Source organism: Melanerpes formicivorus, unplaced genomic scaffold, assembly GCF_026170545.1.
Source record: "Melanerpes formicivorus ecotype bairdi unplaced genomic scaffold, bMelFor1.0.p_v2 SCAF_18, whole genome shotgun sequence".
NCBI lineage: Eukaryota > Metazoa > Chordata > Aves > Piciformes > Picidae > Melanerpes > Melanerpes formicivorus.
The window spans coordinates 10,772,479-10,842,943 of record NW_027142370.1 but is presented as its reverse complement, the minus strand read 5'-3'; the positions used below and the strand labels follow the sequence as shown (position 1 = coordinate 10,842,943).

At 48.7% G+C, this 70,465-nt stretch overlaps 1 protein-coding gene across 2 annotated transcripts; it reads left to right on the top strand.

Annotated features, from left to right (window-relative positions):
* The first annotated feature begins 25,176 nt into the window (after positions 1 to 25,176).
* Positions 25,177 to 68,149, top strand: MXD4 (MAX dimerization protein 4). 2 transcript variants are annotated; one of them, XM_068149595.1, is made up of 6 exons: positions 25,177 to 25,337; positions 26,076 to 26,172; positions 37,612 to 37,641; positions 58,103 to 58,217; positions 62,598 to 62,757; positions 64,486 to 68,149. In XM_068149595.1, exons 1-6 carry the CDS (start codon positions 25,274 to 25,276, stop codon positions 64,632 to 64,634), a joined length of 615 nt encoding a protein of 204 aa, XP_068005696.1. In that variant the 5' UTR covers positions 25,177 to 25,273; the 3' UTR covers positions 64,635 to 68,149. The 2 variants fall into 2 exon arrangements, with proteins under 2 accessions (XP_068005696.1, XP_068005695.1); XM_068149594.1 differs by having other exon boundaries at positions 26,073 to 26,172.
* Positions 68,150 to 70,465: the final 2,316 nt, after the last annotated feature.

Here is a 70,465-nt window from a genome sequence, read left to right as displayed (position 1 = left end):
ATCAAGCAGGAATGCTGTGTTCCCAAGCAAGGGGAGATGGTTTCCAGCTCCTTGGGGCATTCTAGCAAGAGCCACAGCCCAGCAGCACTGCCTGACCCTGGCACTGACCTGCCTCCAGGTAAGATAAAAGCTTGCCAAGCATTTTCAGCATCTTTGGTCTCTGTCAAATCCTCTGGGCTGGTAGATTGTTGCTCTCCCACTCCTATCCTCCCCCAACAACCAGAATTCACACTCCCCAGTAGCAGCAGGAAGCATCCTACTGCATGAGCCCAAAGGAACAACTTTTCTATCTAGCTTCTACTGACACACAGCATCTTTTCCTGGCCATGTGGAGTTGGTTCCTGCTCTTGGGCTGTGCTGTGGAGGTTTTCTCCACAAAAGCAGAGGTGTTAACCATGGTGGCATGGCACAGTTCCAGCTCCACTCACACCACTGGGCACTTCTCCTGCTCTGGCAGCCAGGGCAGGGCAGCCCTGCACTGTTTAAACAGCTGTCTTGTTTCATCTGGGAGGTGACTGCCCTTCAGTCCTGGGAGAGGAGCTCATCCTCTGCAGGGTTTGCATAATAGCATTGGTCAGCTGAAATCTGCCTGGTGAAAGATGGGGAGGATGGAATACTTCTAGAACCACTGAAAACTAAGCCAGGAGTAGAAGTGGGCCTGAAGGTGGTCTGGATTTATAGGGTAGCTTTAGGAGGGAGATAGAAAAGTGGAGCTGCTGTGAAAGGGGAGAGCTCTTACAGATTTCACTCCATTGTTCCAGTGAAAGAAATCAGCATCATGGAATGGCTTGGGTCTCCACAACAGAAGCCTGAGGTGTGGAGGTAAATTAGTAAAAAGGTCTTCAATGCCACAAGTGGCAATAGCACAGCACTTGGGATCTTGAGCTAAAGGCAAATCTCCAAAGCAGGCAGAGCTCCCAGGCTGGGACTCCCCACATTTAGGCTGCTGAGGCTGCTCAGAATGTGATTTGGATCTGGAGGTGAGGTCTGGGCTGGAGTTTGGACTTGACTTGTTGTTAGTCAGAAGAGTTCCCCGAGGCAGAGGTCTTACACCGAGTAACTTCTGTGGCAGGTCTCCAGCACATCTCAGAGCCTGGGGTTGGTGTTTGAGAGGAATGTGAAGCATTAAGCAGCAGGGATGTTGCCTGCTTCCAGGAGGATGTGCTGCTGGCTTTGCTCCACGGATTCCCTGGGGACAGGCTGAGCTTTAACTGAAAGCTGCTGGAAGCTTTGCAGATTGGTTTAGAGGAGGACAGGACACACTGGAACTGCAGAAGTTGCACATCAGGGCACAGCCCTCTGCTTTGTCAGGCAGAAAAGCCATAACGTTGACTCTGACAGTGAGGCTGAAGAAAGCAGCTCATGGAGCCAGCTCTGTGCTCTCAGGAAGCAGGAAAGCCTCCCGTGTTCCTGCCCTGACACAACCTCAGCAGAACCTTCTAGTGGGATGCATGGCAACAGCTTTTTTAAGCATCAATAATTTTTTATTATCCCCTCATCTCCTGCACTGCTGCTGCTTTGCCTCCTTCCTAGCACAGCCACTGCCTCTGGGAGCCTGAGCTGCTGCTCAGCCTGGGTGGAGAAATAGCTGTGGAGGAACAGGACGTGTGACAAGTCACTCGGATCGATGCCACTTGGTGCTGACACCCGGGGATTTGCAAACAACCTGTCCCACTGCAGCCACTTTGTACTGTGCTGTCTGCTGTTCTGTGAAGCCTGGAAGAGCTTGAGCCTTGGTACATATCCTCCTCTGCTCAAAGCAGAGCATCCTGCTCTTCCTAAAAGGCATTTTGATGATATACATAAAGTATATGGTCAGGGCAGGACAGCTCAGCAGTGAGATGCTCAGAGTCACTGGTCCAGGATGAGTAGATGTGGCTACAGGCTGTGCTGTGAGAGTTTTAGTTTCCCACTTTTGCTATTCATGGTTTCCTGTGTGAGCTGGGGGCAGCTGATCTTCCTTCCAGGAGGTGCCTGGAAGCAGCAACAGTTCTAGGAGTGAAAGGTCTTAGGTGCCACTTGCTGTTCCCTCAGCTTGAAGAACAGTAACTCATTGCTCAGGTAAAAAGCCATTCCCAAGTAACCTGCTGTTACTAAATCAGCCTCAAAATGGGACAGCAGGAAACCCAGTGGGGTGATGGATCTGTCACTGCACTCAGAAATGGCCCATGTGTATCCCACCAGGGAATGGACATGGTGCAGGGATAGAAACCTCTGCAATGCAGCTCCCTCAGGAGATTAGCAAACCACCCAAGGAAGCATTTTGAAGAAAGCCTGGGAGAGGAGAGCAATAGGGAATCTTCATGGGTGAGGTCCTGGGGACAGGGAAAAGGGAGGGGGAAGGTGCAAGATGACCCTATATGGAAAGGCAGACTAAGAGACCTCTTCTGCCTGGAACAGAGCAGCCTCAGAGGAGATCTTCTTATTGTTGATTATTACCTACAGGGTGGAGGTCATGAGGATGGGACTGGACTCTCCTCAGCGGCAGGCAATGGGCACAAACTAGAACACAGGAGGTTTCTTTTGAACTTAAATTGAAAATTCCTCACTTCAAGGGTTCTGGTACCCTGGAGCAGGCTGCCAGGAGAGGTTGTGGAGTCTCCTTCCCTGGAGAGATTCCAAACCCACCTGGACATTGTGATCCTGGGCAACCTGATCTAGGAGAAGGTGCATTAGGATGGTGATTGGACTGGATGATCTCCACAGGTCCTTTCCAACCCCCACCATTCTGTGATTCTGCAAAGGAGACACAAAATGGGTCTTCTGCATCACCCTACTTGTTGCATGATGTGACTGTACATCACTGGACCCCAGGAGCAGGGGAGGACCATGCTCACCCTGGGCACTGCAGTGCTGCTGGAGCACTGCTGCTTTGTGAAGTTTGGCACCCAGCATCCCAAATCGAAGCATGGAGGCCAGGCCTCTGCCCTCCCCAGCATGCTGCATGTGATGACAGCCCACTGGCAGAGGACACATTAAGTTGTGGGTAGGTGCTGGCTGTGAGGACATCCCCAGCCTGGGGTTTCTGTGCTTTGAGGCAGGTCACTGCATTACCTGACTTGTCCTTTCTAAGTGGTTTTTATAGGGGTTTGCACTTGGTTTCATCCCAATGTGCTTTGCTAGTGCGGTCATGTGTGGAAAAGCAGCCAGGATATGCTACATAAAAACAGGAAAGATCTTTAATCTTAGGGTCATGACAATGACACTTGACCTAGCAAAGCTATATGTCCAGTTGCTTTACTTCTTTTCTCTTCAAGCCTCTGGATTTCAGCAGTGTGTCCTGCTATGAAGTTCTAGGTGAGTGATAGATCCAGGTGAGTCTTGAAGGGACTGCTGGGAGCTAACCAGTGATGCCATCCCAAAAGAGCTCAGCACTTGGTCTTGCTCTTTTTCCATGAATTTCTTCCTTTGTCTTGAAATATGTTCAAGAATCCCTTAAACTAACCAGTGGGTTTTGGTTCATTGCTCAGTTTCCTTTAGCTGGTGGATATTAATTCCCCTATTGGGAGAAATAATTGGAATAATGCAAATAGATCCCCAATACAGCTGCAAATTAAATGATCCTCTAAGTATTTCATAATAAAGAGAGAAAGAAAAATGCATTCATTTTAACCCCTAAATTGATTGCAAAAGCAGAATCAAGAGGCTGAAGACCAGAAGCAGGAATCACCCTAGCTCTTGGGTCATGCAATTTGAGTTTTGCCATTGGAAAACTGTTGCACATTTATGCTGTGCTTCAAAAAGAACACTGATGACCCTGCAAGAATGCTCAGTGGTTCAGATGCCTAACAGGACAGGGGTAAGGCTCTGATCAAAATGTATCACATCAGAGCATGGCTGCAAGGCACAGTCATCACTTGGGGAAGTCTCCAAAGCTAGGCTGAACTTTACACTGGTGTCTAGCCCTTACAAAAGCTTTCACTTCTGTTTTACAGGATAGGGTTGCCCTTTGCACAGTGTATAGCTCACCCCACTCTGGCAATGGATCAAGCCAGCTTGCATTGGCATGAAAGGGGAATGGGTATGGAAGAGGAATAACTCCAAGAAGGCCACTTTGTGGCATCAGAGCTTTTAGAGTCACAGACTCAGGAATTGTTTGGTTGGAGAAGATGTTTAAGATCAGCAATCCAAACCATTCTCTAACTCTGCCAAGCTGCACTGCAGCTGAGGTGCACAAACCCCTAGTTTGAAACTACTGCACTATCAGAAAGCTTCTAGAGTTTCTCAGGCATTCATGGCAAGCCCACAAGCTGTCAGACTGGGTAAGAATGCCTGGCGGTGGAATCGGGTTTTACCCAGCCCTGGGTGCTCTGATAACCCTCCCTAATCAGTGGCCAATCTCTGTTGGCTGAAAGCCCTCCCTGCTGCACTCTTTCTGGAGCTATTTTTAACTGACAGTGGGATATGTTGTTTTCTTCTGCTTGTTTGTCAGTGAAGAACTGGCTGTGCCATGTGGCTGCTCCAACAAGAAACTTCCAGCTATTTTGCAGTCCATTCCAGCTGGGATGGAAGCAGGGCTGGGAAAAGTGGTGGCTGTGGGCAGGGTCTTCAGGCAGCAGTGACCCTGTGAACCTCTGCCTATTGAGGTCTCCCTGTGTCCACCTATGGGAAAAGCCTCCTGGGTTTCTTCTGACTATGGTGTTAAGGCTACCTTGGGCTGCTTTTCACTGTTTGGGTAATGATTAGCTGAGCTGCTACTGGCATGAATTCTCACCCTCAGTAAGCTTGCAGCATCAAGTCTGGGGAGGGAGTGTTGATCTCCCCAAGAGTAGGGAGGCTCTACAGAGGGAGCTGGACAGGATGGATTAGTGGGTGGAAGTCAATTGTATGAGATTCAGCAAGACCAAGTGCTGGATGCTGCACTTGGGTCCCAACAACCCCGTGAATGCTCCGGGCTTGGGGCAGAGTGGCTGGAAACTGCCCAGCAGAGAAAGACCTGAGGATATCTCCTCACTCTCTGCAACTCCCTGAAAGGAGGAAGCCAGGTGGGGGTTGGTTTCTTCTGCCTAGTAACAAGTGATGGGAGTAGAGGAAATGGTCTCAAGTCGCACCAGGGGAGGTTTAGGTTGGACATTAGAAGAAACTTCTTCACTGAAAGGATTCTCAAAGACTGGAACAGGCTGCCCAGGGAGGTGGTGGAATCCCCATCCCTGGAGGTGTTTCAAAGAGGCAGAGATGTGGTGCTGAGAGCCACCAGCCTTGACAGAGTTAGAGACTGGTTTGACAGGACGATCTTCAAGGCCTTTTCTGGCCAAAACAATTGTATGAATGTTAGGATTTTAGTTGTTTGGACTTTTTTTCCCCCTGGAATTGCAATAGATATTCAAGGAATTACCTTTTAGATTCAGGTTCTGAATGGCCTCCAAGCATGGAAACTGAAACTGAAAACCTAAAATGTCCACACAGCAATCATCAATGCATGGACAAACCAAACCCAAACCAAAACCAAACCAAACCAGGTTGGAAGAGACCTTCAAGATCATCGCGTCCAACCCATCAACCAATCCAACCCACCCAAACAGCTAACCCATGGCACCAAGCACCCCATCAAGTCTCCTCCTGAACACCTCCAATGATGGCGACTCCACCTCCTCCTTGGGCAGCCCATTCCAATGGGCAGTCACTCTCTCTGTATAGAACACAGGAGACATAACTGGTTCCACTTCTTCACCCAAGTGCCTGAACACCACTGCATGTTCCACAATGGGCTTTGCATTTCATCTCTCTCAGTAAAGCATTACAGAGTGACAGTAGCCGCTCTCCATCCCCTGGGAGCGGGGGGAGGTTCTTCTGGATGAAGGAACTATAAAATGCCTGCTGGAGTTTCGCTGATTCCCAAGCCCTCAACTCGCAAACGCTGCTGGATGACAGTTGACCCACAGTTTTGCACCAAGATTTTCTAGCCCATTGAATTCAGACACAAGTGGCTCACAGCAGATAAAACCCTACTGAGAAATACAGATTGTCTCTGTGTGTGTGCAGCTGTTGGACATAAAATATGCCTCATGAAATCCTGGAAGATCCCATTCCTTGCTTTTAAGTCCTCTGTTTGTACATGGACCCAAGATTTGTGGGTTTACACCTTGGAGGAATCCCAGGATTTGTTCCACCACCTCTCTTGAGTATGTACAATGCTGGCTCTCTGCAGAGCAACTAAGGTTGGAGTGAGGTGGGGGTTGGTCTTTGGAACAGGCTGCCTAGGGAGGTAGTAGAGACACCATCCCTGAAGGTATTTAAAAGAGGCATGGATGTGGTGCTGAGGGATGTGGTTAGTGGCAGTGGCTTGGCAGCAGTGGTGGGATTGTGAGCTCTAGGTGACTTGGACGTGATGATCTCAAAGGTCTCTTCCAAACTCAACAGTTCCATGAGTCTATGATTCTCAGAGGACTGGTCAGGTAGCTCCAGTACCTTTCCATCTAAGAAATGGTGCTGGACCCAGCCCTACAAGATGTGCCAGTCTTCTGGGGTCAGTCTGAGGAGCAGAACTAGACCTTTACTGAGGTCTTCCTTGACCCAGCAGCTGGAGCAAGAGGGAGCATTACATCCCTGCTTAGTGTGAGCTCTGTCAAGGCAACAAGGCTGGTGAGGGGTTTGGAGCACAAGCCCTGTGAGGAGAGGCTGAGGGAGCTGAGGTTGCTTAGCCTGGAGAAGAGGAGGCTCAGAGGAGACCTTGTTGCTCGCTACAACTACATGAAGGGAGGTTGTAGCCAGGAGGGAGTTGGTCTCTTCTCCCAGGCAAGCAGCACCAGAACAAGAGGACACAGTCTCAAGCTGTGCCAGGGGAGGTTTAGGCTGGATGTCAGGAAGAAGTTCTTCACAGAAAGAAAGATTGGCCATGGGAATGTTCTGCCCAGGGAGGTGGTGGAGTCACTATCACTGGAGGAAGAGACTGGATGGGGTGCTTGGTGCCATGGTTTGGTTGATTAGATGGTGTTGGATGATAGGTTGGACTCAATGATCTCAAAGGTTTTTTCCAACCTGGTCTGGTCTGGTCTATTCCATTCCATTCCATTCCATTCCATTCCATTCCATTCCATTCCATTCCATTCCATTCCATTCCATTCCATGTTCCCAACAGTCATTGGGGCTGGGTTTCTAACTGCAGAATCCAGCAGAACTGGATTAAAACCAATATGTTTGCTTTCCCATCCAGAAGCTGACTGATTCAACAATTATTTTTTCCCATAAAAATCTCTTTACTTTTCTGGGTTTTAACCCAAAAGCCCTTGGGAAGACCAAAGATAGTTTGAGGGGCTAGGTTGTAAAGATGCTTGTTGGTTTTAGAGATGGTTGCTGGGTCCTGATCATTTCTGCTAGCTTTGGTTGAGCTTCCTGAGGCAATAATAATGGAAGTTGTGAAAATATGTCCTTTATTCACCATGCCTTGACGTCAGGAGTTTACTGCCCTAATCATTAACCAGCCTGCTGCATTAGCTATGAAAATTGCTCTGTAATATTTATGAAATGTGACCTTTGTTAATTCACTGCTGCAAAGTGTTGGATTGATTCTGTTTGCAAGTGGAACAGATTTCCAAATCACCCAGCGATTAGTACAGTTTGATCTAAGCAGCCTCTCTCTGCATGGGGTAGCCTTCTCCTGAAGCAGCAGGAAGGCTGGCAGGAACCAAATGCATTTTCCGTGAGGCTGTAACACCTGCTTGCACTACATCATCCCTGGCAAAGGGGACTGCTGAGGGAATATTCCCAGGAAGGGAAAGGAGGGACCAGGATCAGAAAGCTTTTTGTTATGAGAAATAACTCAATTTAAGAAAAACAGCATACCTACATGACCTAAAACATTTGCTGTGTGTGGTATGGAGGCATTCAAAACCCTCCTGGATGTGTTCCTGTGTGACCTACTCTAGGTGATCCTGCTCTGGCAGGGGCGTTGGTCTCCTTCCAACCCCTAATGTTCTGTGATTCTGTGGTACCACGAGGGGAAATCAAGAGCAAACAGGACACTCTCAGGCTGAAATGAGCATTCTGAGCCATGCCCCAGTAGGTAAAGTATCTTTAACTGCTAGAGTAGAGTAGAGTAGAGTAGAGTAGAATAGCATAGAATAACCAGACCAGGTTGGAAGAGACCTTCATGATCATCACGTCCAACCTATTGGTCACTAGTGGTGGTCCTCCAGGGCCCCAGCACTGGGACCAGTTCTCTTTAATATCTTGATCAATGATCTGGATGAGGAGATTGAGGCACCCTCAGTAAGTTTGCAGATGACACCACACTGAGTGGCAGTGGTGATCTGCTGGAGGGTAGGAAGAGTCTGCAGAGGAACCTGGGCAGGATAAATTGATGGGCAGAGGCCAACTGTATGAGGTTCAACAAGGCCAAGTGCTGGGTCCTGCATTTGGGTCACAACAACCTCTTGCAATGCTACAAGCCAGGTGGGCTGGAAACAGCCAAGCAGAGAAACACCAAAATAATTCTATGGTTGTATGAAAGCAATTACAAGTGACAAGAGGAAGATTCAGGAGCTCTGTGAAGTTGAGATGCTTTGGTCTGTGATTCTCCAAATCACTGCAAGGCCACTATTAGAAGGGGATGCTAAGGTTCCTCCATCTTCCTGCTCCAGCTCATGCTGCCATCAATATCTGATTCTGAAAGCCATACAGAACAACCTGTACCACTTCAATGTACGTGGTGTGCTGAGGGGATCAAGGGTCTTGGAGGGGCAGAAGTGCTGGGTGAACATCATGCAACTATACCATGTAGGACTATTCCACTGCAGATGATCAACAGTGTGCAGCATCTCCAGCACTCATGTTTTTCCATTCTCAGAGCTCTCTGTGGCAAGTGTCAGCACTCCATTGTTCCACAGAGGTAATGAACACTTGGTTAGGGGCCTGCCTCACAGAATCACAGGGGTTGGAAGGGGCTTCTGGAGATCATCCAGTCCAACACCCTGCTAAGGCAGGTGTGCCCAGATCAGACTGCCACGTGGAAAGCAAACCTGTGACACAGGATGCTGCGAACCAGCTGAGCATTTTCCTGTGCCCACATTACTCCCCTGAGCTTGGCCACTAGTGATGGACAAAATTAGACTTTGGTTGGATGAGCCAAGTTGAGCTCTGATGAAATCTTGACGCAGGCTTGTAAAAGACACAGGTTTGGCCCCTGGTAGGTCTGTTTTATGTTCTTCTAGCGTGACATCCGCCTGTGCTTTCCTTTGCAGGAAACAAACATCCTCTTGGATAAAGCAGGGACTGGAAAGGCACCGAGGCACCACCCGCTCCCTGCGTGGGAACAGAGAGGGAGGCTGGGGCAGAGCTGGGAGAGGGCAGGAGGCAGGTCTAGGATAAACTGGGGCAGCTGCCCCACAGACAGCGTAGCTCTGCCAGACCTGCAGCTGCTCCAGCCCACTGGGCTTTCCCAGGTCAAGGATGGTGCTCAGGAGGAAGTGCTCAGGTCCTCACAATGGTCCTGCTTTTCAACCTGGAATTTTAGCACAGTTTTCCCATGTATGAAACAGAAAAAACCCATTAACCTGCAGGGTGTGAGTGGTTTGATGTGAAGGCAGCAGCACAGGTTGCAAAAAGAAAGTCCTAGCTGTGCTCTGCTGCCACAGTCAATCCTCCACGGTTCATGGTTTGGTCCTGAACCTCAGAACTGCCTGCCAGCCTGGCCAACAATGCCTGATGGGCCTCCTCTCTCCGTGTGACCTTGACAATGTGAACAAAGGAGCTGCTACGGAAACGAGTGTGAGTTGTGCCTGTGAACGCCATGGGCGGCTTGGTGCCTGGCCCAGACGTCTGCCACTCATTCCCAGAACTCCACAGAATCAGGGAATCCTCCTTCCTCCACTTCAATCTGCTGTTCCCCAAGGAAAACGAGAAAAATACAGACATCAGAGCAAGGAAACAGCAAGAGAGAAGTCAGAGACATGGAGTTGTTAGAGGAGGTTCAGAGGAGGCCACAAAGATGTAGTGGAGGCTAGGGCACCTCCACTGTGGGGACAGGCTGAGAGAGTTGGGGCTGTTCAGCCTGGAAAAAGAGAAGGCTCTGGAGAGACCTTAGAGCAGCCTCCCAGTATCTGAAAGGGGCTACAAGGAAGCTGGGGAGGGACTTTTTACAAGGGCTTGAAGTCATAGAATGAGGAGGAATAAATTGAAGCTGGAAGAGGGAAGATTTAGACTGGAGATTAGGAAGAAATTCTTTACACTGGGGAGACACTGGAACAGGTTGCCCAGGGAGGTTGTGGATGCCTCCCCCCCTCCCCTTGAAGTGTTCCAGGCCAGGCTGGATGGGGCTTTAAGCAAGCTGGGCTGGTGGAAGGTGTCCCAGCCTTTGGCAGGGGGTTGGAACAAGATGATCTCTGAGCACCTTCCAACCCAAACCATTCTAGGATTCTATGTGCAGGATGTCAGGATATTGGAAGTGGAGAAAAGACAGGCTCTGTTAGTCTGGGTACATGAGCTACAGCACTGCTTACAGCAGCAGGGAAAAGCACCCTCCAACAGACTCCACTCACCACCAGCCCACCCCACCCTGCAGGTTCCTTTCTTTGGATGCCCTTCCCAGCTCCCAGAATTGTTTCTGAAAGCAGGAACATTTGGAAGGGGTTAAATCATGTGCTGTGAACTGACAAGAAGGAGATTTGAGAAACCAGGGAGAAGTGGAATAAGCAGCTGCTCTGGTGGGGTGAGCTCAGCCCCTCCAGGTGTCCCAGGAACACAGACATGTGTCCTGCCAGGCACGGTGAAGGTGGTGGGACGGGCAGTGACTGCAGCAGAAGTGGGGCAGCAACTGCACAGGAGGAGCTGCCCTTTGGCTTCTTGCTGGGGCTCCAGCATGTGTGTTTATTGCATGTGCCTACACTGGTGCAGACTGGGTGAAGTCTTGGAGAGTCTGGGTGTCCCACAGCTCTGAGACAGGCACAGATGAAGGAATGGGGGGAGGCAGAGGGAGAAGTGGTTTGGGCAGCACCGTGTCTAGAAATTCCCATCTCCTGCTGGAGAGCAGCACTACGGCAATCCCATGCAGAGCTACAGGCTGGGGTCAGAGTGGCTGGAGAGCTCCCAAACAGAGAGGGACCTGGGTGTGCTGATCAACAGCCACCTGAATATGAGCCAGCAGTGTGCCCAGGCGGCCAGGAGGTCCAATAGCATCCTGGCCTGCATTAGGAATAGTGTGGCCAGCAGGAGCAGGGAGGTCATAGTGCCCCTGTACTCTGCTCTGGTTAGGCCACACGTTGAGTCCTGTGTCCAGTTCTGGGCCCCTCAGTTTAAGAAGGACATCGAAACACTTGAACTTGTCCAGAGAAGGGCAACAAGGCTGGGGAGAGGCCTTGAGCACAGCCCTGTGAGGAGAGGCTGAGGGAGCTGGGATTGTTTAGCCTGGAGAAGAGGAGGCTCAGGGTTGACCTCATTGCCCTCTACAACTACCTGAAGGGTGGTTGTAGCCAGGAAGGGGTTGGTCTCTTCTCCCAGGCAACCAGCACCAGGACAAGAGGACACAGTCTCCAGCTGCACCAGGGGAGGTTTAGACTCTAGGTGAGGAGGAAGTTCTTCACCGAGCGAATCATTCGTCATTGGAACGGGTTGTCCAGGGAGGTGGTTGAGTCATCGACCCTGGAGGCGTTCAAGGGGAGATTGGATGTGGCACTTGGTGCCATGGTCTAGTCATGGGGTCTGTGTTGATAGGTTGGACTCGATGATCCTCGAGGTCCTTTCCAACCTAAGTGATACTGTGATACTGTGATACTAGGGCCGGGTTCCTCCCTGCCAAGCTGAGCAAGCTCTGCTCTGCAGCAAGTCAACACCAGCTTTTCTGTTGCAGGATCACAGCTTGCTCTGGCAAACCCAAGATTTCTGCTGTTACTGTGTCCTCCTTCGAAGATGAGGCTCTCTCCACCATGCACTGCTGGCCTCTTCTAGCAAACAGTCCCCAGAGTAAGTGTGCTGCAACTGCCCCAATGTGGCTTTGTAATGCCTGTGAGATCCCAGCAGCCACCATGTGAAATCCCCACTCGGTTTCAGGTCTTCTCTATGCCTTTTCCCCCAACCACTTCAGCATTTTTGAGCTTCTGAAGGTTCAGGAGTTTCTACTTTGTTGCACAATTAGGAAATGGAGAGCTGTGGTTTATCATCTTGTTTCCTGTGAAACACAAAGAGGCTGGGAGACAGGGGGTAGGTGGTGTGTGTGCGTGGTGTGCGTGCAAGGTGGGGTGAGGAGACCAGGCTGCCTAGAGATCACAAGGGTGGGTGTGCAGTACCATGAGAGATCCTCCCTGGGTCCACTGGTGTGAAGAGAAGACTGCAGACACATTTGTCTGTGACTTCTGGAAAGTACCCCCCACCCCAAGGTGATGTGCTGCAGCTTGTTGTCTCTGTAGCTCCCAGGCTGTGTTTCAGAGGCCATGGCAACCCTCCTTTCTTGCCAATGGGCACTGCAGGGCTTGCCAGGCCCCCTCTCTTCCTCACCAGCATCAGCAACACCTTCTGCTCTTAAAAACCTTTTCCTATATTGCAATCATAGAATCATGGAATTGGTTTGGATTGCCACAGAAGTGTTTTTGCAGCTTCATAGAATGGGTTGGGTTGGAAGGGGTCTCCGAGATCATCTAGTTCCAAACCCGCTGATATGGGCAGGGACACCTCCCACTAGACCAGGTTGCTCAAGGCCCTATCCAGACTGGTCTTGAACACCTCCAGGGATGGGGTATCCACAGTCTCCCTGGACAACCTGTCCCAGAGTCTCACCACCCTAGTTTTGTTGACTAGGAGGCATTTTGACCAGTTGTGACAAGAGACATGGTGGCTCTGAGGGATGGTCTGTCCATGAAGATGTGGGCAGCACTGATGGAGAGGTTGGTGGTCCCCTTCAGAGGATCTATTTCCCCTCCAACCTGGGCACTGCCAGGACTGCCAAGCTGGGGCAATGGCAAGCAGGAGGTAGACATTTTTGGAATCAGCTTTTCAGGTGCCAGAAGAAGGCAAAGTTCTGCATCAAAGTGGTTATGGAGATATATATCTATACATAGATAAACTCAGATATTTCAAGGCATAATCAGCAGCTTTTGTCCCTTCAGCAGAAGAAAATATATCACAATCAGCCTTTGCATGTCATGTTTACTAAGGTGACATCACTCTAGGGATCAAAAGTAAGAGAAAGAACCTGGGTTAAAGGAAATGTGTTTTGTTTTTAACCAAAAGCGTTCTCCATAAAACTCTTCTGCTGAGAGGATGACTAATGTAACCAGTGTGTGTTCTGAAGCATGTCATGAACACTTTTTATGCCTTCTGAGCACACAAAGAGAAACCCCAGGAGAGAATTAATTTACAAATCTGATTAAGCCTAGTGCCTAAGTGGCAAAAAGCATCACACAATAAAGAGGAGACTCCACAGGTAAACAAAGCTTGGATGAAATGAAGCAAACATCCCCCATGAAGAGCCCAGATGTGTGCATTTTGGGTAGTTTAAGGGGTTTGATTAGATGTCAAAGGGACAGGCAATGGAAGCAGAGGTCATGCTGAGGTGCTACTTCCAAGCCCTTCTACATTAAACCATGGTACTGCTGCCCAGTGTCAAGCAGGTATCTTCATCTGGGAAGCAAAGGCAAGCCTGCAGAGGAATGAGACAAAAGAGAGAGGTTTGTACCTGATGTCAAGACAAATTTGTAGCATGGTCCTTGACCAGTCCCAATAGAATAAATCAGGGGGGATCAGGAATCTGTCATCTCCATGGGGTTTTGTCCCCCACCAGGCACACCCAGTTCCTCATCATTGACCCACAAAATAGGACAAAAGTACCCAGCACCAGCTCTTCCCCCTTGCATGAAAGATCTCCATGCTCCACACAAGGCCATGAAAGGTTCACCACGAGCCACTGACGTGCGCTTGTGGAGCAGAAGGCAAATGGTCTTCTAGGGTGCATTAAGAAGAGTGTGGCCAGCAGGTCAAGGGAGGCTCTCCTTTCCCTCTACTCTGCCCTTTTGAGGCCTCATCTGGCCTCAACCGTGTCAAGTTCTGGGCTCCCCAGTTCAAAAGAGACAGGGCACTACTGGAGAGAGCCCAGCAAAGACTATGAACATGCTGAGGGGACGGGAGCATCCTTGTGAGGAGGCAGAGACCTGGGGCTGTTTAACCTGGAGAAGAGCAGCCTGAGAGGAGATCTTTTCAAGGCTCATAAACACCTGAAGGACAGGTGTTAAGAGGATGGGGCCAGTCTCTTTTCAGTGATGCCCAGTGATAGGACAAGGGGCAATGGAAACAAACCAGAACCCAGGAGGTTCCACCTAAACATAGGCAAAAATTTCTTTCCCATGAGGACAGCATAGCCCTGGCCCAGGCTGCCCAGAGAGGTTGTGGAGTCTCCTTCCTGAAGACTTTCAAAACTCACCTGGACATACTCCTGTGCAACCTGATCTAGGAGAACCTACTTGGACCTGCAGATCTCCAGAGGTCCTGTCTGACCCCCACCATTCTGTGATTCTCTGAATGTCTGCCCCAACCTCCTTTTGCAGCAGTCCTGGCTACCTGACTCTGGACAAAAGATGCCTTTTGTGTGGCTGTGTCAGCCTGCAGTCATTCATATGTATAAGGTAGGTTATGACAGCATTTCAGAAGCCAGCAGTCCTACTGCTCAGCAGTCTGAGTTTCCCTGCCTCCAGGGGCTTTTTGAGTTCACAGGAGTGTGGATGTTAATCACAGTCCTTTACAGCTGTAGATCAGGAGTGTCTTCAAATACCAGAAGCTGAATCTTTAAGTCTCACCAGTGCACCTCTGAATGCGACAGCTATCTTTTGATAGGCAAGAAAATACCTCACCTCCTGAGATGACTGCAAATACACACACCACTTTCAAGCAACCTTCAAGATCTCATTCAAAACCAAAGAGGTGACACAGTGACTTGGCATGACTGACCAGAGACACCTTCTGCACTGGTAGGAGTTGACGCTGTCCAAGGCAGAGGGGGTTGAATTGGATGATCTTGAAGGTCCCTTCCAACTGAGGCCATCCTATGATGACTCAGACTTCGCCATGGAGTGAGTATGTGGTGGAATGTCCTGTGCCAGTGCTGCTGTAGGTCCACCTTCTATCATCCATGGCACATACAAATGGGAACAAAGAGTGAACATCCATCCCTTTGTTACTCTGGTCCCAGTGGAGAGGAGGGCCATTTTGTGGTGAAAGCCCTGAACTGGACTCAAGGTATCCAAGTTACTACAGGTATGTCATTACCCCTGCTAATGAGATCCAGGGATTTCTCTGTTTCTACTTCCCTCTGGCTAGGGAAGATTTATTCATAACAACTTTCTCATACCTTTGTCTGTTCTGTCCATGTTGACTAGGATCTTCACATCAAAGAAAGCCCTCACTGTGTGTAGATCATCCAGACTCCATCTCCTGGAGATACCAATTGACCAACAACAGCGAAGAAGCTAAGAACTTCCAGTGTCCTGACAAGTTGGAAAATGCAGAATCCATGAAGCAATGCCCTGAAACTTGTTTTCTGTGTGCTGGTGAGATGTGCTCACTTACACAATGCAGACACTGTCAGTGAAGCAGGAACTTGTGTCCTCACCATCGAGTCTCTGCGCTGTGACCGCAGGGAGTCCAACACCTTGGATGTGGCTCAGGAGGAGAATCTGTGTCTCGCAAAGGGAGAGGAACAGAAACAGCATGAAGCCTTCAGCAACAAAGGCAGGCAAACAAAACCAGGGCAGAAGGGATCAGAGACACTGAGCCAAGCACAAGACATTTAAAAAACCCCACAGACCTGTGGAAAGCTGGAAGGAAAACAAGCAAACCAAGAAAGTGAAATTCTCCACCCTGGCCCCTAGTTTCTTCCACCTCACTTGTGCCTTGCTACTGGAATCTCCTCCAGTGCTAAAATCACTGCATCAACACAAAGGACGTGTCACCCCAAGTTGCATGGTCAACATGTGCCTGAGCAGGAAGATTGGCAGGAAGATTCTGTGGACACCATATTTAGCAAACAGTGCCCTGTGGGTCCCATAAGGCTGGGTCCTATCCCCTGTGTGCTACAACATCTTAGATTCTGATCCCCAAACAGACAGAGCAGCCTAAACAATTCTTTTTTTCCTTATTGCATGCTAAGTGGCTTTGAGTCAGTTGTGCCTTTTGGTGGCCATTCCTTTTCCCCCCCTCCACGTCATTGCAGAAGTGTTCTGGGGGTGTTGAGCAAAGCTCTTCCCTTTGCTGGAACTCAGTGCCTCACACAAAGCATGAAACCCTACGCTTAGCTGGAAGGGTTAGCTGGGAGGTAACACAGGGAAGTCCCACATATGATCATTGTTGGCCAGACCTACGCAGCTTCCCACTCACAATCCCTGACAAGAAGGATTCACTAACTCAGTTCCCTCCCCACAGTGATAGCTGGAGTCTGCCAGCACTCACATCCTCATTAGCATGATTGATTTCCCATTATCTAAATAATTACTGCAGATATCAGATTTTCACGTTACCTGCTTTGCCATTTGTTCAAGAACAGCAAATGGCCTGTCACCACAAGCTGATGGGCAACACATTTGTCTCTATTTTGTCTTGCATTTTCTACCAGTTTGGTGCAGAACTCCAACCAGCACCAAGAGGTCTCTGGGTGCTTCACCCTCTGCATGAAATTTGAGCCAAATCTCTTGCAGGCTTCTCTAGAGACTTTCAAGGCCTGGCTGGATATGTTCCTGTGTGACCTGCCCTAGGTGACCCTGCTTTGGCAAGGGAGTTGCATTTGATGGTCTCCAGAGGTCCCTTCCAACCCTTCACATTCTGTGAGGCTATGACTCTCATTCTGGAGGTGCCCAAGGCTCCTCAGGTAACCCTGCCCAGTGCCTAGCTCTCCTCACTGTCAGAACATTTTGCTGATATCTGACCTCCTTTCTGCAATTCAAATGCATTGCTGCTTCCTCTCTTGGATGCTGAAAGCTGATGATTTCCTGCTTGCACCAGGGTGCACTGGGTTTTTTGCATAAGGCAGGGAGCTTGTTGCAGTCCTTCTGCTTGACTCTTCGCTCAGCTTCCGTGCTCGTTCCGATAAAAGAGAGTGGGAAATCGGACTTGCCTGATGTGAAACAAGAGACTGTGTAAGACAGTGGGAAATCAAGCCCACCATTTTTTATTCTGAGCCATACATTACAGATACAGTTCCTATAGAGTGCTCATTTAGCATTCAGTTTCATTTCTCCATAGGAGTAATTAGCACACAATGAGGAAAATCATTTAATTAGCCCCACAACTGATTAGAGCCTGGTGCACAGCCTGTCGAAATAAAGGAGAAGATACAAATTGATTTCAACATGTTTTGGGTCAGACCCAATCTTCCAAAGCAAATAGAGAGATAAGCCAGCATCTGCTGACTATTCACCTGCCAAGTCTTTGTGCTGATCTCTAATTTTAGGTCCTGCAGGCAATTGTCCAGGTTATTTACCACCTGGGCTCTTCTGATCTTCTCATGGACATGTGTATTGAGGTACAAGTCCTCTTATCTCTCTCAGGCTAATACTGGCCCAATTCACCCAGCAATAGTGGCCCAACTCTACTAACAACACTGGCCCAACTATACAACCTATCCTAGGTTCAGGATCAATACCAATTCCTCCCTCTTTCAGCTGAACAGCAATTTATTTACCTAATTACTGCTAGGTATTAAGGGGCTGAGCTGGCAAATCTTGACTAAGCAGTCTAAAGGGGGTGAGTTGGATGTTCCATGGAAGCACAGAGCATTATCACCTCTGTCCAGTATGGGCTACATGTACGATCTCCCCATCACAGAGGCACTTGGATCCATCATGGCTAATACAAGTGAGTGACACAGGGTCCTGTGGCTGGCAGTGGATTTCCATCAGCCACATTAGGCATTAATTTTTCCATGCTGGGCACAGAACTCATCTGCTTACATGCTGCGGGCCTAGAAATGTTATAGACATCCACTCTTTGGTAAACAAAAACCTGCTCTCCACACAGCTTGGCTCCTGAAGAGTGGCTGCATGAAAAGGCATCAGGAGTCCACTTCTAATTTCCAGCTGATTTTGGATGCCCAAGAACCCAGGTGAGCAATCTCCATGCTTACGTTTGCAAATTGGTTCCTCATCTGTAATAAATACTCTGTACACTCATGGCCATTAAGTACTTTGCTGGTCTCCATAGGACACACCAAGTCATTCTTCCATATCTAGATGGATGTTCAGACCAAAGAGCAATACAAATTCCTTGGAGCTTCTTCCTACAAACTCAGCAGATGTGATTCACAGGTACACAGGAAGCATGCACCTTGGTAAGAAAATGTTCCTTTTATCAATGTGCAGGGGATAGATGCTATTGAGATTGTGTTATCACTGACTCTATTATTCATAAAGCCCACAGTTGCCTCCCTGTCCTCTTCAAGTGGATATTCTGTTTGCCAAAGGCAGGCAAGCATTGGAACAGGCTGTCCAAGGAGGAGGTGGAGTCATCATCCCTGAAGGCATTCAGATGAAGTGTAGACATGGCACCTTGGGGTGTGGTTTAGTAGGCATGGTGGTGCTGGGTTGATAGTAGGACTTCATGATCTTCAAGCCTTTTCCAGCCTTAATGACTCTATAATTCTATGATTTCAGCTGTCTTATACATTAAGTTCTTTACTATAAGCGTGGTGAGGCACTGGAATGGGTCACCCAGAGGAACTGTAGGCACCTCATCCCTGGAAGTGTTTAAGACCAGGCAGGATGAGGCTTTGACCAGTCTGCTCTAGTGGGAGGTGTCCCTGCCCATGGTAGGGGTGTTGAACCTAGATAATCTTGAAGGTCCCTTCCAACTCAAGCCAATCTCTGATTCTATCAAAACTGCCAGCCAGGGTTTAGGTGAAACAGAGCTGAGTCAGAGCAGGATGATGGGGTAAATCAGTGTCCCTCAAGCTTTTCAGTCTATGCCTCCCTTCAGTCAGTTAAGAATAATTTCATGCCTGATCACAGCAATGGCTGCAGGGCCTGGCAGCAGGGTACTGCATGTCTGGCTGGCTGGGGAGTGCTGGCAGAGAGGGGCATTCGAGGTCTCTGCAGCCAAACTCTCAAGGACGCTGAGATACAAGTGTGGTCTTTCATAACACAGCAATTAACCAGAATGAATGTTACAAGGGACTGAGGTTCTGTTTGAAGCACTGCTTATTTCACAGCTGGCTTCCAAACATATCTGTTCCATAGCATGTCATAAACACTCTCTAAATCCCAAACAACACCAGGAGAAATTAAATTGTTTTGGGAAGGCCAGTGATGCAAAAAGTGCAGCAGACACCTGTTCAAGAGCAGGCAGCAAGCTGGGCGAGCAAGCATCATGTAGAGAGCCCACCAAGCCAGATGTGTGGGAGTCACTCAAGTCTATGGGACCCTACAGTACCTCTGCTGTTTAAACATTGTTGTGGCCCTGGGCTAAAGCCACTCTCCAAGCCTTTGTATTAGTGGAGTTGGAGAGGTATGAGAAGTTGAGGAGCAATCCAGAAGGCACACTGGATGAGACAGAACAGAATAGAATTAACCAGGTTGGAAAAGACCTTTGAGATTGAGTCCAACCTATCATCCAACACTAATCAACTAAACCATGGCACCAAGCACCCCATCCAGTCTCTTCCTAAACACCTCCAGTGATGGTGACTCCACCACCTCCCTAGGCAGCCCATTCCAATGGCCAATCTCTCTTTCTATGAAGAATTTCTTCCTAACATCCAGCCTAAACTTCCCCTGGCACAGCTTGAGACTGTGTCCTCTTGTTCTGGTACTGGTTGCCTGGGAGAAGAGACCAACCCCCTCCTGGCTACAACCTCCCTTCAGGTAGTTGTAGGCAGCAATAAGGTCTCCCCTGAGCCTCCTCTTCTTCAGGCTAAGCAACCCCAGCTCCCTCAGCCTCTCCTCACAGGGCTGTGCTCCAAACCCCTCCCCAGCTTTGTTGCCCTTCTCTGGACAGGTCCCAGCAAGTCAACATCTTTCCTAAACTGAGGGGCCCAGAACCAGACACAGGACTCAAGATCTCATAGACATTAGTCCCCCACACTACACAGTCCTTCAAACACTGAGGCAGCAACCCCACGTACCTTCATGTCACATAACCTCAGCTGTAAGCTCTGACAGCAGCTCTCTGGTGGGCTGTTACATATCTTCAGGCACTCCCACCCCAACCTGTAAACCACACATAAAGGGATGACTAAAAGCCACATGTGCACCAGGAACAACCCAGAGGAGATGCAGGGCCAGGTGGCTGCAGCGTCATCTGCCATTTGAGATCAGAGATGGAGAATGGGTTTTGGCCCTACTTGTTTTTGGCTCACTTGGGCTTGGGCACTGCCAAAATTGTTACTTGTGAAACTTCTTTTTATTCAGCTCTCAGGTGTTTGTGTTCTTGCATCTAGGAAACAGAGTTGGTGGCCTGAATGACAGGTGAGATGAGAAATGAATGGGGATTTGAGATATTGAAACATGTCACTGCCAGCTCTGAGAGCAGATCCCCTTCTGTGTGGGAAGACAATTAACTCTTTGCAAATTACTGAAGCCTTGCAACACCCAAGGAAACAGGGAGAGGGGCTCCATGGCACAGTGAAAGAGGCCATTTCTGGACATAGGGATAAGAGACAGCAAAGGATTACAAAGGATGGAAGAAAGAAACACGCTGTAGCCGCCAAGAGCCCAAAGTGAAAAGCATGGAAGGCCTAATTATTTCTTTAGGGTTGTACATGGGGAATAGTGAATGAAGCTGCCTGAATTATGGATCCTCAGCTGCAGAGCTCTGCCCTCCTCTCAGCTCAGGGCAGTCAGCACTCCTGGTGTCCCAGACCTCACATGCCATGTCATGCCACAGGATGGATTTTGGAACAGCAAGGCGCCGTGACATCGGGGAACGCAAATGTTACCACTCCAATCACAAACGTGCAGGCAGCGGAGGAACCACAAACAGTTCAGGTTTTGGGGTGTGGCTGCTGATGCCTCTCCCTCCTGCTTCTAAATATAAAGTTTTTTCAAACTTCACCATGAAGTGACAGTGACCCTCTTATCACTGAAGGCCAGCTGTTTCTTTAGCACTCAGCTGTTCCTGCTGCTTGCTGGTAGAAATGGGGGGAAAAAAAAAGCTGTTTAGAGATGCAAATCTGCAAAGCCTCTGAGCACGTGTATCTGAGAGCCCGACCTTCAGCTCTTAAAAGTAACTTGGATCATCTTCTCTCACACCCATTTTACACCTCTGCACCCACGCTGCTACCACCAAAGCTCATCGTGGTTCCCTGGCACAAATCAAAACAGATCCAGAACAATTCACTCCAGGTATTTCAAAAGCCTGCTGAGAAGGATGGATTCCACAGCATGTGTACAAAACAGCTGAAGGTACATTCAGGCACATCTCCAAAGCAATACAGGTGGTCTGAAAACCTCAGGTGCTGCTAGATCACTGGGGCCACAGCAGAGAACGGTGCTGCCTGATCTGTAAATTTCTCTCTTTGCTACCAGCCCTACACACATGATCAGGTAAAGGGAACTTTATTTCTGTGTGGACAACACAGCCACATGCAAAGATGGTTTCAGGCTCTTTCATAACAGAAAGCAACGTCAAAGGAGTGTCTAAACCGGCTTCCAGTTAACTCCACAGCACAACTGCCACAAGTTTCCATGGGTTTGCAGTGAGAACTGCACTCTCTCACCCACCTGCAGCAGAACTCCGACAGTTCAAGCAGCAAGAGGAAAATGTTAACAGCAATTTTTTCACCCTTGCAATCCACACAGCAAAATCTTTCTGCCTTGTGATTCCTGGAGTCAGCCTTTTTTCCAAGCAGACAGAAAATTGTATTCAATTACAATCACAGGGCTGCTTTCTTGATTCCTTGAGGTCCTTTCCAACCTGGCATTCTATGATTTCTTCAAAGCATTGTATTTTGCCTTGCCTCTGGGCCAAATGGCGGTAAAATGTGATCTGTGTGTGAGCAATGGTCAAGAGCCACCACACACCTGTGTACCTGAGGCACAAGATACAGACTAATAAACTATCAGGTATAATGTAGATGCAGTTTTACCACAATCTTGTAAAAAGAGTAAAGCATAATCCTTATTTGAATCTGAATTGCTATTATCCTTGTTAAAAGAAACGGTAGCTGACATAATTCTGGAGGCAACTACCTCAAACAAGACTGGAGAAAGGTAGGTGTTGGTTTCTTCTCCCCAGTAACAAGCAATAGGACAAGATGAAATGTCCTCAAATTGCACCAGGGGAGGTTTAGATTGGATATTAGAAGGAACTTCTTTTCTGGAAGGGTTCTCAAAGGCTGGAACAGGCTGCCCAGGGAGGTGGTTAAATCCCATCCCTGGAGGTGTTGGAAAGAGACAGAGATGTGGCATTGGGGAACATGGTTGAGCACCAGCCTTGGCAGAGTTAGAGAATGGTTGGACTTGATGCTCCTAAGGCCTTTTCCAAGCTAAATGATTCTATGAATCTATAGTCTTCTGCCACAGGACGCTGTTCTGCTGCCTTCCTATATGCTGAACAGCTCTTACTCAAGCAGTTCAATTAAAATCAATGGGACCACTTGTGTGCCCAAGTGCTGCTCTGCAGGGACTGATTACAGACTTCAGCACTTTTGGCCTGAAGATATGCCAATGTGTGATCACAGCACAGCTTCAAATGTGCCTATTTTAAAATGGCTTGCTGGTGTTAAAACCAACCAGTTTCAGGCAACAGCTGTGCAGCAGCTCTCTGAGATAAGGATGCAAAGTTAGCAGAGCAAATAGGATGGTGTGGACAGGAAAGGTGCTGAGCTCCTTCCTGTTCAGCCCGAGTGCCAGGAGCCAGGCTATTCTGGTGGATGGCTTCTGTGTATCCAGATGACGAAAGGCAGCTTGAATTTGCTGGCAGGGGTTGGAAAGCTGGCAGTAACTGACTGCATTTCTGAGGGCTTTCCACTGCTCTTTTTTCTTCCTTCTTTTTTTTTGATCAGGTTGGACTATTGTGTAGCGTTCGGTAATCCTTCTAAACCTCTGTGTCTGTCTTTACACTGCTGTCTCCCCATCTTGCCTGTGCGCTGTAAGGGGGCACAGAGGTCTGTGCCAGACACATTTTAACAGCATCTCTGACATCCCATTTGTATCGCTCCTTTCATTCAGTTTCATTTTGTTGCCATACCTCACATGTGAGCAGGAGGCTTTGCCTTTGGTTGTAGTCATATGCCAACATTCTTCTGATTATAGCCCCGATGGCAAGAAGAAACAGAATTGAAATCTGCTAGAAATGTCAACTAGGTTTAGGAAACTCCTCATGTTCTGGTGAGAAATGCCACAGTGGGCACACCACCAGGAGCCCCTTTCTTGCTGTAAGATGAACAAGGGCCCTGGTCTGGTGATGTCCATGGGCATGGAGATCTGCTGATGTCTCGTAAGGAGGTTGAGTTTTTCCCCCCCCTTGATGCATGTTAAGCACTCTGGGTGCTGTCAAAGTCACACTTTGAGGACTGGGTTCAGTTTTGGGGCCCTCGCTACATGAATGAGTCTGAGGTGCTGAAGTGGGTCCAGAGAAGGGAAACGAAGTGTGGTGAAGGGTCTGGAGAACAGGTCTGGTGAGGACCAGATGAGGGAACTGCAGTTGTTTAGTTTGGAGGAGGCTGAGGGGAGATGTTCTCTGTACCACTGTTGGAAGCAGGTGAGGGTTGCTCTTTCCTCCAAAGGAAGAAGTAATAGGACAAGAAGAAATGGGCACAAGTTGCAGCAAGTGAGGTTTAGGCTGGCTATTAGGAAAAATTTCTTTGCTGCAAGTGTGATCAGGCATTGGAACAAGCTGGCCAGGGAGGTCACCGAGTCACCATCCCTAGAGGCGTTTGCAACAGGCAGAGATGCGGTGCTCAGGGACGTGGTTTAGCACCAGACTCGGTAGAGAGAATGCTTGGACTGGATGATCTTAGAGTAGCTTTTGTTGGAAAACACCTCTAAGCTGTCTGAAAAGTCACTGTTTGCCCTGCTCCCCTCTGGGGCTTGCAGGGTCCCCGAGCACCGCTTCCCTCCCGGCGGTCTGCACTGAACAGCGTGTTTCTCCTTAGGAGCAAACTGCCCGACGCTGCGGGCACAGCAGGCGCAGGCCCTGCTCGAGGATGGAGGGAGCGAGGGGCGGCGCTACCGTGCCACAACGGCCCCGCCGCCGCTCTCCCCAGGTCGGCTTAATTTCCGGTGAATCGGGACCGGGATCCCTCGCCAGCCCTGGGCTAGGCCGGGCCGGCCCAACCGCCCCCGCGCATGTCCGGTCCGCCCGGTAGAGGCGGGACCTCGTCGCGCTTCAGCGTCCTCCCGTCTGACCCGGCAGCGTTAGCGAGCGGTCCAGGGTGCTGTGCCCCGGGAGGGAGCTGCAGCAAGCACCTGTGCCCAACGATGGGGAGGCCGCGGGGGTGGAGGTCTGACCCGGGTCGGTAACGACGGAGGAGGGCAGAGCCCTGCGCCCGGGGACACACCAGGCCGGGCAGGGATGCAGCAGAGCGCTTGGGCCGGTGCCTGCAGCCGCCCTGAGGAGGCGCGGTTATGGCGGAAGCTGCTTTTCTGCTCCCAAGGCCTGGTTGTAGGGCTCGTTCACTTCCCCCTTCCCGCGGCCGCCTTTTTCCTTTTATTGTTGGGTAGTTTCTCCTCTTTATTTCCCGGTTCGCTAGCCCGCAGTTCGCTGTTAAGTTCGGTACCAGCGGTCCTGGCCGCTGCGGGGCTGGACCCGGCAGCGTGTCCCGCACGGCGGCGTGTGGGGGCGGAGCTCCGGGCCGCTCCGCCCCTCCGCCTGCCTCTTCCTCACGGCGACGCCGCGCCTCCGCCCGCCCATTGGCTGCCACCTCTCTGCTACCCTGCCCCTTGCCGCCCGGCACGCGCTTCCTACCCCATTGGTCCCTTCCCCGCCTATATTTGCATACCGCTCGGCGCACCAATCGGCGGCCGCTCCCTGCTTAACATGCAAGAATCCTACCAATCAGCGAGCGCGGGGGCCGGGCCACCACGTGCTGTTGCTAAGCTTCGGCTTCTAAATTGTTACTATAGTGGCCAGCCAATCGGAGGCGGCGATGCGGATCTGTCAACATTCCCTGCCCCAGCCAGAGGAAAAGGGGGGTGTGCGGGGTGTCCTCTGGCTGTCGATTGGCTCGGCTGCATCTCTGCTTCCCGCCCCCCCACCGAAAGGAGATTTCCTATTGGTGGAGCCGGCTGCCCGTCGCCTGTGTGTCAAATGTAGGTTGAGAGCGAGGTGCCTTATAACCGGGGGCTTGGAAGTCCCCCGCGCGTGAAGTCGGCGCGGTGCGCGACGCGGGGCGACGGGGGGCTCAGGGCTCAGCTCTGCACAGGCAGTCATGGAATTGAACTCTCTGTTAATTCTCCTGGAAGCGGCCGAGTACTTGGAGAGAAGAGACCGAGGTACTGGGCGCAGGCGGGCAGTCACTCAGTCACCCGCAGGCGCTCCCAGCCGCTCTCGGCCTTTGTTGTGTGGAGGCGGCGGCGGCAGCGGCGGGCGGCCCAGGCTGGGCCGGAGGGGACCAGCCCTGAGCCCCTCACCTACCTGCCCGGGCGGTGCGGGGTTCACCCGGCCTCCTCCAGAGGCGCCGCGCTGGGGGAGGAACAGTGCTCGTCTCTTGGCCTGTTTTTGATAAGAAATGCCCCATAATGGGTTATTTTTTTTTCTGTCAAGCTGTGGCTGGGGATGGCGTGTGTGTGTGGCAGCGCTCAGGGTACCTCACACTTCTCTGTGTGTGGCAGTCGCTAATTGTATGGCAGTGCCCCCTCCCTCCCTCTCTCCCTCCCCCCCCAGTGCAGCGTGACAAGGGTTTGCATGATCCACCTCGTTTTTAATGTGCACTCCAAATAATCCTCCTAATTTAGGCACTTCCCCCCCCCCCTTCCTTTTTCTTTTTTTATTATTATTATTATTATTATTTTTTCATTTGGTTTATGAAGTTGTGCTGGTTTTTTTGGGTTTTTTTTTTTTTTTTTTGGTCTTTTTAAGAGATGCCAGAATAAAATCCAAACAAATCAACCGGAAAAACAAAAAAATATTCTGTTCTTTACCCCCTAGCGTTCCTGCAAAGGAGGAGAGAAAAAAAAAAAAATGCATGGAAAAAAATATATTGCCACTAATGCTGACTTTGTCCCTAGAAGCAGAACATGGCTATGCATCAGTGTTACCCTTCGATAGTGACTATTCCAGAAAGAAAACAAAGGCAGGCACCATGGCCAGAAAATCCCAGAATAACAGGTAATAGACGCACCGCTTTTTCAGAATGAATCGGCAGCTTTTCCAGCCTGTCTAGCTCGTGTGCAGTGCATACATTTATTAAAAATAATAACTAATCCAGGCTCTTAGTTTCCTCCATCCCGGTAGTCGCCATTTTTTTTCCCCTGGATGGGCTTGGCTCTGTTTTGATCTCTCACATAAACACTGCCACGCGTACACCATCTCCTTAGTACTCACTGCACTTCTAAACCATCCGCCCTCATCGCTCCCTCTGCTCGGCGCTCACCGACGGCGGCTTTTCCCGCAGATCTCCCAACACCATCATCGCCACTCAGACTTCTCTTTGCATGGCACTAATTTCCAACCCCCCCCCACACACACACCCCTCCCGAGCATTTATTTATAAACCGCAGGCAGCGATCCGCCCGCCTCCCCCATCGCAGCCCCAGCAGATGCAGCCTCCGGTTGCAGCCAGGCGCTGGGTTCTGGGAGGGGAAGCATGTGGGGTGGTGGTGGGGCGACCCACCCGAGCACTTGAACTTCTCCTGAAGGTATTAAGTGAGAAGGTGCCGGAGTGAACTTGACCTCTCGGGGGCTTCTGCTGCACCGCTGTGTTGCCAGCCAGCCCGTGCTCCCGCCCGCCGCATGCAGCTCCATCCAAGTGCATGACTCGGTTGTTATTTATCGCGATCATCATCCGCCTGTTTGTGGCGGTGGTGGCGGTGGTTTGGTTGTTTTCCCCGCAGCCGCTACCTGTGCAGCGATGGCATGAGCGGAGCTGCTGTGCGCAGGCTCTCTGCAGCTTTGTTTGCTGCTGGGGCAGCGGCTGTGTACGTGCAGGAGGCTGTCTTACAGGGACAGTGCCGGCCCCTGCCTGGAGCTCCTACAGTGCTCTGCTTTGCTCTTCCACGGCTGTTTGAGAGGAGCCAGGGACCGTGCCCGGCTGGGCCTGCGTCTGCCCGGAGCAGCGATGCTCTGTATGGTGGTGTTGGTTGGTGGCTCCTGTAGAATAGCCTAAAATGAACTCGGCTTGCACGTGACTTGTTTTCCAAAGGAGCAGGGAGTCTCTGCTCTCGCTTCTCCAGTGGGCAGCTGGGACTGCTGGCACTGGGGAGGTGTGGGACAGAGTGCTGCTCATGGGGCAGCAGAGGTGCAAACAGAAATGAAAAGCTGGCGAGCTCCCTCCTCGAGAAAAACACAAGCACCCTGCTCATGCCTACATGGCCGAGCACTGCGTCTTGAAGATAACTGAGAGGGAACAAATTGTTCCCCTATGGCCCTGCTCCAGGCAGGGCAACCATTTGAGGCTGTGAGGGGAAGGGTGGGGGGGTGGTTAATTGCAGTACTGCTACATTTTGGGGGGGGGTTAGTTGAGTTCTTTGTCTCAGCTTGGAGCATAGAGAAGACAGTTCACTTTTAAAAGGAAAGTAATCAGGAGCTGGGGGGATGTTTTGTTTCCTCAGACACTTTGCTCCTGGAGATTTTTAGTGGTTTTCTTGCAAAGTATGCGTGCTGCCTTTGAAAGAGAAAAAAATCCCCCGTGAACCTAAGCAGGTCTGGGAGGATTTCCAGCTGTAAACTGCTCATGGAATTGTATGGATTTCTTCTCTTCTGTCTCTTTCATTCAAGAAATCCATGTTACTTACAGAGCTATTATTCCATCGTTTCCATCCTTGGGTCTCTTGTCATCCGCTGCAAAATAGTTATTTGTCTGAACCGTAAGCTGCTTTCGGGAGTTTTGAGGAGAGGATTTGTAATCTATCAAACACAGCAGAATTAAAAGATTTCTGGTTACAGATTTGCTGGCATTATTAAAGCTGAGGCATACAGGTCTGCTCTGCAGTTACCTTGCTGCTCTGCTTCTGCCTGGGTTTGTGTTTACCTGCTCAGTTGTGTCCTCTGATTCCCACTCTGTAGCAGTAGCACCCTCCCAAACTGCCATCCTGCAGCAGGCAATCTTTACCTTTACTCACAGTTTCTTTTTCTCTAGTTGCAGTGATTAGGTTAGGGGTGAGTCCTTTGTGTTGTGGGACAGGATAATGCTTGTGAAGAAACGTTTTCAAGGGTGGCCATGGCCACCATCAGGACGGTGTTCTGCCTGCTTCGGTAGGGACACTGGGCTTGCTGGCTGAGGTGGAAAACAGGCGCATTGCTCTATTGCAGCACCCTGCTCTTTCATGGGGACAGAGGTGCAGCAGGGCCCTGTGGGCACCTCTGCATGATACCTACCAACTCCATACCCGTATCTAGCCATCACTGCTCAAGTCTGCCTGCAAGCTCAGATCTGTGGAGGAGAAATTCTCCTTACACTTGAAAACCCACTCCAAAACGCAGGAAGGTGCACTGGCACCGGGGTGTTATTATTGTTATTCAGAGCTTACAGGCTTTACAGTCCGAGCCCCAGACTGGAGGCTGAATTTTTGATAACACAGTTGAATCTCCCTGAGCAACTCAAAGATTAACAGAGGGAGACGACTGGCCAAAGTTCGGAGGCTCTGGAGTGGTGGTGGGTGATGTGAGCCACCGGCCAAAGTGTTTGTCCGCGTTGTTCCACTTCAACCATTTGCCAGACGTGCTGGGATTGGAGCATCATGCGCAGGCAGGCCTGATTGCCCCCGTGTCTGAAATGTGCACCTTAGTACTGGGTTCCTTTTGCTTGCATATAAAAATAGATATTTTAAGGATGGAGGAGCAGGGAAGGAGCGGATAACTGCACGTTTCAGAGCTGCAGTGGCTTTGTTGTTGTTTTCATTATCTATTTTTGTATCCTGCTGCTTGCAGTATCTGATCAGATTGAAAAGTGACACACATGTATATGTGTGTTGGGTAGCTTTTGGGGTTTTCTTCCATGCTTTATGAGCTACAGATACAGAAAAGCGTGAAAAACATCTTCCTCGTTCTTGGAAAATCAGAAAAGAGGGGAGGAGAAAAACTGTCAGATGTGAGGAAGCCTGGTGTGCTGTACCCTTCTTTGTTCTGTATTCTCTCCCCAGTGTAGCCTGCCTGGTGAAGGGGATGAGCATGGCCCGGTATACCCAGTACAGACATGCTGACTGGCCACTGCAGGCTGGAGGACCAGGCAGGGGTGGCTTAGACAGCTGCCCTGGTATTCAGCGAGGGCACTGATGGACACCTCCTTGCCCTGCCGTGGTGGTGGTGATGTTCATGTAAGAAATGGCATCTTGAGAACTCCATCCTCTCTCATTGAAGACTGGTGAGGGCCAGACCCACAGGAGAAGAAGGGGGGTGGAAGGCTGCCCACCCTTTGGCCAGGATACTCGGGTCTGGGCTAAAAGCTTGCTGGTTTCACGATGGCAGTTAGGTGAGAAGTAATTTTGACAGATTTGGATTCATGCAAGCAAAAACACCAGCAGAATTACATTTAATTAACTGAAATCCAGCAATCTTCCGTCCACCACAATTGTCATGGTTTTGCTTTGTCCACTGCTTTGCTTTGGATCAGAATTGGAAGTGGTCACTAGCAGTTTGCTGCTAAAGGATATTCTTGAGGTTATTAGTAGCAACCAGACAACATTTTTAGCTATTTCACTTCTACATGAAAAATGGCTTGATTTGAGGGGTTTCCTCCTAATTCAGTGTCCTATGATGTGCCCTTTCCTGTGTCACACAAACCAAACTGCTTTGTTTTCTCTCTTTCTGCTTTGCCGTTTGTCCCAGCTCCTCAGTTGAGATTCAGACTTGTTCCCCTGCAGTAGTCTTGACCAAAATCCTTTGATGAATGAAACTGGATTCTTATTTTGTGAAGAGGACAGGAGCCTGGAGAAAGGCACACGATTGCCTTTTGAGGGGGAGGTAAACCTAGGTCATACCTTCTTGTTACTGATCGGGTACTCGACCACAGTATTACAGATGTGTTCTCTTGACAGAGTGGTGGCTGTGTAGTCTAGATAATAGCTGGAATTAAAGACATAAACCAGCTGGATTTAGTGCAGTTGTGCCTTGGACATGTTAATAACAATAACACTAATAACAAACAGTGCAAAGTGCCCCCCAAGCTTGCCGTTTGATCCGAGGCAATGGGTAGGCGACACGTGTGCGATGTGCTGAGGAGGAATACGACACAAACCTGGAACTGGGTGACGTTAGCTCATGAGGCAGGGTGCTTTGGCAGGAAAGCAGCTAGCCTGCAGAGAGCTGGCTCGCTTCTGGCCCTCCCCGGGTGCGGGGTGGCTCGAGCTGTGTGTGGGGTGTGAGGTGTAGGTTTTGGCCGTCGGCGGGGGAGCTCAGGCAGCTGCTTTGCCACCAAAGGGGCAGGAATAAGCTAAACCAAAAAGCCAAATTTCGGTGTTAGATGCCAGTCTCCTGAGGTCACGTTTAAATTTCCTTGCAGAGAAGGGAACTGGATGTCAGTGGTGCCGTGTGTTTGGCCTGTTCATTGAGGAGCTGTTTATGGAAGGAAGGGGGAGCAAAATAAATGCCAGTTCTGAAATGTGTCTTCTGGATCCATTAATTAATACTTTTTGCTCGTGTGTTTTATAAATAGACTTGCACATTGTGCCGTGCTCTGACAAAAGGTTCTGTCCAGAAAAAGATGAAAGCTGCATTTGGCATTTCAAATAAAAACACAGCCTAACGTCCGAGTTCCTCTGTTAATGTTGGCTCCCGGTGAGGGTCAACCTGTGGCCTGCAGAACAAGCCCCTTGCTCTCTGCAGATGTTACTTTGTGCCCACACGAAGCAGCTTAGGGATCAGGGCCTAATTTTTCTCTTTCTTTTTGCCTTGTTTTGTTTTGTTTTGTTTGGGGGAGGCCGAGACTAAAACGTTGCACACCAGACTGTGCAGCCAGACATGGCTCCTCTGCTTTTCTGCCTGGCTTTCTGATTCCTCTGGGCTTGCTTTCCTGAAGCAACTGTTGTCACCACCTTTGGTTTTAAATCTGATGCTTTTTGGTCCTAGTATAAGAGATCTCACCAACTGAGTCTGTCACTCCTGAGGAGCTGCAGTAGGTCTGCACTGCCTGGGAGCTGCAGTGCTCATGCAGTTGAGGAAAACAAATTGCCACCGTGTTAGAAGCATGTCTGGACCTCACCAGCGCGAACATGTGGCAGCTCAAACTTGAACCGAGGTAACTGGGAGCTGGAGCTCTGCATCGAGGCGCCAGGCCAGGATGCCTGGTTCCCAGATCCCAGTTGAATCTGCAGGGCTGGTTCAGTTTTTGCCATGAGGGGAATGCAAAAGTAATTTCTAGTGGATTAATTCCACCCAAGCCGTTTCTTTGACAGGCTGTAAGCGATGCTTGGAGTTTAAAACAGATGGGAAAAGCCATTGTTTGTTCCACCCAGGAGCAGGGAGCGCTGGGCAGGACGCATGCTTGCCTTCAGGTGCCGTGTTGCACCGCTCCTCATCTCTGGTGATTCAGGTGGTGGGCTGTAATGTTTTCACGTGCATCCCACAACAGATTATAGATCTGGAGAGGGAATTCCCTGGAAGCAAATCAGGATCCTCTCAAGCAAAACGCTGTGCAGCAGCCACATCCAGGCCAGACTGCGGGTGTGCGAGCTGCCTGCTCTTGCACACTGGTAGACTGGGGAGTGGGAACTGGATGCAGACACTCAGCCTGTAGCACCTTGTAAAACTTCTTGCTCTGTTTGTTCTTTCAGTCCAGACAAAAGGTGAAGTGCAGGCCGTGTAGTTTGCAGGTGGCCCTCCAAGTGCTGTGCAGCCTTAGGTGGAGTTGTGTCCTTTGCACGTGGGTTGTACAACACCTTGCCAGCCTTGCCTGCACCAGCAGGGCTTGCATGAGCAAGTTGCTTATGGCAAGCTGACCTTAGTAGATGAGGGCAAGGCTGTGGGTGTGTCTAACTGGACTTTATTAAAGAATTTGACACCATGTCCCACAAGATAAACTGGCTGCTCATGGCTTGGATGGGTGGACACTTCAGTGGGTAAAAAAACTGGCTGATGGCTGGGCCCAAAGTGGTGAATATGGGACTTAAATCCATTTGGCAGCCAGTCAAAAGTGTTGTTCCATAGGGCTGAGTGCTGGGGACAGTTCTCTTTAATCTCTTATCAATGCTCTGGACAAAGGGATTGGGGCATCCTCAGTAAGTTGGCAGGCAACACCAAGCAGGGAGGGAGCACTGATCTGCTGGAGGTTAGGAAATGATGGTGGGAACTTCCTGCCCTTCCCATATAAACTGGTAGAAAGCAGGCTTTGAGGGGACGTGTCTTTTCTCTGTTACTCTTATCATCTCAATTAGCACTCATCCTGATTGCTTAGGTGTGTCTGCTGAATGTCACATCAACCAAGTGCTCAATCCAATAGCTAGAATTCTTGTGTAAGGCAGGGAGGGTGGTGGAAGCTCAGGGGACGTGCTGTTTGAAGCGGTACAGCGTCTTGCAAACCAACATAAGCATTTTCTTGGCTTCTCCCCCTTTTTTCAAGTCTTCTTTTGACAGTGGATTCACAGAGAAAATCCAACTGCTCCTTGGTGGCTGATGAACTGCTCAGCATTTGCTAAAGGGATATTAGAGCCGTCTCGGGTCAACAGCGTAGTCTAAGCAGAAGCACTCCTGATCTCCTGAATCTATGATTTTGCTGATCATTTCTGCATTATTGGCTTTATTCCCTTTATTTTTATCTGAACCCTTTTAATGATACCTTTCCTTCGTGACTGCTACCCCCAAGTTCCCCAAATTCTGCTGGAGATACAGAACCAGATATAGTGAAGTGAAGCTGAACACTAAAAGTCTTGCTTCTCTTGCAGGCTGCTTTTGATCATTTGTCTGCAAAGCACAGCTGTACATCTGTCTTTTGTATATCAATATACAATATATGCTGTGGCCAGCAGGTTGGGAGAGGTGATTCTTCCTCTTTGCTCTGCTGAGACCCCACCTCCAGTACTGCGTCCAGTTCTGGCATCCTCATCACAAGAAGGACACAGAGATGTTGGAGTGAGTCCAGAGGAGAGGGCCACATGAGCCCAGAGGAGGGGACCAGAAGGTTGATCCAAGGGCTGGAGCACCTCTACTATGAGGATAGGCTGAGGGAGCTGGGGTTGTTCAGCCTGGAGAAGACTCCAGGGGGACCTTAGAGCTGCCTTCCAATACCTGAAGGGATCCTACAAGAAGGCTGCAGAGGGACTTTTCAGAAGGGTGTCTTGCAAGCAGACAAAGGGGAATGGTTTGAAGGTTTAGACTGTATCTTAGAAAGAAGTTCTTCAGTACAAGGGTGGTGAGACTCTGGAATAGGTTGCCCAGGCGAGTTGTAGATGTCTCTTCCCTGGAAGTGTTGAAGACCAGGTAGGAAGAGGCCTTGAGCAACTGAGTCTAGTTGAGAGGTAACCCTGCCCATGGCAGGGAGGTTGGAGTAAATGATGTCTAAGGTCCTTTCCAACCTAAGCCATTCTGTCTTCTTAGTCTTAGCCCACATTTTTCCTTGAAGTAATAAAAGACTCCATTTTGAAGCAGAGGTAGTGCTTGGTGTACAGGTGTGTGTGCAGACCAGTGTTGGTGATTCTTATCCTCACTTCAGGTTGCGTGAAGAGCAGAAGGAGGTGAACATTCTTGCAATATACTGTGCTGTAGATGGTGAAAAAGAGAATAAACAATACTTAGAGAGAGGTTCATCTCTACTGAAAGCAAGCCCATCCAAAAACCCCCATTGTGCTAGCAGCAGTGCATTTAACTTGTTCTGTAGCTGGAGTCATGGTCAGGGCAGCAGCAAAACTCCCCATGTGGGTTCCTGGATAAGGCCTGAGAGTTGAGACATTGCTCAGCCTCCTTGCACCTCTCAAAACGTGTGGCTGGTGCTCATGTTTGCACACTGCAGGTGTCAGTTAGCCTTTGTGTCTTGAGGAACTCTGCAAACTGGCACAGGTTTGCTGCTGCTCCATTTGGTAGCTGGCATTGCAAGGGTGGGCAGCTCTGCCCCTCCAGAGCTGGTCTGGCCGGACGTATCCCAGGATCACTTCCATGAACTAGAGCTGCTTGTGGTTGAGCTGCATGCAGAAGGACTTCCAGCTGCTCACTGCATCCTCTCTTCACCCTGCAAAATACTCCATATACTGCATTGCTTGGCCAGTCCTGCTGCTGCTTGTGCAGTGGTCACTGCTGTGGTCACTTCCATGGTGACTGTGTATGTTCACCAGAGCTGGCTGTGAGCTCTACTGCAGAAGGCTGCTCAGAACTGGCTACTCACAGCAATCTTATAATTGCCAAAAATATCCAGGAGGTGATCAGGCAGGGATGAATCCAGAGCAGACCCTTTCTTACAGAGTGGCTTTGTGCCTTGGACAGGCCCACAGGGGAGGTGTGGGGAGAATGGTTCCCTCCTGAACTTTTCTGCTTGTTCTTCGTAAATGATGGTGGACTTGGCATGGAGTTTGTCACTTGGTGTGAATATTGGTGTGGAGAAATGGTTGTAGAGAAAAAGTTTGATCTCTTTCTGTGTGTGTAGGAGTAGAAAATAAATATCCCCTGATTAAGGGCAAATGGTAAAAGGCAGTAAATGGCAGCAAACCCAAGGCCACCTGCTGCACTGGTCAGGAGCACTGATGTGGCACTTTATGAATAGAGATGTTACCAGATTTGGACTCATTTGATACAAGAAGTTGAGCAAACATACAGAAAGAATTCATAGGCTCTGCAGGAAACAAATACCAGGCAATGGTTGATATCTTGGTAACACCACTGAGAGGCTTTCTGGTGAAAGTGGCTTAGTATCAGTGCTGAGCCTTGTAAGCATATGAGTTTTCCTCTGCCTGCAGATGGGCAGTGTGCTTAGCTCATAGAAGAATCACATGGTCCCAGAATGGTTTGGGTTGGAAGGGACCTTCAAGATCATCCAGTTCCAACCCCCTGCCATGGGCAGGGACACCTCCTACAGACAAGCTTGCTCAAGGCCCCATCCAACCTGCTGTTGAACACTGCCAGGCTTGGACCCTCCACAGCTTCTCTTGGCAACCTGTCCCAGTGCCTCACCACCCTCCTGGGGGAGATTTTCTTCCTCATGTCACATCTAAACCCAGCTTCTTCCAGTTTGAAACCATCACCCCTCCTTCTGTCACTGGTCCTCGCAGGATCAGGAGCTGCACCAGCCTGAAAGCAATTGCTGTGGGTTTGTCGATTGGATTCACAGGTTGCAGCTGTTTACAGAGCCACAAGGTCTTTTTCTGCAGGAGCTTTGCTTCCCTTTTCCCCTCTCCGTGGCTGGAGCGGTGCTTTCAGCAGCAGCAACACCTAGGCAGGCCGCAGCATCCAGCCGTGTGCGTGTGCCGAGGCAGGAGGCTTCGCCACCAGGCAGGTCCCGCGTTTGTGCAGGAGGTTTGCTCAGCCTGTGATGTCTGTGCTCTCTCTCTGCACTGACAGCTCCAGAGAGCCACCTGGGCCAGCACGTCATGCCCAGATGCCGGCAGGGGTTACAGCACGTCGGAGCAGAGCTGCTTTGACGTAATCTGCCGGTTGTAAAAGCTGCCCCCGCCCCGCTGTCTTTTGATCCTCATGTACTGGGCATGTTTTCAGTGGGATAAAACTGAAAGTCCGGGAAGTGGCTGGGTTTGAAGTGGTGACAATAACTCCCATTTTAGGAATGTTTTTAATCTCAGCTGTATAAATAAATAAAATCAATATTTCCAGCTGAATCATTAAAAAATAAAGGAGAGGAGGGGGAATCCACCAAGGAGTTGGGGCAAAAAAAACCTGAGGCATCACTTGGCCAGGAAAAAAAGTTGGAAGACAGTAACATACTGGTGTGGTCAGTTGAGGGGCTGTGCAGTAACAGACTGATATGATCAGTTGAGGGGCTGTGCAGTGACACACTGATGTGGTTGGTTCAGGGGCTGTGCAGTGACACACTGGTGTGGTCAGTTGAGGGGCTGTGCAGTGACACACTGATGTGGTCAGTTGGGGGGCTGTGCAGTGACACACTGATGTGGTCAGTTGAGGGGCTGTGCAGTAACAGAGTGATGTGATCAGTTGAGGGGCTGTGCAGTGACACACTGATGTGGTGAGTTGAGGGGCTGTGCAGTGACAGAGTGATGTGGTCAGTTGAGGGGCTGTGCAGTGACACACTGATGTGGTCAGTTGAGGGGCTGTGCAGTAACAGAGTGATGTGGTCAGTTGAGGGGCTGTGCAGTGGCAGAGTGATGTGGTGAGTTGAGGGGCTGTGCAGTGACATACTGCTGTGGTCAGTTGAGGGGCTGTGCAGTGACAGAGTGATGTGGTCAGTTGAGGGGCTGTGCAGTGACAGGGTGATGTGGTCAGTTGAGGGGCTGTGCAGTAACAGAGTGATGTGGTCAGTTGAGGGGCTGTGCAGTGACACACTGATGTGGTGAGTTGAGGGGCTGTGCAGTGACACACTGATGTGGTCAGTTGAGGGGCTGTGCAGTGGCAGAGTGATGTGGTCAGTTGAGGGGCTGTGCAGTGACATACTGATGTGGTCAGTTGAGGGGCTGTGCAGTGACACACTGATGTGGTCAGTTGAGGGGCTGTGCAGTGACAGGGTGATGTGGTCAGTTGAGGGGCTGTGCAGTGACAGGGTGATGTGGTCAGTTGAGGGGCTGTGCAGTAACAGTTATGTGGTCAGTTGAGGGGCTGTGCAGTAACAGAGTGATGTGGTCAGTTGAGGGGCTGTGCAGTGACAGAGTGATGTGGTCAGTTGAGGGGCTGTGCAGTGACACACTGATGTGGTCAGTTGAGGGGCTGTGCAGTGACATACTGATGTGGTCAGTTGAGGGGCTGTGCAGTGACAGGGTGATGTGGTCAGTTGAGGGGCTGTGCAGTAACAGAGTGATGTGGTCAGTTGAGGGGCTGTGCAGTAACAGAATGATGTGGTCAGTTGAGGGGCTGTGCAGTGACACACTGATGTGGTCATTTCAGGGGCTGTGCAGTGACACACTGATGTGGTCACTTGAGGGGCTGTGCTCTATTTTTTGCCTGCTTGTAGACTCAGAAGAGTGAAGAGGATTCCTCTCCCTCTTTGCCATTGGGATGTCAGCAGCAGCAGCGGTGGTTAGCTGCTGGTTTCTCTTCCTGCTTCTCCGTGGGCTTTCTTGAAGGCTGTGTGTTTTTTTTTTGGGGGGTGGGGTGTGCTTTTGACTTGTCCCTGTTACCATTTGGATCTCCCAACGCTTTCTGCCCCCTCAGAATTTTCCTTCACAGATAAAAAAATCCTGTGGGCTGTTGTTATTACTAACCTGCTCAGTCTTTTAATGTCCAATCCTGTCTCTGAATCTGTTGAATGCTAATAAATGCAAATGTATTATAATTCTCCCCCAAACCCACGGTTTACTCATGGAAATTAAGTTGATACCTTGAAGTATCTAAGGGATGTAAAAGTGAACTAATTTAACAGCCAGGCTGTTTCATAATCCTTATAAATACATGTTTCACAGAGCTCTTTTGCAACTTAGGCAAAAGTGGCTTTTAAAGGTGCTGAAATCTTGGGGTATTTTTTCCCCCTTTTCTCTAATATTTCTTTTCTCTCTTTTCTTTTATTAGGTCATCACACAACGAACTAGAAAAGCATAGGTAAGTCTGTGAGAGAGGAAAGCAAATGGGAAGATGTGTGCCTGACATCAGAGCTACCCATGCTTGTTGAACGCTGTTTTGTCCCCATTATTTTGCTTCTGCCCTGGTTGGTTGATGAAAGTTGAAGGGGGAGGGGGGTGGTTATCAACTCAGATCTAACAGGTGTGACATTATTTGGCCTTTTTTCCCTGTTGTTTGGTGTGCTGGTTTTGAAACACATCTGATAATTAGCTTTGGGTTGATTAATCCTGTAGCCACAGTGTCACTAATGAAGACTGATTGCAGCGCTTGTTTGCTGGGAGCATGTAGAATGCACAGAATGCTTTGGGTTGGAGGGGAGCTTTAAAGGCCAGCTAGTCCAAACCCCTGCACTCAGCAGGCACACCTTTGCATGGAGGTTTTGTGGTTAAGGTGGATGCTTTTGGGGGTGCAGTGTGTCACACAGGGGTATTCTGTGTTTTGTTTGGTGGTGGTGTTTTTGAAGTATGCCTAAAGTGCAGTTAATTCCCACCTCGCATGGAAGTACCTACAGATCCTTCTTCAGCACCTCCTGAGCTGCAGGTTCTGTGTATCCAGTGCTGTGAAAAGCTCTGCTTCCTTAGCAAGGACACTGATGGGAGGCTGGAGACCTGAGTAGTGAAAGAAGCCCTGCTTGGACAGTTTTGGAGGCAGTGTTTACCCTCTGTTGTACCTTGTCAGAGTTTGTTTGCAGATGGCTTTTTCTCTGTAGGCAGTCTCCTGGGGTACCCTGCACTGAAGCTGCACACAGAGAGCTGCCAAGGGCAGCAGGTGCTTGTCCTCACTCTGGCTCTTGGTTCCCCAGCTGAACACAGCTATGGCACCCTCACTGCAGGACCACCACCTTTCCCTTACCATTCAGGCAGCAGGACAAACTCTCTTTTGGGTAGTTTTTTTGGGGTTTTTTTGTGTAGCTTGTGGTCTTCTGGGTTTCATGCACCCAAACAAAGCAAGTGGGTAGTGTGTGAACATGAGTTAGATTTATTTGCATGCTCCTAAATCTGTGAAAGGTGGTTGATGGCAGATGAGTGAACTCTCTGGGGTGTTGTCTTACGTGTTGTTCTGTGGCTGCAGTTGTGTGGCAGCTAGACCATCACTTCCCTTGCATGCCTACATGCTTTCCTGCAGTTGAATTGTAACCTGAGTAAATTATAGCCCTGCCTCAACAGCCACGTGGTCATCCTAGAGATGAGAGGAACTGGGGTAGGCTGAGGCTCCCAAACTGGGCTGCAGAAGGTGGTGCATTGGCTAAGGCAGTGAATTCAGCTGGCATGTGTTCTGCTGACAGAGTGGTTAGGAAAAGAAATCAGTGAAAATTCTGTCCCTTGCTCACACTTCTTTCAAAGGAAAACCAAAAAGGAATCTTTGGCCCCAAGTGTGTTTCTTTCTCACTCATTTTTTTCCCCATCCTCCTTCTAGATAGTTCCATTTCTTCCTTTTCCCCTGCTCCATCACTGCTGACTGGTTGATGTCCAAACTGTATATTCCTTTTGTATTCTTTCCTTACAGTCATTTTTATAGCCCAAGGATGGAGTTGCCTCTTATTCCCTCTGCTCTGCCTTCCCATGTTTAGGAAGCACAGAAAAGGAGGCACAGCAGCGCTTGCAGCAGATGCAGGGGCAGAGGAAGGGTCTGTGAAGTGTTCAATCCCTGTTTGCACTTCCAGTTCTGTGTTGTAGCTTTGTAGTAGCTGGACCATAGAGTATTTGCCTTGCTACCTTTTCCCTCTGCCATCTCGAGGTCAAAATAGGTAAACTGCAAGGTATGTCTTGTTATACAACCAGTGTTTGTAGCTGCTGCTGCTTGCTGTACCTCCTACAGTTAGACTGGACTTGAAGCCAGGTTTTTAACTAATCCTAGTGAGAATCTGCAGATGGGTGCAGGGTCCTCACATGTGCAAGCAGGTGCTCACAAAAGCTAGGTGAGGTGTGTGCAGTTCTAGTTAACTGATGTATTGGTGCAAAGGCCTCTTGGAAGTTTAATTTTCATTTACCAGCTCCCTTCTCCAGCAGTGTGGGTGGATGAGCTGATAAAACCCAGGCTCCTGTTTTTCACCCTGTTTTACTAAAATTGAGTTAAAATCCACCCAGCACCTTGCCAAGTTTGATGGGAGATTCACAGCAGTGTCCCTGTGGCAGCTGGTCCGTGCAGCAGAGCCACTCCCCACAGCAGCCCTGCCCTGCCAGCTGTGAAGCACTGGCTGTTGATTTTGGAGGTTTATCCTTTCCAGGACCAGTGCCTTTGACTCACCACTGCCGTGATGCTTCTGGCTGAGGCACACTTGGTTATCTCACAGGAGCTCCTCAAGGAGGAAGAGAGGAGATGGCTGCTCACATCCTCCTCCTTGCCCAGTCCCTCACGTGGTGTCTGTGGGCTGATCTGAGCACTGGAGGGCAGGGAAATGGCTTCCTCATTTGCAGGACTTTCGTGTTCTGGGTGAGGGTGGCCAGAGCTGCCACTAAGCAGAAAGTGAGGGGAGCTGCATGCACGGGGCTGTTTCACATCAGAGGTTTCCTCCCTGGCTTTGACATGGGTGGGAATGGCAGTGCTTGGTCTCCCAGGGTGTGTGCAGACTCAGCTCTTTGGCACCACCACTTTAATTGGCATTTTCTGCTGGGGGATCTCTTTTCTGTGTGCTCTTGAGGGGATGCTCAGAGGGAGACAGACGGAAGCAGAGACATAATTCCAGCAAAACCTCCTGTTACATGAGATAATTCAGCCTACAATTATGGTGAAGTGTTTGTCAGCAATTCATACAGAGAATTCCCTTTTTTTCTCTGCTTTTTCAAGTCTCCCCAGAATACCCTGCTCAGAGCTGCAGTGCATGTTCATTATAGTGAAACTCTGTGAGGACTCGTGCCTCTAATGGCAGTCCTGCTTTGGGCCTGTCTGATTAAGGTTCTCACCTCTGAGCCATGAAACAGGAAACCCCTTAAAGCAGGGAGGCAAGGAATTTTCTGTCCTAAGGACAGACAAGCTTCTTGAAGATACTTGAATAATTACAGGCAGGTCAAGGAGAATGGCACTAAGATGTAACTAGTGACAAAGACAGAGTCATGGAATGAAGGTTCAGGTTGGGTATTAGGAAAAGTTATTTCATAGTATCATAGTATCAGTCAGGGTTGGAAGGGACCACAAGGATCATCTAGTTCCAACCCCCCTGCCATGGGCAGGGACACCCCACACTAGATCAGCCTGGCCAGAGCCTCAGCCAGCCTGGGCTTAAACACCTCCAGGGATGGGGCCCCAACCACCTCCCTGGACAACCCATTCCAGGGCTTCACCACTCTCATGGTGAAGAGCCTCCTCCTCACATCTAGCCTGAATCTCCCCACCTCCAGCTTCATTCCATTCCCCCTAGTCCTATCACTGCCTGAGATCCTGAGCAGTCCCTCCCCAGCCTTCCTGTAGCCCCCCTTCAGATACTGGAAGGCCGCAATTAGGTCACCTTGGAGCCTTCTCTTCTCCAGACTGAACAGCCCCAACTCCTTCAGTCTGTCTTCATAGGAGAGGTGCTCCAGCCCTCTGGTCATCCTCCTGGCCCTTCTCTGGACACCTTGCAGCACCTCCAGATCCCTCTTGTAATAGGGGCTCCAGAACTGGAGGCAGTACTCCAGGTGGGGTCTCACCAGGGCTGAGTAGAGGGGGAGGATTGGGTTCTCATGCACTGGAACAGGCTGCCCAAGGGGGTGGTGGACTCACCATGTTTAAAAGCTGTGTGGATGTGGTACTGAGGGAGGTGGTTTAGTGGCAGTGGCTTATCAGCAGTGGTGGAATTGTGAGCTCTGGGTGAATGGTTGGACTTGATGATCTCAAAGGTCTCTTCCAACTTCAGCAGTTCTGTGATTCTGTGCTGAGGAGACTGGAACATCTCTCTTAGGAGGACAAGAGGAGAGAATAGTTTTGTTTATTCAGTCTGGAGAAGAGCAGACTGAGGGGGATCTCATCAATGCTGATCAATGCTTAAAGGGTGGGTGGCAGGAGGATGGGTCCAGGCTTTTTTCAGCGGTGCCCGGTGACAGGACAAGGGGTAATGTGCACTGGGGCAGGCTGCCCAGAGAGGTGGTGGAGACTCCTTCTCTGGAGACATTCCAGAGCCACCCAGACATGTTCCTGTGTGACCTTCTCTAAGTGAAGCTGCCTTGGCAGGGGAGGGTGGACTTGACCTTCAGAGGCCCCTTCCAACTCCCACCGTTCTGTCATTCTGTAACGCTGCCCTGAGGTTGGGTAGTGCTTTGTGTAGTCCCTAAATCTATAACCCTGCCAGGAAAAGGCTGTTAAATTGCATCAGCACATGTATGAAGCAGGTATCTGTACAGAAATGTAGATTCTGATGAAAATCAGATCTTTTGATGGAAGCATTATGGTGTACAAGATTACCTGATGAAGTCAATTGAGCAGGTTAACTACCAACAGAGAGTTTTCTCCTGAGGGAAGTGCAGGTGCCAGCAGCACAGTCCCATTCACTGGGACATTAGTTCCCCCCATCAGACTTCGGTGGAGTTTCAAGTTTATGGAAGCTGAGAGAGTGCCTAGGTGGATGCCTTGGAATTCTCTCTCTGGTTAGTAAATTGCAGGGTTAATGGAAAGCAGGTAGCTGCCAGGTGCTGATAAACTTGGAGGCTTTGAAACAGAACTGAAAGGTCATTGAAATAACAAAGTGCCAAAACAATGCTCAATGTTTGTTATGATTCTGAGCTGCCTTTTCAAGATGACACATTGCCGTTGCAGTTAGCACTGTGTGGTGCAGCAAAAAGATCTAACTGCATCGATCTGAATGGCTACAGTGCCACCAGGAGCTGAGGAAAAACCCTGTGACTGGTGCTGAAGGTAGACTACTCCCAGGGAAGGATGACCCAGCGTGTGTCTTGTTGCTCTGCTTCCATCAGGACTTTACCCCAGCCTGCTTGCATGCTGCTGGGTCCTGCTTCCTGCTGGCACAGAAGGGAGGGGTAAAGCTTGTGGCTCCAGCCAGTTCATTTCCTGACCCAGCTCTCTGTCACAGGTACAGGGAGAAGATGGGATCACTTCTGTCAGTGCCAGTATTAATTTCCAGTATAGTCCAGCACAGTTCACTCCTCTCTCAGTTTAATACTTCTCCTAAGTATCCAGCTCTGGCTGCTGCTGCTGCATGGAGAGTGCTGTGCTGATGGGTCGTGCTGATCTGGTGCAGATCTCGTTGCTATGATGGGTCTTGAAAAGCTGCTGCCATTTCTAGGATGTGCCCAGATAAGACAGAAACCACCTAGATAAGGTGGCTGGGAATGAGGGAACCACCTCCTCCTGTGAGCAGCACGTAACCTCCCTGTTACAGCTGCTGCTTCTGGTTTTCTCATCAAGTAAGGAACCTTTTACACCAGCTGCTCGGTGTGAAGTGGTTTATTGCATCCAAGTGACTTGCAATAAACACACCTTTGCACTGCTTGAGCAAGGGAATGTCTTAAGAGGCTGCCTTGGTTTTGTGAGCTGACAGCCACCAGAGGAGGTGGACAACAACCACTCAGAGAGGTGATTCTGCTCTACTCAGGTGAGACTTCACCTGGAGTACTGTGTCCAGCTCTGGGGCCCCCAGCCCAACAGAGACATGGACCTGCTGGGGCAGGTCCAGAGGAGGGCCACAAAGATGATCAGGGGGCTGGAGCACCTCTGCTGTGAAGGCAGAAGAAAGAATTTGGGCTGTTCATCCTGGAGGAAAGCTCCAGGGAGACCTTAGAGATGTGTTTCAATATCTAAAGGGGCCCTGCAGGAAGGATGGGGAAGGACTGCTTAGAAGGGTCTGTAGTGATAGGACAGGGGGCAATGGTTTGAAACTAGAGCAGAGTAGATTTAGGTTGGACATTAGCAGTAAGTCCTTCACAATGAGAGTGGTGAAACACTGGAACCGGCTGCCCAAGGATGTGGTTGAGGCCCTGTCCTTGGAGACATTCAAGATCAGACTTGATGTGGCCCTGTGCAGCCTGATCTGGCTGGAGATGTCCCTGCTGACAGCAGTGGGGCTGGACAAGATGACCTTTGAGTGTTCCTTCCAACCCAGTGCAATCCTAGAATGGCTCAGGTTGGAAGGGACCTCAGAGATCACTATTCCAACCTCCCTGCCATGGGCAGGGACACCTCAACTAAATTCAGCTGCTCAAGACCTCATCCAACCTGGCCTTGAATGCCTCCAGCAGGGAGGCATCCACAACCTCCTTGGGCAGTCTATTCCACAGTCTTACTACTCTTGTACTGAAGAATTTCTTCCTGAGATTCAGTCTAACCCTGCTCTCCCTCAGCTTCAAACCATTGCCCCTTCTCCTGGCTCTAGACACCCTTATGAAAAGTCCCTCTCCAGCCTTCCTGTAGGATCCCTTCAGGTATTGGAAGGCAGCTGTAAGGTACCCCAGAGGCTTCTCTAGGCTGCACAAGCCCAGCTCCCTCAGCCTGTCCTCACAGAACAGGTGCTCCAGTTGTTGGATCATCTCTTTTTCCCACCTCCAGGCAGTCAGAAGGGGTCTGGACCTGTGGCTTGTCCTGTTCTACCTGCTGCAGTAGCTACTGCCAATGTCCCTGCAATGAACTTGGGTCTTCTCAGTGCTCACAGCAGCTTACCTGGCCACGCACTCCTGACACAAGTCTCCTCCCACCTAGACTGCTGGACTGTACTCAGCAGCTGAAGCTGTGAAGTTCATCTGCTCAGGAAGTTAAATTCCAGGTGTCAGAGCTGCACACATCCCTGCGCTTGGGACAAAGCTTTTACTCAGCAATGAAAAATGGACTCAAGTACAGCCTTGATGAAGTTATGATGTCCTTTTTCCTGCTGAGGCCTGCTTTGAAGTGCAGGACCTAAGTGCAGTCTTGGGTCTGGGCTCCAAAAAGCCCTGTGCTTGCTGGCCAGCCGAGCAGCCAGCAGAGAGCGGATGGGCGAGAACCCAAGCGCCTGCTTTTTTTTTCCCACTTGGATGTGTTCATCCCTCTCTCCAAACATAAGTCCATTGTGTGTTGGCCCCTGATGGACTATGTGAAAGGTGGTTTATGTTTTCAGCATATGCTAACTGACCTGGCCAATTCTTCTCCACCATGATAAAACACTGAGCTGGTTTTGTGCGACATGGAGGTAGGCGGGCCCGAGTTCCAGGTGCTTTCAGCACCATATGGACAACAGCTAGGTGCTGATTCCCTGCAAATACAGGAAGAGATCCCTGGTGGTGGCTGCTCAGTTGGTTGGAGGAGAAAAAGATTTGTTGAGTTAGGTATTAAAAATGAATGGTTTAATTTTAAGCTTGCTTAGCTACATCTGAGCGACTGAGCTGCAACTTGATTGTGTTTTCTAAGGTATTTAAGGCAGCTAATGGGCTTTAAGAGGCTGGTTTCTGAAAGGAGGCTTACATAACATGATAGGAATTCTTGGCTGAGTCCTCACCAGTCAAGTCTGTTGTGGAAGCCCACAGATGAAAATGGGGTGTGCAGAAGTGGGTACCTGCTGTGGTTTGAAGAGGTGCAGATGCAGCTGAAAACGAGCAGTGCAGCACCAGCTGCTACTGGCAGGCTTGGCTCTGCACTCAGCATTCACTCAGATCTGCAGGAGCCTGGGTGGTTTTCTCCCAGGTATGTCATGAGCACAACGTTTTGCAGACCAAGTGTCCCTGGCTGGAGCAGACACTAAGGGATCAGTGTAGACTGGCAGAGGGGACTATAATCCATGGGTTGCTTGACCTGTCCTCTGCTCTCCCTGCCTCCATCCTGTGTTTCCATCTCCAGCTTTATCCTGAGCTTGCCTTTCCATGGGCTGCTTACCCTTTGAGTACTGGAGATACCATGGCTTTGTCTCAGACTCAGAATGTCTCTTTCTGGATGGAACAATGTGGACTTGCCTGTTTTTCCCTTTGTGACACTTGTGCTTAGATTTGCTGCACATGGTTCCTTCACAGGTCAAGTGTTACTAGGAAAAAACAGGTTGGATATTAGGACAGTTTCTTCTCAGGCATTGGGACAGGCTGCCCAGGGAGGTGGTGGAGTCAACATTCCTAGAGGGCTTTAGAAGACATGTGGATGTGGTGCTGAGGTTTAGTGGCAGTGGCTTAGCAGCAGCAGTAGGATTGTGAGCTCTAGGTGAGCAATTGGCCTTTTGGTCACTTCCAACCTCAGCAGTTCAATGGTTCTATGATCCTATGAGTGGCTGGAAGCTGAAATGCCTTTACTGAGCTATGTACACATCCTGCTAGGACAGAGCTGAGTGACAGGACCTAGAAGCACAGAATGGTTTGGGTTGGAAAGGATCTCCAAAGGTCGTCTAGCCCAACCCCCCTGCAGAATCAGCAAACACAGCAGCTCAGGACCCCTTGTGACATGCATTAGTCAGGATCAATCATAGAATGGCCTGGTTGGAGGGGACCTCCAAAGGTCATCTAGTCCAACACCCCTGCACTGAGCAGGGACATCTTCCACTACATCGCCTGGTCAAGCCTGGCCTTGAATATCTCCAGGGATGGGGCCTCAACTGCCTCCCTGGGCACCCAGTTACAGTGTTCCACCACCCTCATGGTGCAGAATTTGTTCCTAACATCCAATCTAAATCTGCTCTTCTCTCATTTCAAACCATTGCCCCTTGCCCTGTCACTGCAGGCCTTTAGAAGCAGTTGCTCTGCAGCCTTCTGGTAGCCCCCTTCAGGTACTGGAAGGCTGCTCTAAAGTCTCCCAGGAGCCTTCTCCAGGCCTGTCAGAGGATCTCAAGTGCTGACACTGGTGTTTGAGTCTACTTTAGGGTTGCAGGTTTTTTTTTCTCTACCAATTAGTGTAACTAATTGTGCAGTGCATGGAGATTGGCAGAGGCAGCCCAGAGAGGTGTGGGCTTGACTGCATGTGCATGAGGTCATCTGTTGCAGTGCTTATAACTTGGAAACTAGTAACTCCAGTTACAGGCTACATGCCCTACATTAAGAAAGCCCATTTTACTTTAGATTCCACCTTATAGCAAGGCAGCAGAAGAATTGGGGAACAAAGTCTCCATCTGAATGTGGTAAAATATCTCTGAAAAGCTGGAGAGAAGTACTTGGGAGTCATCTTCTCCCAGCTGCCACCTTTGGGATTAGTGCCTAACAAATTTATATCTGCCTTTCTTTCATTGATGTTCCAATTTAGGTAACTAAACGAAGCTGTGAGGTGCTAAATGAGGGGCCTGCTTGGCATCTAATTGCTGCCACAAGTCAGCAGCTCCTATTGAAGTTGGGAGTCTCCTCAGAGTTTGCAAATGTGGGCCGCACAGACACCCTGTGCCTCACAGACCACATTAGGTGGCATTTAACAAACACAAACGTAGCAAGGCCTGTAATTCCCCCAAGAAAGCTGACTTAATCCCCGTTGGGAACTGCTCTTGTGCTGCCTGCTGAAATGAACTGCATGGGTGGAGCAAATTATTTCTGCTAGGGAAATTTGGGAGCTTGTTGTGTGTGTTTGGCTAGAAGCAGTTATTGGGGCTATGTGCTAACAGGTATTTGAAAGAGGCTGTCAGGTGTCTCAGTTCCCACTGCCTGACTTTACATACTCACATGGCAAGTGGGTCCAAACTTCTAGCTCTTGCTTCCATTGCCAGATAACCTCAGGACAGTGCATGTAACTAATGGGGGCTGTAGGGAAGAAAGGAGGGAAAAGGAGGAGAGTTCTAAGAAGCTGTTCCATACCTCATGGTCCCCAAATGGATCCTTGCAGATTGTGCTCTCCTGCACCCTGTCTGGCAGAGAGACAGCCAGCTTTGTACTGCTCAGGGGAAGGGGAAATGGGACGGAAATTAAGTTACAAACAAGGCACTGTCTGTGCTGTGGCAAGATAAACCTAAACTTTGAGGCAGGACTCTCGGGTATCTGCAGCTCTCCACTGGCCCCTGATGCCAGATTTTGTCACTGTTTGGGGCAGAATATTACACAAGTGCTCCTTAGCTTTGATTTTGTGAGAAAGTAAGAGTGCCCATTCTAGCCTTGGAAGAGACCATCTGTAATTACATTCAGTGCATTTAATCCTGCCCCTACATTTGTTTATATATACACCTCACTCAGTCTTTTTTATGCACCTCTAATTACAAGGTTTCAGTGCTGGAGTTAGACATACAGCAAGACATCTAGGGACATGGGTTCTTAATTACTTCAAGGGTGATTTCTGTTTTTCTTCTCTTTCGTGTTCTCACTTGTGATCTGAAACAGATTTTGGTTGGCTGGAGCAGGCACCCTGCTGTCATCCCAGAATACCCCATCTGTCCTGTTGGAGGACATCTCAAGTATCCACAGTGGTAAAAAACAGCAGCACCCATCACCTCCTTTCCCTCAAAGCCAGCTAACTTCATTGGTGCATGCTCAAGGTGCCACCATTAGCTGCTCCCTCTAAGATAGCCACAAATGGTCGATAGGTACAGGTGCTGAGGAAGTACTAGCAGAAGCTAAGCCAGAAGTAAGATGTAGCACTGAACATCCCTTTCTGATTCCTGAGTCAGAGCTTGAAACTTCCGGCCTCTGAGAATGAGAAAGCGATTGTAAGGTGCTGAAGTGGAGACAGTGTTGGCTTAACTCTGATTAGGGTTTAAAACTTGCTGCTTCTGGTGCTGTATGCACCTGGGCATGTGCAGTCCCTCCAGCATTTGAGGAATTTGGATTCACAGAGTCATAGAATGGATTGGAAAGGACCTTAAAGATCATCTAGTTCCACCCTGTCTGCCCTGAGCAGGGTCACCTCCCACTAGACCAGGCTGCTCAAGGCCTCATCCAGCCTGGCCTGGAACACCACCAGGGAGGGGGCATCCACGGCCTCCCTGGGCAACCTCTTCCAGTGTCTCACCACCTGCACTGTAAAGAACTTCTTCCTAATCTCCAGTCTAAATCTGCCCTCCTCTAGCTTCAATCAATTTCCTCTTGTCCTGTCACTACAAGCCCTTGTCAGAAGTCCCTCCCCAGCTTTCCTGTGGGCCCCTTCAGCTACTGGAAGGCTGCTCTAAGGTGTTCCCAGAGGCTGAGCAGCTTCAACTCTCCCAGCTAGTCCTCATAAGGGAGGTGCTTCAGCCCTCTGATCATCTTGGCTGCTTGGCATTCACTTGTCATTTGGATGCAGGGGTACAATAGGCAATAACACCTCGGTGCCAGCTCTCCAGTGTTGCAGCTATTCATAGCTCACCCTCCTCATCTAACCTGCTGCAGGAAGAGGCTGCCGCGCTCCAGCCGTCTGCCGCCGCGCTCCGCGTGTGACAGCAGCGCATGGCTTTCATTTAGCTAAAATAACGCAGCTTGACTTGCCTCTCCTTTAATTTGACATCATACAGTGCTGTAAAGCCCAACCAAACAACAAACATCTTGAACCCACTTCACCCCTCATCTGACAGATGTATAAAATAGCTGGGGCTCTGTAGGGAGCTTTAAAATCAGGCAGGAAAAAACTCGCTAGGCTTGTGCCATGCTCTCCACTCAGTGCTGTGCTACAGCACCTCCCTAGGCTTCTCTAAGCATTGTAGTCTTCCTCCCCCCCCCTTTTTTTTTAAAGATCCTTCCTGTTGGCAGCTGTCCTGAGACATGATGTTCTTGCTTAGCATTTTGATGTGGGGAAACAGTCTGATAATTAGAGCTGGTTTCAAGCCCTAGGCTGGTTTGTGAGCAGTGGCTTGCTCTGGGGTGTTGTCAGCCGATAAATGGGGAGTGTGTGTGTGTGTGTGTGTGTGCAGAGCCCTGCTGCACCTTGTGCCTGAAGCACCACGTGAGAGGGACATCTACACTCCCTGGAGCTACCTGTGGGGCAGAGTGACTGCATCCTTTTTAACCACCTTTTGGGGAATGGTTAACTTGTGGAAGATCGTAGAATGGTTGAAGTTGGAAGGGACCTTAGAGATCATTTACTCCACCCCCTATCATGGGCAGCAAGACCTCTTAGCTGGACTTGGTTGCTTACAGCCCTATCCAACTTGGCCCTGAACACCTCCAGGAAGGAGGCATCCACAACCTCCCTGGGCAGCCTATTGCAGTGTCTCACCACCCACAGACTGAAAAACTTCTTCCTAAGATCCAGTCTAACTCTGCTCTCCCTCAGCTTCAAACCATTCCCCTTTGTCCTATTGCTAGGCACCTTTAAGAAAAGTCCCTCTGCAGCCGTCTTGTAGGCTCCCTTCAGGTACTGGAAGGCCACTATGAGGTTCCCCCAGAGTCTTCTTTTCTCTGAGCCAAACAGCCCCAGCTCCCTCAGCCTATGCTGACAGCAGAGGTGCTCCAGCCCTGGTCCCTTCTATAGGTAAACCCAGCACAAACCTGTCGTTGTGAGGCAGCTTTTCCTTGTCTAGTAAATACACTTCACTTTGCCCTGCACTCCGCAGCCCTCACCAAACTGCTTGCAGGAGTTCCAGGAGAGTGGTGAAGGAAAACACACTGATTGCAGCACTGCAGATGGGTGCTGTGGCTTTGGATTTGCTGTGCCATTTTGCTTTGCATTGTTCCACCAGCAGCTGGGACCAGAGCCTTACTGCACCCATCTCAGCAGGGAGGGCTCCTAACCCACTCTTGGCTTTCAGTGGGCAGTGTACAAGCATGTGTCCACACCCATCTAACTCCAAGTGGGAATTAAGACTGCTTGGTGCTGGGCCAGTGTGATCCTGAAATGGCACTTTCCTTATCAAACTGGGTCTGACACCATTCTGAGCTAACAGACAAAGCCTTAAGTCTAATCTAAGAAACATGAGTGCCAGTGGTACAGCTGGGTTTGAGAGGTCTAATTTAGGAGGACTACTAAGTTGCAGTGTCTTCATTTTAATGTGTGAAACAAGTAGGTTATTTCTTTGTGGACTCATGTTTCCAAGTGTGTCCAAGGGTAGTTCCATCACTCCTGTACTTCCCCATGAAGGACTACTGTTCATCTCCCTGTGTTAGGTGGGTACTGTGTGCTGCTGAGCTGGTGGTACTTCTCTTGCTATTGTTTAAAAACATTTGAGAGCTGAATGTTCAAAGACAATAAGGAGATAAGAGGCCTAAAACCAGAAGGCACCTGAAACAAACTCCTTCTCCATAGGATGTTTTGGTTGGAAAAGACTTCCAAGATCGTTGAGTTCAACCATTGACCTAACACCACTGTGGCTGTTAAACCATGGCCCAAAGTGCCATGTCCACAGGTTTCCTGAACACCTTCAGGAATGGTGACTCCACCACCTCCCTGGGCAGCCTGTTCCAATCCCTGACCACTCTTGCAGTTTTCCTAATCTCCAATCTAAACCTCCTCTGGCACAATTTCAGGCCATTTCCTCTAACACCTGATACTTGGGAGAAGAGAGCAACCACCACCTGGCTCTGACCTCCTTTCAGGGAGTTGCAGAGAGCAATGAGGTTTCCTCTCAGCCTCCTCCAGACTAAACAACCCCAGTTCCCTCAGCAGCTCCTCTGAGACTTGTTCTCTAGGTGTAAGAATTTGTGTTTGTCTGGCTTTGACTTTGAAGAAACAGGGAGGTTGTAGATGCCTCCTCCTTGGGGGCTGTTCGAGGCCAGTTCAAGGCCAAGTCTAGCTGAGAGGTGTCCCTGCCCACAGCGGGGAGGTGGAGTGGATGATCTCTGAGGTCCCTTCCAACCTGAGCCATTCTGTGATTCTTTGGCAATAAAAAGTCAAGAAGTTCCTTGTAAGGGTGCTCCTGAATGTCTGGCTTTGGCTCTGAGGCACTGAGCTGTGAGCAGGCCTTTCACACATCTCGTAGCAATCAGCACACTGGGTGCCTTGCTATGGTACAGTGCTTTCATACTAAGAGGTTTTCTTGCCTTTTCACTAAAGTGAATCTGTGGTGTAGCTGAAATAGGTTGTGCCATTCAGGGATGAGCTAGAGCCTCTTTGGGAAGGAAAATCTCTTTGAGGTGTCCTTTGTGGAGCAGAAGGTATTGAAAGTGTTTCTGACTGAAAGAAATAGGGAGGGGACAGGATTTCATACTTCAGCAGAGGGTTGTTGTTATCTTCTGTTGTATTTAATATTGTGCTGAAGAGCTCTCACTCCTGTCTGGACCATTCATAAACAGGTTGCTCTAGAACCATTTGTACATGACTAAATTTCTGTGGGGTTTTTTCAAGCTGGAATCATGCACCATCTTTTAAAATGCCCTTGGAAACAAGTGTGTTTTAATGGGGGCAGAATCTTCTTCAGGAGCTTACAAAAGTATTGTGCAGCTGTAGATACATCACTGCTGACACAGAGAGGTGTTAGCTTAAGGGGGAGTGAGACAGCTATGTTTGAGGACCAACTTAGAGTGAGCAGAGTGGGTGTCCTGGTTTAAGACAATTACATCTTCACCTACTTCATCTGTGTGGCAATGATAGCCAGGAATACACAAGACTATCTGAAGGCATTGAGTAGTCAGTACCAGCAAAAATGTGTCACTGCTTATGTGTGACTCTGCAGAGAGAGTAAAAGGAGCTGGAGCCCTTAAGGTTCTTGACTTGCTTGTGGCAATCTCTGCAAAGAAAGGGTTGATGTAGGAGTCACAAGGCAGGCAGAGGTCCTCTCTCTGGTTTCACCTCAATGGCAGGGGAATCCTGAAGCTGCAGCGGGGAAGTTTGTACTGCTGTCTGTCTTCCTCTCCTATGAGGACAGGCTGTGGGAGCTGGGGTTGTTCAGCCTGGAGAAGAGAAGGCTCTAGAGAGACCTTAGAGCAGGCTTCCAGTGCCTGAAGTGAGCTACAAGCAGGCTGCAGAGGGACTGTTTCCAAAGGCCTGCAGTGATAGGACAAGGGGCACTGGTTTGGAATGGGAGAAGAGCAGATTGAGATTGAATGTTAGGAACAAATTCTGCACCATGGAGACTGCCCAGGGAGGTAGTTGAGGCCCCATCCCTGGAGATATTTAAGGTCAGGTTCAACAAGGCTCTGAGCAACCTGATGTAGTGGAGGATGTCCCTGCTGACTGCAGGGGTGTTGGACTAGATGACCTTTGGAGGTCCCCTCCAACCAGGCCATTCTATGACTGATCCTGACTAATGCATGTCACAAGGGGCGCTGAGCTGCTGTGTTTGCTGATTCTGTCTAAAACTGGAGCACTACCTGTGTGCGGGTATTTGCATCTCATAAATAAACTGTGAAGAGTCTTCCTGTAAAACCATCAGTATTTTACAACTGCAGTGAGCTCACTTGAGTGTGGTGTGCTGAATTTCATGGCTGTTGGGGAGATCAATCACCTTTCTTCAGGGAGAAAAGACAGCCTTTACTTCTCTGACCCAGAGTGCACAGCCCACACTGCACTTTGGTTCACCATGTACCTGGAGAACATTTGACTCCTGAAGTGAATTTTTGCTGCAGGAAATCTTCTCTGACTTCATTCTATGTACATTCTGAAGCCAGATTGCATGGTCATTATGCAACAATGAAAAATTCAGCAACTGCTCTATATTTAAACACTTGTGTATTAAATTCCTTGCACAGCACCAGGACCAGGCTGGGCTTGAATGTGGGGGGAAAAAAAAGGTGAAATGTGAGAGAAGGAAGCTGAAATGTTCCAGTAGCTCTGTCCATTTTGTAAGGTCTTCTAGAATTTTATATTCCTTGAGGTAGGGGTTCTGTTTGTGTTCACCTTGTACTGAATTTGCCTTGTGACGGGGTCTGAAGCTGCTTGGGGTTTGGATTGGAAGGGTTAACACACAGAAAAGAGAAAGCTTTAATTTTTATATCCATTTCTATTGTTCTCACCCCTGTGGCTTTCAGTGATTCCATTTGCAGTGCTGTTTGATCTACAGTGTCCTTTTCTTTCCAGAACACCACCAAGCAAGTATATTTAGCAGTTGAGTTGAGAGTATGTCAGCCTCCTGTCCACAGAGCTGGTTCCGTAGACTAAATTTGGGACCTCTGCAATAGAGGCACATGTTCAACCACACAAGCATTTATAGCATTAAAGCATCTTGCAGAAGCACAGTTAGGACCTTCTTGTGAAGCAAGCACTGGTTCATGCCCACACATGCTCCAGTGTGGTGAGAAGAGGTCCCTTGGGTGTACTGTAGCTCCTTTGGCCAGCAGTGCTCCTGCCTTTTCATAGCTGAGCACTGGAGCAAACTGGAGCTTCTGAGAAATACACTCAGTGAGTGGTCTTCAGATGAGCTTCTCATACTACAAGGATGTTCTTGAGAACTTTGCTGCTTTGTCCCTCCAGGGTGTGCAGCTCCAGGGCTCCTTTTGCTGTAAGATCTGCCACTATTGCCCATCATGGCTTGCGTGGATTCCAGACCACTTCAAGGCAGTCCCAGCTGGTTGCCATTGCCTTAGTTGTCAGCTAGGTGCATGAACCACCTGACTGCTCCTAGCTATGGCCACTGTGAGGGACAGTGACCAAGCCTGTGGCCTTTTAGAGGAGCTATAATGCAGATTTGTAGGACCACGTTGTGAGCTTGCTTGTGGAGAAACACTGAAGTCTTGTAACATCTGGAGCCCCGTAAGCATCTGGCACAAAGGAAAACGCGGTAATGGGCGATGAGTCACCCTTGTACCTCTCTCCATGCATATGGCTGTACCCCAAATGGAGAGCTGGAGGCTTGAGGACTCAGATTTTGGATGGCTTTATTTTCAGATCCTTACCTTCCCTGATAAATCCAGCACCAGTGACGAGGGGGTTGTTTCTTTGCACCCACATGAGGTGAGAAAAGCGTCCCTGTCTGTAGGCAGTAGTGTCCTGGCCTGACACCATGCTTTGTGTGGGCGAAGGTGTCACAGCTGGGTTTGGAAGCTGGAGCAGAGCAGAATTACCCAGCTTCAACCACACAGTTCATGCATGGAGATTGTTACCTCCTTGCTCCCAGACCAGGCTGCTTTGCTTTTTGGTTTTGATTTGTTGTTTGGGCTTTTTTTGCTTATTTTCTAGGTGGAATTTAAGGTGTGAGCTGCAAAACAGAAACCAGCTCTGGCTGTGATCACCTCTGTGAGTGCCTTTCCCTCCTCCAGTGTCACAGTCAGCCGAGGAGAAGCGAAAGCTGTCAGGTCCCAGCAGAAAATGAGAGAAATTAGTGCTGGCAGAGTCTGTACGTGACAGCTTCTCTGCTGTGGAGTTGGAGTCCCTTGTTCCTGCTGGTGTGATCTGTTACCATAACATGCCTGAGATGTTTTCTTGCATTCTTAGAGGGTTTGTGTGTTGGGGTGTTTTTTCACTCACATGAAAGACGTGGGGATATTTACTCCAGAAGCATAGCAATAGTGCTGGGCTGGGCTTCTTACCTTCACAATCTATGCCATGGATTATGCTGCTGTGTTGTGATACACAAATAAGCCACATACACACATCAACATTGCTCTAAGGATCTACATGAAGCTTATGCTTTCAAAATCTGTAATGGCTTCCTAACTGCTGAGTAACTAAATGAAAGCAAACTCCCTTGAAGGAAACCCAAAAGGTGAAGTTAAAGCAGGTTCTTTAGCAAGTGTTTTTGTTACCTCCAGTACAATTGCTAGTTCTGAGAATGCCTTAAAGCATAGTTATTGTTTTACTATTAAAATTCTGATCACAGGATCACAGGATGTTAGGGGTTGGATGGGACCTCAGGAGATCATTGAGTTCAGTTGAATTACTTTTCTTAGCTTCAGCCCTGTGCTCTTCACAGCTGTTCTGTAAGCCCTGTGCTCTGCAGCCCTGTGCCCTTCACAGCTCTTGTGTAAAGCCCTGTGCTCTGCAGCCCTGTGCTCTTCACAGCTCTTGTGTAAAGCCCTGTGTTCTTCAGCCCTGTGCTCTTCACAGCTCTTGTGTAAAGCCCTGTGTTCTTCAGCCCTGTGCTCTTCACAGCTCTTGTGTAAAGCCCTGTGCTCTGCAGCCCTGTGCTCTTCACAGCTTGTGTGTAAAGCCCTGTACTCTGCAGCCCTGTGCTCTTCACAGCTCGTGTGTAAAGCCCTGTGCTCTGCAGCCCTGTGCTCTTCACAGCTCTTGTGTAAAGCCCTGTGTTCTTCAGCCCTGTGCTCTTCACAGCTCGTGTGTAAAGCCCTGTGCTCTGCAGCCCTGTGCTCTTCACAGCTCATGTGTAAAGCCCTGTGTTCTTCAGCCCTGTGCTCATCACAGCACGTTACACTAGTGTAAAGTCCTGTTTTACCTGGGTGGCAGCTGACCTACAAGAATTCGTGGTTTACCAAGACACTCTGGAGTTGGGTTATGTTTCTGTGAACTCTGCAGCTGATGGTCGGCAGTGCACTAAATCCTTCTCTCTCCATGTGGTCAGCAGACTTCCTTCAGGTAGCCAAGCAGCAGAGTCATCCAGAGTGTAGTTGGGTTTCACAAACACTTTCCAGGATTGATATCAAGTAGCTCCCAGATCAACAGTTCTGTTTGTTCCTTATCAGACTTTTAATTACTCCAAGTGCATTGATCATTCCATGTCAATGTATTAACTCTCAGTTTACTCCTTGGATGCTGTTCTTGGCCTCTTCCCTGCCACATGCCCCTTTTCTCTTCAGTCCCTTTCTTGTCAGCTGTCTAAATAGAGTTGTATCCAGGTTGTGCTGGGTGACACAGATGGCTGTGTGTGTTTAGAGGACATTTCAAGACCAAAAAGATGTTTGTTAATTTAGGCCCTGAAGCAAGTTTGGGTTTATAAATTTAACACACACACACACACACACACCAGTTAATTATTTAGAGGAGACAGACACAAATAAAAATCCACCTGATGACTATTTTCTGTCTAACTACCAGCAGTCCCTATTTCCAGTCCCACTGCAGGGGCACTCTGTGATCTGCTGGGGCTCTTTCTGTGAATATTCACCCCAGTCTTTGTTGCTGTGGTTTAAATAAAAGCATTTAGGTGGTTAAGTTTGCAATCTGGTGCTTAAAAACAAACCCCAGGCCTAACCAGCAGCAACAACAAAAGCTTGTCCTCAGTTTTCTCTCGCCAGTCACGCTCTCCCCAGTATTTCTTTTTCCCTGAGTGGCTTTGAAGAAAGAAAGAAAGAAAGAACAATTTAATAGGAATATTCTTTGATTTCCTGCCTAAGACACTACTCATTTATGGGCAGCCAGAAGTAGATGTGTGAGTGTGTAGTCACTGTGCTGTACTTTTATTTTGCCTTGGTGTGTTTCCCCCCCGCCATTTCTCAGGCTGTTTTCACGTGGCACTAATCCTTCCGATGGCACACGTGTGGTTTGTCGTTTGGTGCCCAGCAAAGTCTCTTCAGCTGATGCTGAATTTTGCTCCTCAACTGACCATTTGACCAGAAGTGTTACATTTCCTGCAAAATTTATCTCCTTCTTGCAGCATGGAGCAGATCTGGAGAAGATCTCACACTTGGGATCCGCTTTGCTTTTTACTGCTGCTGCGTGGGGGATCTTGGCATGCTCTAGGTCATGGCTTTGTTCAGTCTGTAGCAGGCTGGCAGAAAGGAAGGTATTAAAGGAGCTGCTCACATCAGGGCTTCTGCAGCCATTTCTATCCTACTGCTAGACTGGATGGATTCCTGTTCAGTAACTCTGCACTAAAACCAGGAGAGATTTTGGGGTTGAACTGCTGAGACACACACACTGTCCCTTGCTTTGCCAGACCTTGCGTTGAGTAACTGAAGCAACCATTGCCTGCACTATTGTGTAGCCAGCTTCTTTCTCAAAGACAGACAAAGTTTGGAAATCAGATTGCTGTAGAAATGCCACTTTGTGTATCCTCTTTTTACTGACAGATTTAATGGTGTTGGTACAGGAGAGAAGGGGAGAGCAGCAAAGGAGTAACAGTGAAAGCAAGACCCACTATGGCTGGAAGCATTTTCTCTTGTGTCTTTGTTAATACAGGTTGTCCTGGCTGTACAGTGGGAGGAGGAGTGTCTCCTCCTTAGTTGGGGGGACTGTAGGTCAATAAATGAGAGGAGAAGGGGCATCAGGACCTCCTTGTTAGATTATATTGATAAATCATGGCTGGAAGCAGCTCTGGGCTGTGCTGGGCTGCTGGGCTGCCTGAGGATACTCTGGGTCAGCAGATGAAAGAAGAAGGGGCATCAGGACCTCCCTGTTAGAATATATTGGTAAACCCTGTCTGGAAGCAGCTCTGGGCTGTGCAGGCTGCAGGGATGCCCCTGCCTTGTGTAGCAGGAGTGTGTCCTATCCCATCAGGCTAAGGGGGGAGATGGGAGCTGGGGCCTGCAGCCCTGTGCCCTCACACAGGTCCCTCTTTGCCTGCAGAAATCACTGGGGTGGATTGAAGTCCCATTTTTTTCTTCCTTACCCAGCCATGGATCCTGTGTGCAGCCCTTCCTGGATTCCTCAGATCCCCCTCTAGGTTAAGATGGGACTCACCAGGCTGAGCAAGCTGCTGTGGAATATCAGTGTGAGCCGACTGCCTGGATGTGCCAAGCAGCCTTACTGCGTTTCAAGTGACCTTTGGGTCTGAAACCTTGCCAAAGGGAGGGGAAAGGAAGCCACCATTGAATGGAGTTCTGCAGAGAGATCCTGCAGACAGATGGTGTTTGCATAGAGGATGTGCTGCTGGGGTGCAACTTTACTACAAGGCTCTTGGTTTGGACTCTTTCAGGCGGGCTAAACTCCGGCTATATTTGGAACAGCTCAAGCAGCTCGTGCCTCTTGGGCCAGACAGCACCAGGCACACCACTCTAAGTCTGTTGAAAAGAGCCAAGATGCACATCAAGGTAAAAACATCCCTGTTTCTCTTTCTTTTTAAGGCAGAATCTTCCAGAATGTGTGTCCAGAGAGAGGAAAGGAATTCTCACACAAAATCCAGATAGCCAATCTTCTGTGTATGTTGACCTTTATTAGTTGCAAGGATTTCAGTCACAGTGTCAAGGTTTTGTGGTTTGCAATTTACCCTGAAGTCTCAGATACATAAATGGTGATTTTTGTGATTTCTGCTTAGTTACTAATGGTTTACATGGGACTTAAATATACACACACATTTTATATATGTATATATAAGCACCAATGCTGTTCTTGGATTAATATATGTACATAAGGACTGAGCAGAGTAGCATTGTACTGATTCACAGACTGCATCAGCTTGCAAGGAACCCTCAAAGGTCATCTTGTCCAACCCCCCCTGCAGTCAACAGGGACACCTCCAACTAGATCAGGCTGCATCAAGTCAGATCCAGGAACAGAGCCTCACCACCTCCCTGGGAAACCTGTTCCAGTGTTTCCCCACCCTTATAGTAAAGAACTTCTTCCTCATGTCCAACCTAAACCCACCCTGCTCTAGTTTCAAACCATTGCCCCTCTTCCTATCACTACAAACCCCAGAATTCTAAACATTCCCTCCCCAGCCTTCCTGTAGGTCCCCTTCAGGTACTGAAATGCAGCTGTAAGGTCTCCCTTATAATCTGCCTTGATTTCAAAGTCAAAAACCACATCCATTCCTGATTCCCTAATGGAATCAAAGGGGTTGCAGCTATCAGCAAGCCTATCCCCTTGATGAGCGGCCCCTGAAGCACTGACCCCAAACAAAGTGCCACCTCCTGTTAGTTGCTGCTCCCTGTGTGTGTTTCAAGGGTGGAACAAGTAGAAAACACAAACCAGCCCACCTGTGGTCCTGCAGCAGTGCAGCTTGTGCCTTTGCACAAGGTTGATGAAAGGACTTGAACATGTCTGCCATGAAGAGAGATTGAGAGACATGGGGCTATTTAGTCTGGAGAAGAGAAGGCTGAGAGGGGACCTGATCAATGTCTATAAATACCTGAGGGGTGGGTGTCAAGATGAAGGTGCCAGGCTCTTTTCAGTGGTGCCCAGTGATAGGACAAGGAACATTGGGTACAAGTTGGAACACAGGAGGTTCCACCTCAACATGAGAAACTTCTTTATGGTGAGGGTGCTGGAGCCCTGGAGCAGGCTGCCCAGAAAGGTTGTGGAGTCTCCTTCTCTGGAGACATTCAAAACCTATCTGGATGTGTTCCTGTGTGACCTGCCCCAGGTGATCCTGCTCTGTTGGACTCAGTGATCTCCAGGGGTCCCTTCCAACCCCTAACATCCTGTGGTGTGCACAGGTGATTCCAAGGGAATGACTCCCTCAGGCCTCCTCTCTCCAAAGAGACTTTCACTGCCATTTCACTGCTGTATTTTCAGGGTTAGACACAGAAATCAGACAAGCAGATATTCCAATGTGCAAGATAAAGAGCAGGTTTCTGCTGCTGTGTCCAGGACTGTAATTACTCCTCTGGCATTTTTTCAGTGTTGTAAGGAAACAGGTCAAGAAAGGTGTCAGGAGAGGCTGTATATTGCCAGTAATCTTGGAATGTTTTGGAGAGCAGCCTGCTGTTGTACAGCTCTAAGATTCACTGTGCTGGCAGAAATGGCTGTAATTCACAGCAATTAAAGAGCAGTTTAAGCAAATCCATTCTCTGGACAAGTTTAACAAACTACTTTCACAGGGTCATGGAATCACAGAACATTGGGGGTTGGTCCAAGCCCCTGCCAGAGCAGGGTCACCTAGGGTAGGTCACAGGAACACATTGAGATGGGTCTTGAAAGTCACCAGTGAAGGAGACTCTGCACAACCTCTCTGGGCAGCCTGCTCCAGTGCTCTGCCACCCTCAAAGTTAAGAAGTTCCTTTTCATATCTTGATGGAACTCCCCATGTTCAAGTTTATGCTCATTATCTCTTGTCCTGTCACTGGGGACCACTGAGAAGAGTCTGGCCCCATCTTCCTGGCACCCAGCTCCCACGTATTTGTAAGGATCCTCAGCTATTCTAAGCACCTTTACTCCATCTGGGCAACCCCCAAGTTAACCACTGGCGATTTGGGCTTCTCATGTCTAGTTCAGGCTAAGTGTTAAAGCACTGGGTGGGGGTTTGGAGTTGGGCTGCCCCCATGGCATGGCCTTAATGCATCCAAATGGCAAACCTGGTTTTACAAGTGGCAAGTGTGAGAGATCAGCTGTGGGGCTCCCATTTCAGCTGCTGATAAAAAAACAGCAAGGGACAGATACTTTCCATGTCCATCATGCATGGTTCACATCTTGGGAGAACTGAAACTGAAGATTAACTTCTTAAAATCTTAACCTACCCTAGCTGGGTTGTCACTTAATTACTGCCCTTCATCAGGTCAGCCAGAGCACGCCAGTGCCTGTCTGCCGCACCCAACACTGTCAATACCTCTGAACTTTCAACTTTGCCATTCAACCAAGCCAGGCTGGATGGTGCCTTGAACAACCTGGCCCAGTAGGAGGTGTCCCTTGCCCATTGCCTGGGGTTAGAACTAGATGATCTTGAGGGTCCCTTCCAATCCAGACTGTTCTGTGATTCCAAGAGTCTACACACTGAAACTTGCACTAAAGGATTGGACGTTTTTGAGTCTCCTGGAGATGAATCACTGAGTTCATTCCTAAAATAGTTGTTAAGAGTTTGGGACTGCAGCCAGGAAAAGAGAGGAAAAGGAAATCTGATCAATTGGGCACATTTTGGTCTCTTGTGCACATGGATGTGCCAAACCCTTTGCTTGTTATAACACTGGGTATCCACCTATGACGTGCATCTACGTGGTGTGCTGCCCGGACATGAAGCTGCAGAAGCTCAGTTTCCTTCAGCTGGGAGACTGCTCTGTTCATAGTGCCCATTACTGTATCAAAGATAAAAGCTTCTGCTCTCAGGCTTGCATTGAACAGCAAAATCCCTCAAATGATTTGGCTTCTGGTTTGATGTGCACTGCCCCAGGGTGCTCTCCTCTGAAAACCCAGCCTAGGGTCTCTCAGATGGCAGGGGGAAGGGTCAGCAGCTGTGCTCACTCCCTGCACGTCTCCTGACTCTCGGTGGTGTAAACAGGGAAATCTGGCCTTGCTTATCAGAGCTTTTACTGCTGCAGTCTGTAATTTACTGCATCTCTTAGGGGTTTGTAAGTCATAGAATTGTTTTGTTTGGAAAAGCTCTTTAAGATCATCCAGTTCAACCATGCTCTAACTCTACCAGGTCTGTTTCTAACCATGTCCCTCAGCACCACATCTCTGCCTCTTTGAAACACCTCCAGGAATGGGGATTCAACCACCTCCCTGGGCAGCCTGTGCCAGTCTTTGAGAACCCTTTCAGTGAAGAACTTTCTTCTAATGTCCAACCTAAACCTAGTGCAATTTGAGGCCATTACCTCTTGTCCTATTACTTGGTATTAGGGAGAAGAGAGCAACCTCCACCTGGTTCCAGCCTCCTTTCAGGGAGTTGTAAAGAGCCAGGAGGTCTCCCTTCAGCCTTCTTTTCTCCATATTAAACAAACAGAGCTCCATCAGCTGCTCCTAAGCAGACCTATTCTCCAGACCCTTCACCAGCTTCACTGCCCTTCACTGAACACTCTCCTTCTTCTTGTAGTGAGGGGTCCAAAACTGAACCTAGTGCTTAGGGTCTGTCCTGACTAGTGCTGGGCACAGGGGGTCAATCACTGCCCTGGTCCTGCTAGTTACACTTTTGCTGACCCAGACCAGGATGCTGTTGGCCTTCTTGGCTACCTGAGCATAGCCTGGCTCATAATATATAAAATAATGTAAGACATAAAACAATGTCAGGTGTTTGGATTTGTGTGTCCTTCCTGCCTTTGATGCCATCATACTTCTAACACTTTCTTCCCTAATGATCAAGTCAGTATTTGCAAGCTCCACTGATAGCTTTGGCCTTGTCTGCTCAAACTGTGCTGGCCTGATCTCCAGAGGTCCCTTCTAACCCCTACTGTTCTATGATTCTATGACCTCTGCAACTGAAAGAGATGGTAAAGACAGTCAAGGTTTGTTTGTAAGCCAACAAGCAACAAATTCAATTTTTGTTCTGTGTCAATTAAAGTATTTTAAGTGCTTTACAATGACAAGGCAGTGGAACATGGCTGCCCAGGGAGGTGGTGGAGTCCCCATCCCTGGAGGTGTTCAAGAAACCTGTGGCCATGGCACTTTGGACATGGTTCAGTGGCCATGGTGGTGTTGGGTTGATGGTCAGACTCAGGTCTTTTCCAACAGAAACACTTCTGTGGTTCTAGGCCAAGTCCCTAAGTTACATGTTTTAAGGTGAGGAGGACCTGCCTGCTTACTGTCTGTCTGTCTCCTTTAAGAAATTGGAAGAGCAGGACCGGAAAGCTCTGAACATTAAAGAACAATTGCAGCGGGAGCACCGCTACCTCAAGCGCCGGCTGGAGCAGCTCTCCGTGCAGGGCATGGAGCGGATCCGCACCGACAGCATGGGATCAACAATATCCACTGACTCTGAGCAAGGTAACTGCACCAGCCCTGCCCACAGCAGCTGCTCCAGCAGGGCAGCAACAAAACACTTGGGATCTGGGGCTAAAAGCATGCTTTTGGCAAAATTTAAGGCTGACAGATCCGGGATTGTTTAGTCTGGAAAAGAGAAGGCCTGAAAGGGGATCTTAATGAATGCTGATCAGCACCTGAAGGGTGGGAGTCAAGAAGAAGGGGCCAGGCTCTTTTCATTGGTGTCCTGTGATACAAGGGGCAACAGATAAAAACTGGAATGCTGGAAGTTCCACCTCAACATCAGGAAAAGCTTTGCTGTGAGGGTGCTGGAGCTCTGGAGCAGGCTGCCCAGAGAGGTTGTGGAGTCTCCTCTGGAGACTTTCAAGACCCATCTGGATGTGTTCCTGTGTGACCTGCCCTTGGTGACCCTGCTGTGGCAGGGGGCTGGAGTCGATGCTCTTTAGAGGTCCCTTCTCACCCTCACCATTCTGTGATTCTGTGAGAATTGCTCCATTTTGTGATTTGCAGGACAAAAACCCCACCTGCCTCTTTGGCACATGGTTGGGAAAAGGTTCTTTTGTCTAAAATCACCTTTGGAAGCCATTGATGCTGCAGGTGGTTTTAAAGCTATGTACACTGCCTGTGGTTTTGCTTCTTCTTTTTAAGCAATCACCATTTCATGTCCTGCATTTTTAGTGTAATTCCTGGTAAGGCAGTGACCAAAAAAAAAGTCTTGCTGGTGTTAATTTGTGAGACAAAATAAACTCTGCAGCACTGCTTGTGAAACTGTCACATACTTGTTAAAAATCCATTCTCAAGCAAGGCAGAGCTCCTCAGGCTGCCTCTCACTGTGCCTTATCTTCCCATCTAAAGTCCCCCCGTGCCTGAATACTGGCACAGGCTGCCTCTGTCGGGGCCTGGGGAAGCTGAGCTGGTGGTCAGCAGTTTCTGGGGGACAGATGGCGACACCGTGGTGGCCACCAGCCGACACCCCGTATGGGCTGGAACTACCAGGAGCAGTCCTGCAGCCTCAGAGGGCTGGAGGACTTTTACAATCAGTGTCTGTGAGCAGGTTGGAACAGTTCTGGGCCAGCATTTGGTATTGATGTCATGCAGTATATTTATGTGGATGAGGACAGAAGGGATTTGAATTCTCAGGTGGACAAGATGATCCTTTCCTCAGGAGCTACTGTGCCAGTTCTTGGGTTTTAATTACATAAAATGAGGATAGGCTGAGGGAGCTGGGCTTGTGCAGCCTAGAGAAGAGAAGATTCCAGGGGGACCTTAGAGCTGTCTTCCAATACTTGAAGAGATCCTACAGGAAGGCTGCAGAGGGACTTTTCATAAGGGTGTCTAGAGACTGGACAAAGGGGAATGGTTTGAAGCTGAGGGAGATGAGGTTTAGACTGGATCCTAGAAAGAAGTTCTTCATTACAAAAGAGGTGAGGCTCTGGAATAGGCTGTCCAGGGAGACTGTGGCTGCCTCTTCCCAGGGGTTGTTGAAGGCCAGGTTGGATGAGGCCTTGAGCAGCCAAGTCTGGTTGACAGGTGTCCCTGCCATGGCAGGGAATTTGGGAGTAGATGATCCCTGAGATCCCTTCCTACCTAATCCCTGAGGTCCCTTACAACCTGAGCCATTCTGTGATTGAAAATGAGCTAGGATTCGGGTGAAGAGCGCTTGAGAGTGGGCCACCACTCCTGCTGCCACTGCTGCCTTTCTGAAAACATACCTTTTTGTCTTTCCTGTAGAAGTAGACATTGAAGGGATGGAGTTCACCCCAGGGGAAATGGACAGTGTTGGGAGTGCCAGCGACGCTGAAGACCACTACAGTTTGCAAAGCGGCTCGAGCGACGGAGGGTACACACATTCCCGCAGACTGAACGCCAGGCTCTCCTAGTGCCTGAGGTACCCACCCAGCTCAGGACCATCTGACTGAAGCACTTAAATATGAATATTCCAGAGGTGTCAACTGCCACTCTTCCGGGAAACCCCAACCACAGTCCTCTGACCTGGAGGTTTCTTACCCACGGTTCCCTGCACTGTAACCACGATATTAGATCTTGTAAATCCTGGGTTTGCTGCAGAGAACTGTGGTTAGGTACAGTTGTGACTTAAAAGCTAGCTTGATGTAGCCATACTGCAAATTTAAAGAGGAAAAAAAAAACCCACAAAAATAATAATAAATGATGTCATTCCATTCAAGAAGTATTAAATTCAACCTGTTGGAAGCAAGGTGTAAGGGGAGTTTGACAGTTCTTTTGATTTTTGCAGAATCCATTTTCAGCCATGGAAGGATAAATGGAATCTACAGTGTGTTAGTGATTCAGAGATACAAAAAACAAACAAACCCCCAAACTACTTTTTTTTCTGGTATTTTTTTTTTGGTTTGTTTTTTTCCATGAAAAAAAAAACCAACAAATCAAACCAGCCCAAACTTGTAGAACGCTGTTGGAGAGGGCTCCACAGAGTAAATCCCTTCGGCGGTTTGTTGTTTGGGTGAAGCAAGGCAGATCAGTCTTCAAATCTCAGCTGATCTTTAGCAAAGGTCATATTTACAAGTCACTGCTGTACTTCAACACGGGGGAAAAGCCAGCTCTAGTAATGACTTCATGTGGGATGATCTCAACTGTCTTTTGCTTTCTTGTATCCAGTATCCAACCAGCAGCAAATCATCTTCTCCATGTTAACGGGAGCAGCAGCGCCGCGAGTTTAACCTGTTACTGTGGAACTGATGGCATCTGGAGCATATCAGTGGCTTTTTCTGTTTGGCTTTTGGGTCGTTCCTTTCATTTCTTTGGCTGAAGAACACAGAACTCCAGTGCTCCACTTGGTGATAGTTAATCTTTTCCTTGCCAGGAAACCCAAATCTCTGTTTGCTTGTATTTCTGGGTTTGTTTTCTTTGTTTTTCCTGATTTCTTTCCTTCTATTTACACACGTCAGTACGTTTTTATGCAGGGCATGGCTTACAATTACAGTATTCAGCTAGGAGAGACTTAATTGTGTTTTCTTTTTTGCACACTATAGTTGCATTTTCTATTGTTTAAAAAAGAAAAAAGTGCAAAACAAAAAAAAAAAAGAGGAAAAAAAGGAGGAAAAAAGAGGAGAGAAAAAGAGGGGAAAAAGAGGAAAAAAGAGGAGAAAAAAGAGGAAAAAGGAGGAGAAAAAAAGAGGAAAAAGGGGAGAAAAAAGAGGAAAAAGGAAGAGAAAAAAGAGGAAAAAGGAAGATAAAAAAGAGGAGAAAAAGAGGAAAAAAGAGAAAAAAGAGGAAAAAGGAAGAGAGAAAAGAAAAAGGAAGAGAAAAAAAGAGGAAAAAAGATAAAAAAGAGGAAAAAGGAAGAGAAAAAGGAAAAAAAAGAGAAAAAAGAGGAAAAAAGGAAAAAAGAGGAAAAAAGAGGAAAAAAGGAAAAAAAGAGGAAAAAGAGAAAAAAGATAAAAAAGAAAAAAGAGGAAAAAAAGGAAAAAAGGAAAAAAAAGAGGGAAAAAAAGGAGAAAAAAAAGAGGAAAAAAAAGAGGAAAAAAGAGGAAAAAAAGATAAAAAAAAAGATAAATGTAAGCTGTAAAACAGCAAAGTTTATTTAGTCCTCATCAAGCTGTTCAGAACATATTTACCCAAACTGTAGCAATACTCTGAAGATGTATTTTAATACAACTTCTGCTTAGTTGAGGTCATTAGAGCTTGGCTTGCCGGGTAAGAAAACCAATTGGACCAGTTCTTTGCATTCTCTGTTTAAAGAAGGTCTTTTAAAACAAAACAAAACAAACAACTAAAAAAGGATAAATAAAAAAAAATCTAAAATAAAAAAAAGGGAAAAAAAGAAAATGGAAAAAAAAAAAGAAAAAATGAAAAAGGCAAAAAAAAAAGCAAAGAAAAAAAACACAAAGCTCTAAACACTTTTAGGGAAGTGATTTTAGCAAGTGTAGTCTATATTTCCTGTAAGAGATTTTGTATTATATTTTCCTAAATGTTCTCATTTACTTGTATAGGGAGGGGAATGGTACAGACCCAGACCAGAGTCTCAGGGACTCTTCACCTTTGTCATATTGTGCCTTGGTGACCATTTATGTATGCCTCTCCTTTCCATTGTTTAAAGGACAACTAAGCTTTGTTTCTAGACCCCCCCCCCCCTCTTTTGGAATGGTCAGTTGTCCACTTCCTTAGGGATGAAGCAGAGAGGTGCATCTGTACCTTCACCCTCTCACAGCTGAGTCAGCGTGGCTTTAAGTCACAGCATACGATTAGGTTTTGGTGCGAGGGTGAATCGTCTCTGTGCAAGCCCTCTCCTGGATTCTTCAGCACCCAAATCTCTATTTTGTTAGCTTATCAAGTCAGGGTCTCTGTGAGACCAGCGCTCAGTGGCTAGGGAAACACAATCGTGCTGTGTAAGGCTATGGGACGTCCAAGTGCGGTGCCATTTTTAGCACTGGGATACAAGACCTCATGACAGACTGACCATGACGATCAAAAACAAAGGTTCAGTTGTTCTTTCAACATCTGACATTCGTGTCCTCCCTTTGGCTCTTACAACACAGAGTAGAAACATGAATCCATTTTGTGGCAGCTTACAGATCCTTGTTTGCACTCTCGCTTTTACTGCTTGGAATTTGCCAACAAGGAGAACGTAGACATTTAATTTACATAACCTAGTGGACGGCCACCCCTGCTTTGGCTCTGGGGACAGGCCCAAGGTTATAAACTCTGGCAGCTGAATAAGAAAACATCGAATTAACCTTTCTTTCTTTCTTTCTTTTTTTCTTCCTGTTTTGATTTTTTTTTTGGTTGTTTCTGTTTGTTTCTGTGATGCAGGTTTTGGTATTCCGTTCTGTACACCTTGCATTTACTAAACTCCTCATTGTCGGGGAAAGCACACAGCAATATACTCCTTGTGTGTAGCTGACAAGCAGCAGAAATTACTCGCTCCTTTGGTGCATATATGTAACTAATTTCCAAATCATGGAAAACAAGGAAAAAAGCAAAACAACAACACACACACACCAAAAAAAAATGAAGAGTTTACTTTAACACATGACTGTTAACAAAGGGGGGTGGGGTGGGGGGAGAAAACCAACCCAACCCAACAGACACAAACCCAGGCTTCGTATCTGGCTGTTCATTTATTCTCTAATGAACACGTTGGTGAATTGTCAGAGGTGTTTCCTTTCATGACAAGCAGCTCTTGCACAGAACCTCCTAATGAAAAGAGATTTGAAAAACAAACAAACACACACACACAGGAAGTAAAAAACCAAACCAAACCAAACCCAGATTTGAAGTTGAGCATTCTTGTACCTTAGGTCGACCTGAAATTTTCCTTTGAAAGATGAATGTGCTAACTTAATGAGTTCTTCCACGCTGGGTATCCATGGCTTTGTAGATCTTATATTTTCAATAAAAATTACTCGAATAATCTTGAGTGGAAATCAAAAGGGCTTTATTTGGTGTTGCTTCTTCACTTCTTACAGCTGATACGGTTCTTGTTATGCTGATAAAGGGCCCGGGGGGGGAGTCTCGATGGTCTTAAACAAAAGTGGTTCTGTGATTCTATGGCCTCCCAACAACTGCAGCCCGCTTGAAGGTGGGATTTAGACACAGCCCCTCTTGCACAGCTGGGCCAGGAGCGGCCCAGTTGAAGGCAGCACAACTGTTCCAAGCCTCACTTTGGCAGCTGGGTTGGGTGAGGCTGGAGACAGGTGGGGGTCTCTTTGCTTCTCCCTAGTAAGCAGGATGAGAGGAAATGGCTCAGTGCTCTATTTTTGTTCATTTTTAAAAGCTGGATACTGGTGAGTGTGCCTCATGTGTGTGCTCCAAGGGTGTGTGTTCCATGGGTGTGCTCCGTGGGTGTGCTGCGTGGTGCATCCGTCTGCAGCCATCATGACCAGGTGGCTGCAGAGAGCATCCTGCCTGCTGCGAGATGCAATCCTGCCAGTGCCTGCCAGCTGTGCCAGCTTTGTCATGCCCATGCTTTTAGCAGCTGAGGAGATGCTGCTGCTCTCAGGCTATTTTTTCTGCAATTACCATAGAGGAAAAGAAGGAGTAGGGACAAAATGACAGGGCTGCCAGGTCCCTTCCTCTGTGGAAAAGGCTCCGCAGAGATGAAGTCATCGAGAAGTTCTTTTTATGGAGCTGTAGAAGTCTGGCCTGTTTCCTGGTGGGAGAAGAGAGGAAGGACTTTCCCTTGCAGCAGGCAGGTGCTGGGAGGGCACAGGCCCCTGCACTGCTCCTGGGTGAGCTCTTCCTGCAGCTCATGAGTACACTGTCACCACCTGGGAGAGGCAGAAACAAACAGCCTAAAGCTGCCAGCAGTTGCTGCAGATTCTGCGCCGCATTTGTGATCCTCTCTACATCCATCCTCTCTGCACCCAACAGGTACCTCTGGGCCCACCAGCTGATTTATTTAGCTTCTGAAAAGGGCAGGGTTTGGCCAGCAGAAACTCTCCACTACTACTCCAGGCTACCCAGGGCCTGGTTCCTGCATTGTCCTGTGCAAAAGCAAACTCAGCTCAGAGTGAGTTCTACCAGATTAAAGCCAAAATAAAAAGGCTTCCAAAAATGCATGAGAACAGGGTTTTATCTGGTGTTTATAGATGAGTTTCTAGCCTAAATTCTTGGTGTAAGAACTGCAGTGGAAAATCAACCCTTCAAACCAAATACAGCTTGCATCTAACTTACAGAATTAAGGCTCTTTCTGCCCTCAAATGGTCAGAATTCTGCCCTGTGCACAGCTGGGTGTGGGTTCAGCTGTACCACACAGAGCCTAAAGGGATTCTGTGTTCAGAAAGAAGTTAACTCTGTTGATCTACAGCAAAAGGACTGTGAGAAATGGCAGCCTTCTGAGCACCTGGGTGTGCACTCTGCATGACCCTTTCCAGAGGATGAATTGCAATGCCAGCAGAAGTGGGAAACAGGAAGAGGTGAAGCTGCGTGTGCCTGAGCTCCGCCTGCAGCCCTGCTCCCGTTCCAAGCCCCGGGGTGTGTTTAGCTGCAGGATGTTCCTCTGCTTTTCTTGGACAAGTGATTATTTCACCATGTTACCAACTTTCTAACAGACTGGTAATTAGCAGTGACATTTTTCATCCTTGCAAATGAGCCCTTTGGAAAAGAAACACATTTTGGAAAGGAACCACATCATCATTTAATCGAGTCACATTAATGTCATGCACTTCATTTTCTGATGGTGTTGATAAGAGAACGTCTGCAAAATAGTTTTTACTTTCAGAAACCTCTTCATTTTTTCTTAACTAGTAGAGGCCATTGGTTGTGTGTGGTCAGAGCCCACCAGTGTTGATATATAATCCACTAACTTCCACTTTCCAGAATGGAAGGAGAATTGAGTCCTGGAGCAGGGTGTCCAGCATGGTTGTGGAGTCTCCTTCTCTGGAGAGATTCCAAACCAACCTGGACATTGAGAACCTGCTGTGGATGACGCTGCTGGAGCAGGGCAGTTGGACTGCATAATCTCCAAAGGTCTCTTCCAACCCCCACCAGCTGGGATTCAGGGATTCCATGAATCTCTTTAGATGCTCTTTACAGATTCTGTGATTCAAGGACTCTCTGAATCTTTTTAGATGCTCTAGAAGGGGGAGCTGCACTTCCGACAAATACTGGTGTAGCAAAAACACCAGAAGCTAATTTCACCAGCAATGAAAGGAGCCTAAAGTTCCTTTAGGGACTGAGTAAATGCACTGTTCTTCATTGGTAGCTGAAAAAAAACCCAAACCAAAATAAAACT

Coding starts and splice junctions, on each gene's coding strand:
- MXD4 (XM_068149594.1), top strand. CDS start 25,274: ATGGAATTGAACTCTCTGTTAATTCTCCTGGAAGCGGCCGAGTACTTG. Junction 25,338..26,072: donor CTTGGAGAGAAGAGACCGAG/GTACTGGGCGCA, acceptor CTTTGTCCCTAG/AAGCAGAACATGGCTATGCA. Junction 58,218..62,597: donor GAGCCAAGATGCACATCAAG/GTAAAAACATCC, acceptor GTCTCCTTTAAG/AAATTGGAAGAGCAGGACCG.